Below are 72089 nucleotides of genomic sequence, written 5' to 3'. Positions count from 1 at the left end.
TCTGAGGAGTTGCAGGCCGACCTCGCAGAGTTTTTTAACTTTAATGACTACAAGGAGGTGACAGAGGAAACGCTATGGTCTGCACACAAGGCCTATATTAGGGGGTCATTCATCAAAATTGCCACTAGGGAGAAGAGGAGGCGTCAGGCAACTTTCAAAGCTCTACTGTCCCACATAGTACTTTTGGAAGCCCACAATAAATCTGCCCCAAACTTGTCGACATCTGACGAACTCAGGAAACTAAGAACACAGCTCCGCCAAGTGTTGATGGCAGACTATGAGAAAAACTTAATATCCCTCAAACAGCGGTACTATATGATGGGTGACAGGGCGGGTGCCTTACTAGCCAGGAGGGTTAAAAAACGAGAAATGCAAAATAAAATTGAATACCTCGTGACGGGTTCTAATGCCACAATACGCAACCCAACGGAAATAGCCAACGCATTCGCTGACTTTTACCAGTCTCTCTACAACCTTAAAAATGACCCCACTGCCCCAAAGCCTACCCAAATGGCAATTAATTCCTTCTTAAACAATATTAATCTTCCTCGGTTATCTGCAGTACAGCTGGAGCATCTAAATTCCCCTTTTTCTCTGGAGGAGGTTCGCCAGGCGGTGACCACAGCCAAAAGAAATTCAGCTCCAGGCCCAGACGGTCTCATTAACTCCTATTATAGGCAATTCACTGAAACCCTGTCTCCTTTCCTCCTGAGACTTTTCTCCTCTTGGCGAGCCACGGCAGATATTTCACCAAATAATCTAGAGGCCATTATAGCTACCCTGCCAAAACCTGGAGAACCCCCTATTTTGCCAGGAAACTTCAGGCCAATATCCCTCCTAAACTGCGACTTAAAATTGTACGCCAAAATAATCTCAGCTAGAATACATAAAGTTCTTCCATCACTGATTTCCCCGGATCAAGTGGGGTTTGTGGCGGGGAGGCAGGCGAAAGATGGGACGAGACGTATGCTGGATCTGATTGCGGTGGCTGAGGGGAGGAAAATCCCCAGTGTATTCCTGTCCCTGGACGCAGAGAAGGCGTTCGACAGGGTGCACTGGGGATATCTGAAATCTGTTCTGGCCAAGTTTGGTTTCAAAGGCCCCATACTTAATGCCATAATGGCGCTGTACTCTAACCCTAACGCCAAAGTTCTGGCATCCGGATTTATATCTCGGAGTTTTGAATTAACCAATGGGACACGCCAGGGGTGTCCGCTCTCCCCTATCATCTATGCCCTTGCTATAGAGCCTCTGGCGCAGACTATCCGTGAATGCCCTCGGATCTGGGGATTCGAATGGGGAGTATAAATCATGTGATCAGTCTATATGCAGATGATGTGATTTTATCTTGCACTAATGTAGAGGTGTCCCTACAACACGTAATGGAGATCCTGTCCTCCTTCGCTCAAGTCTCGTATTACAAGCTTAATATTACCAAGTCCTTAATTTTTCCGCTCTTCTTGCCAGCCTCTACCAGAGCCACTCTTTCTCATCTTTACCCTTTCAAATGGGAAGACGAGGGAATCCCCTACCTGGGTATTATACTGGCCCCGCTACACTCCGTGATCCGGAAAAATCTGCTGACCCTGCACACCTCATTGGATAAAGAACTTACTCGCCTTTCTCTTCTCCCGCTCTCTTGGGTGGCGAGAATGCAGACTTTTAAAATGATCTGTCTCCCAAAAATTATCTACTTACTTCGGTGCCTGCCCCTAACAATTCCGCAACGGTATCTCACCAAAATTCATTCGCTAATGAGTAAATTTATATGGGCTGGGAAAAGACCTAGAATAGCCCTGAGATGTATGCATGCCCCGTTCAGTGGTGGAGGAATGGGTATTCCTAATATTCTAACATATCACAGAGCTGCTATCCTGGAACCGGCTCGAGATTGGTGGAAGAATGATTCAGACTTGAGATGGTTACAGATTGAGTACACCTGGGCACAGGCCCACTCCCCTAAACAATTCATAGACTCCCTGCTCCTAACCCCTTCGCCCCCCGGCGATCTTCTACCCACCACAGCAGCTCTAAAGAAAGCTTGGTCCTTATGGAGCAAGCCAGTGTCACAGGCTCTAGGTCCCAGCCTTCCCCTTAGATCGCTGGAAGCCTTCATTCCGAATTTGAATCTTGCCGCCTGGACACGTGGAGGTCCAATTACCCTAGCAGATCTCTATAGAGAAGGCGTCCTACTCCCGTACTCAGAAATGTGTGTTAAATTTAACCTCCCCCGACACAGTTTATTCCAGTTTTTTCAAATACGTCACTTCCTTCAGTCCACTCCTCACCTACCGGTTCCCACAACAGCCGACCACGCCGCAATTAAAAAATTCTTTCAAAATAGCAAAATCAAAGGCCTTTCATACATCCATAACCTGCTAAACTCCCCGGAACCGGACAAACAATTGCCGTATATGCTCAAATGGGAAAAAGATCTAGCCTCTCAGCTTCCGTCGCAAGAATGGTTCGCGGCCTCAAAATGGATCCACAAATTCTCTTCATGTCTCAATCACATAGAGCAATTAAAAAAGGTTCATCTGCGGTGGTACAACTCCCCTACTAAACTGGCTTCTTTTTCCCCACATATGTCACCTTTGTGCTGGAGGGACTGCAACCACAGGGGCACCTTGTGTCATATGTGGTGGTTTTGCCCTAAGTTATCTAACTTCTGGCAGGAGGTGTTCAATCTAATCCATGAGGTTACTGGTCTCCGTCTTTCCCCAAACCCAACCTTAGCGGTGCTACACATTGGCCTAGATGGGATCCCGGATCTTTTAAAAAACATCATTTCTCACATTCTCATAGCCGGCAGGTACTGTGTGGCATACAAGTGGAGGTCGGTGTGCCCCCCTACAAAAACAGAACTAATTGAGAGGATCAACCTACACTGGCTATACGAAATCAACTTGACCCCCAATCTAGAGAAGAGAATGGTGAGACTTAAACAATGGCATCCGTGGGCCACTTCCCTTTATGCAACGGCCCTCCCCCAGATACAGACACCTACACCATAAATAAATTGATTGTGCCTAAGAATGCCATGCATGTAGAGCTGCTTCCCTCCCCCCTCTCCCCGCTCCTATGTTCAAGTTGTTGTTGGAAGGGGTATTTAATGTCCCAGATTGATATCCTAATAATGGCTCGAGGTTATTCCACCTCTTGCTACTCATTGCTCCTGTTCTTGATGTTTTTGTATGAGAAGTTTGTATTTTTTCTGAAAACTCAATAAAACCTTTATGATTAAAAAAAAAAAAAGGTCATTGTCGCAAGGCATCGCTGGGAACGGGACTTGCCGGGAGCATCGCTGAGGCCTGGGGAAGCTGCGTGGGTTGCCAGAAGGTGAGAATAACACGATTTTTTATTTTAATTCTACTTTTTACAGGGATATGGAGTCTCCTCTGCTCCAGGCCCTGGGTACCATCCGCACATTTTCTGCTTATTTTGCGCATGGTGGGCTTAGCCACATGCGGAAAGTAAGTGGAACAATGCATTCCTATGTGTGTGGAATTCCCGCGATTCCGCACAAAGAATGAGCATGCTGCATATTTTTCCGCGATGCGATTCCGCCGTGGAAAAATATGCAGCATTAGCACAGCATGTGCGCAATGCCATTGATTCAATGGGTTGCTTATTTTATGCGTTTTTGCAGCATTTTCGGGGTGAAAAATCGCGGCAAAAACGCATAAAATCCGCGGGAATTCGAGACGTGTGCACATAGCCGTATACTAACCCCTTATATTGTTCACACTCTTTATGCTGCCCCCACACTTTGCCATTTTTCTTTATACTGACCCCCATACTGTGCCCTCACTTTCTATACTGACCTTCCTAACTGTGCCCTTAGTCTTTATACTAACCCCCATATTATGCTCTCAATCTTTATTCTAACACCCATACTGTGCCCTCTCTCCATACTGCCCCCCATAATGTGCCCTCACTTTCTATACTAACCCCCATACTGTGCACTTATTGTCTATACTGCCCCCAATACTGTGCCCTCAGTCACTATATTTACCGCATGCTGTGTTCTTTCATAATACTGTTCTTCATACTGTGCCCTCAGTGCCTATACTGAACCCCCCACTGTCTATAGGAAATGCCACCACATGTTCGGCTGTATGAACGCTTACCTGCTTCTGGCATCTTCTCCTCCTTTGCGGCACTTAGCATCATCTGCAATGTAATAAGGTGACCTTATTGTGCTGCAGTGACGTCAGCAATATAAGTACGCCACTGCACATAGGGGCAGGGAGATGTGAGTTTGTCCAAACCCAGAAGTGCTAACTAATGATGAGTGAGTGTGCTCGTTACTCGAGTTTACCAAGCATGCTCGGGTGTTCTCCCAGTATCTTGGGCGTGCTCGTAGATTATGTTTGTGTCTCCGCAGCTGCATGATTTGCGATTGCAAGACAGCCTGAATACATGTGGGGATTCCCTAACAAACAGGCATTCCCTGCATGTGTTCAGATTGTCTAGCAGTCACATATCATGCAGCTGCGGAGAGACAAACATAATCTATGAGCACGCCCAAGATACTCGGAGAACACCCGAGCATGCTTGGTAAACTCGAGTAACGAGCACACTCGCTCATCATTAGTGCTAACGCTATTTCAGGTTCATTTATACTTATAGGGTCTGGCAGAAAGAAGACAAAGTGCTGCAATAAATAAGTTGCAAAAAATCCAACTAGATCAGCCTTTTTGCAACATAATTGTTGCAGTACCTTGAGGGTGCAAATACTGCAGTGCATCAGCATGAGTGATTTTTGGCAGTGTGACCTGTGTTGTAAACACTTTACAGGGTACCCCCAGCCTACAGCTGCAGCTTTCAAACTTTGCCATGCAAATGGTGAAATATGCAGCTTAGGCCTCATTCAAATGTCTGATTTTTTCCTTGCACCGAGTGGTCTGTGGAAAATATTGGAGTAATATCTGATTTTCATCTGAGTGTCGGATCAAAATCAGTAATGCAAGTCAATGGGTCCATTAACCCCTTTACCCCCAAGGGTGGTTTGCACGTTAATGACCGGGCCATTTTTTTACAATTCTGACCACTGTCCCTTTATGAGGTAATAACTCTGGAGCGCTTCAATGGATCTTGGCGATTTTGAGACTGTTTTCTCATGACATATTGTACTTCACTTTAGTGGTAAAATTTCTTCGCTATAACTTGTGATTATTTATGAAAAAATGGAAATATGGCGAAAATTTTGAAAATTTTGCATTTTTTAAACTTTGAATTTTTATGCGACATTGCCATTTCTGTGTGTGGTTCCACTATTACTCCCCAGCAACATGCCCACTGTCTTGAGGTCATACTTGACTCCGAGCTTTCCTTTGCCCCCCACATCCATTCACTGGCTCGCTCTTGTCATCTGCACCTCAAAAACATTTCTAGAATTCGACCTTTTCTTACTTTTGACTCTGCAAAAACTCTTACTGTTTCTCTTATTAATTCTCGTCTCGACTATTGTAACTCTCTCCTAATCGGTCTCCCTCTTACTAAACTCTCCCCTCTCCAATCTGTCTTTAATGCTGCAGCCAGGATCAAATTCCTCGCCAATGGTTACACCGATGCCTCTACCTTGTGCCAGTCATTACACTGGCTACCCATCCACTCCAGAATTCAGTATTAACTTATTACCCTCACCCACAAAGCCCTCCATGGCTCAGCACCACCCTACATCTCCTCCCTCATTTCTGTCTACCACCCTACCCACGCCCTCCGTTCTGCTGATGACCTGAGGTTAGCATCCTCAATAATCAGAACCTCCCACTCCCGTCTCCAAGACTATACACGTGCTGCGCCAATTCTTTGGAATGCACTTCCCAGGTCAATACGATTAGTCCCCAATCCCCACAATTTTAAGCGTGCCCTGAAAACGCATTTTTTCAGACTGGCCTATCACCTCAACACATTAACCTAATCTATCCCTGTGTGGCACAGCCAAAAGTTTTACCATAACCAGGTTCCCCGCATCATGTTCCCACATGCTTTATGCATCCATTAGCCCTCTGTGTCTGTACTGTTACACACTTAACATTATGGCTGGTCCATACAATCAGGGCCACTGTTACCACCCACCTTTCATGTCTACCTCTTTCCTCATAGATTGTAAGCTTGCGAGCAGGGCCCTCATTCCTCTTGGTATTTGTTATAATCTATGTGATTATTGTTATGCTGTAATGTCTATTGTCTGTACAAATCCCCTCTGAAATGTAAAGTGCTGCGGAATATGTCGGCGCTATAGAAATAAAATGTATTATTATTATTATGCCCTTAAAACAGAGAAATATGTGAAAAAATAGTTACTAAATAACATTTCCCACATGTCTACTTTACATCAGCACAATTTTGGAAACAAAAGGAAGTTATAATGGTTAAAAGTTGACCAGCGATTTCTAATTTTTACAACAAAATTTACAAAACCATTTTTTTTTTAAGGACCACCTCACATTCAAAGTCACTTTGAGGGGTCTATATGGCAGAAAATACCCAAAAGTGACACCATTCTAACTGCACCCCTCAAGCTACTCAAAACTACATTCAAGAAGATTATTAACCCTTCAGGTGTTTCACAGGAGCAGAAGCAACGTGGAAGGAAAAAATGAACATTTAACTTTTTAGTCACAAAAATGATTTTTAGCAACAATTTTTTATTTTCCCAAGGGTAACAGGAGAAATTGGACCCCAAAAGTTGTTCTCCAATTTGTCCTGAGTGCACTGATACCCCCATATGTGGGGGAGAGCCACTGTTTGGGCACATGGCAGGGCTCAGAATGGAAAGAGCGCCGTTTGACTTTTTCAACCTAAAATTGGCTGAAACTGAGATCAGACGCCATGTTCCGTTTGGAGAGCCCATGATGTGCCTAAACAGTGGAAACCCCCCCCAAGTGACCCCATTTTGGAAACTAGACCCCCTAAGGAATGTATCTAGATGTGTGATGAGCACTTTGAACCCCCCAAGTGTTTCACTAAAGTTTATAATGCCCGGGCGCGAAAAAAAACATATTTTTTTCCACAAAAATGAATTTCTAGTCCCCAATTTTTTATTTTCCCAAGGGTAACAGGAGAAATTGGACCCCAAAAGTTGTTGTCCAATTTGTCTTGAGTACGCTGGTACCCCATATGTGGGAAAAAACTACTGTTTGGGCACACGCCAGGGCTCGGAAGAGAAGTAGTGATGTTTTGGAATGCAGACTTTGGTGGAATGGTCTGCGGGCGTCATGTTCCGTTTGCAGAGCCTCTGATGTGCCTAAACAGTAGAAACCCCCCACAAGTGACCCCATTTTGGAAACAAGACCCCCTAAGGAACTTATCTAGATGTGTGGTGAGAATTTTGAACCCCCAAGTGTTTCACTAAAGTTTATAATGTCTGGGTGTGAAAATAAAAAGTCCCATTTTTTTGCCCACAAAATGATCTTTTAGTCCCCAATTTTTTATTTTCCCAAGGGTAACAGGAGAAATTGGACCCCAAAAGTTGTCCAATTTGTTCTGAGTACGCTTGTACCCCATATGTGGGAAAAAACTACTGTTTGGGTACACGTCGTGTCTCGGAAGGGAAGTAGGGCGTCATGTTCTGTTTGCAGAGCCCCTCATGTGCCTAAACAGTAGAAACCCCCACAAGTGGATGAAGAGAGATCGGACAGGGATCAGGGTTAGCACTTACGCTTGTAGTAAGGTGGCGCAAAGGGGGGGTGAAAAAAAAGGAAATCAGCAGGCACAATCTCTGATAAGTGAACTATGTCACTTATCAAAGTTTGGCTGCTGTGGGATGCGAATACGGAGTTGGCGCAAAGGGGGCTGATGAAATAAAAGCAAGCACGAGCGTTGATTGGTGAACTGCGTCACCAATCAACGCTCAGTGGCTGCTAAACGTGCGCACGGAGGCGGCACAAAGGGGGGTGGAGAGGGGTAAAAAGATGGAGTAGAGGGAAGGGGGGATGGGGGATTGGGGGGATGAAGATAGATTGAGGGTGAAGATAGATTTGGGGGGTGAAGCTAGATTGGGTAGGGATCTTGGATCGGGCAACACTTACAGTTGTAGGGTTTTTCTTTCTTCTTTCTTCAGCAGGGATTGTGGTGCTACAGGCTGCTGTAGCACTACAATACCCAGCACACCAGGAGATCCAGATGTATGACCGCTCTCTAGGGAATTCTCAGCTAGTGTGAGGACCCCTGCAGAGCTGTCATATAGGTCACAGGCAGGTCAGGGACAGGTCACAGAGCTGTCGCATTGCTGCTGTGACCTGTCATTGGTCGGATTGAAAGATTACATCGATCCACCAATCCCTGCTCTGCCTGGTGACCATGGCAACCGCCTAGGATCGGAGCTCATAGCTCTGATTCCAAGGCAGGTCATGGCCAGGTCACCAGCAGGGCACAGAGTGGTCACAGCGTGACCGCAGCTGTGTCCTCTGATTGGCACGATTGACGATGACATCGATCGCGCCAATCAGCTCATACAGGCCCTGCTGGGCCTGTACCAGGCTCCGGCTTAGGATCGGTGCTAATACAGCACCGATCCGGACAATTACTGGCAGGGCACAGCGGCGCTATACCGCTGCTGTGCACTGTGACTGGCACGATCGATGCAATCACGCCAATCCGGGGAGGGGGTTTGCGTTAGTACTTGATCCTAGCCTAGGACCTCATTGTTTCAGTCACTCCGATTGGCTGAAACAATGAGAAGAGCTGTGATTGGCTGTTTCGATTGAGGCCTAATCCGCAGCAGCTTTCTGCTACTTTACGTCTCCTATACAGGTGCCCTAATGACCGTCCTAGTATATCTTTTCAACTATTCTATTCATGTTTTACAACTGGATGGAAAACCCACTTTTTGCTTTTCCAAATTCCCTAAATGACAAGATCAGAGGCGTATCTAGGCTTTCTGGCACCCGGGGCAAGAATTTGGTTCGGCGCCCCCCCACCCAAGTACATATGCGACTTGCACAGTTAGTCATGTACCCACGAGCTGCTCTCCCTAATCCTCTCAATGTTCAGTAAAAAACTGAAAGCAGGAAGAGAAGCTCGTTGTCACAGGACCATAACTATGAAAATCGCATATGAGTGAAGTGTCCATGTGATGACACTGGAACCTGCAGAGCTGAATCCTGATATTGCAGCTTCTGAATTCTCACAACTAATGCACTGCACACTTTTAGGATTCTCCCTTGCCGATATACAGTCATGTCAGCACTAGTATGTGATTTGTATACTTCTGAACACATTCCAACTAGCCGAGCCCAGCCTCACTCTGTTCCTTTTCATTGAGTGAGGCCACACATGTCTACGTAGTCAGCATGTATGTAAATTACCGGCACGAGAGAATCCTGATAGCATTCAGTGAGCACTGTGAGAATTCAGAAGTCTGCAGTCACATAGAATGGTTGCAGACTCAGCACAAACCTGGACAACCCCTTTAGTGTTCCTAACAAATAAAAACATGAGTATTAGTCAGTATCACAAATAATATTTACATCCAGGTACCTTAACCCCTTAACACCCAAGGGTGGTTTGCACGTTCATGACCGGGCCAATTTTTACAATTCTGACCACTGTCCCTTAATGAGATAATAACTCTGAAACGCTTCCATGGTCTTCGTAATTCTGACAATGTTTTCTCGTGACATATTGTACTTCATGTTAGTGGTAAAATTTCATTCAAATAACTTGCGTTTATTTGTGAAAAAAACGGAAATTTGGCAAAAATTTTTAAAATTTCGTAATTTTCCTACTTTGAATTTTTATGCCATTAAATCACAGAGATACGGCACGCAAAAAACTTAATAAGTAACATTTCCCACATATTTACTTTACATCAGCACAACTTTGGAACCAAAATTTTTTTTTTTTTTAGGAAGTTATAAGGGTTAAAAGTTGACCAGCGATTTCTCATTTTTGCAACACAATGTTATTTTTACGGACCACATCACATACGAAGCAACTTTCAGGGGTCTATATGATAGAAAATACCCAAAAGTGACACCATTCTAGAAACTGCACCCCTTAAGGTGCTCAAAACCACATTCAAGAAGTTGATTAACCCTTTAGGTGCATCACAGGAATTTTTTGAATATTTAAAAAAAATGAACATTTAACTTTTTTTCACAAAAAAAATAATTCAGGTTCAATTTTTTTATTTTACCAAGGATAACAGGAGAAATTGGACCCCAAAAGTTGTTCTCCAATTTGTCCTGAGTGCACTGATACCCCCATATGTGGGGGAGAGCCACTGTTTGGGCACATGGCAGGGCTCAGAATGGAAAGAGCGCCGTTTGACTTTTTCAACCTAAAATTGGCTGAAACTGAGATCAGACGCCATGTTCCGTTTGGAGAGCCCATGATGTGCCTAAACAGTGGAAACCCCCCCCAAGTGACCCCATTTTGGAAACTAGACCCCCTAAGGAATGTATCTAGATGTGTGATGAGCACTTTGAACATCACATACGAAGCAACTTTCAGGGGTCTATATGATAGAAAATACCCAAAAGTGACACCATTCTAGAAACTGCACCCCTTAAGGTGCTCAAAACCACATTCAAGAAGTTGATTAACCCTTTAGGTGCATCACAGGAATTTTTTGAATATTTAAAAAAAATGAACATTTAACTTTTTTTCACAAAAAAAATAATTCAGGTTCAATTTTTTTATTTTACCAAGGATAACAGGAGAAATTAGACTGCAAAAGTTATTGTGCAGTTTGTCCTGAGTACACTGATACCTGATATGTGGGGGGAACCACTGTTTCGGCGCATGGCAGAGCTCAGAAGGGAAGGAGCGCCGTTTGACTTTTTCAATGCAAAATTGGCTGGAATTCAGATCGGACACCATGTCACGTTTGGAGAGCCCCTGATGTACCAAAACAGTGGAAAACCCCCACAAATGACACCATTTTGGAAACTAGACCCCCCAAGGAACTTATCTAGATGTGTGGTGAGAACTTTGAACCCCCAAGGGCTTCACAGAAGTTTATAACGTACATCGGTACAATTAAAAAATCATATTTTTTCCACAAAAATGATCTTTTCACCCTCAATTCTTATTTTTCCAAGGGTAACAAGACCCTAAAAGTTATTGTGCAATTTGTCCTGAGTACGCTGATACCCCACATGTGGGGGTAAACCACTATTTGGGTGCATGGCAGAGCTTAGAAGGGAAGCAGCGCCATTTGAAGTTTTTAGCTGGAATTGAGATCGGACACCATGTCGAGTTTGGAAACCCCCACAAATGACCCCATTTTGGAAACTAGAACCCCTAAGGAACTTATCTAGATGTGTGGTGAGCACTTTGAACCCCCAAGGGCTTCACAGAAGATTATAATGCCCGGGCATGAAAATAAAAAAATTGTATTTTTTCCACAAACATGATCCTTTAGTCCCCAATTTTTTTTTCCCAAGGGTAACAGGAGAAATTGGACCACAAAAGTTGTTGTCCTATTTGTCCTGAGTACGCTGATACCTCATATGTGGGAGAAAACTACTGTATGGGCACACGTCGGGGCTCGGAAGCGAAGTAGTGACGTTTTGGAATGCAGACTTTGATGGAATGGTCTGCGGGTGTCATGTGAGTTTGGAGAGCCCCTGATGTACCTAAACTATTGAAACTCCCCACAAGTAACCCATTTTGGAAACTAGACCCCTCCAAGGAACTTATCTAGACGTGTGGTGAGCACTTTGAACCCCCAAGTGCTTCACAGAAGTTTATAACGCCCGGGTGTGAAAATAAAAAAATCATTTTTTTCCACAAAAATGATATTTTTTCCCCCAATTTTTTATTTTCCTAAGGGTAACAGGAGAAATTGGACCCCAAAAGTTGTTTTGCAATTTGTCTTGAGTAGGCTGATACCCTATATGTGGGGGTAAAACACTGTTTGGGCGCATGGCAGAGCTTGGAAGGGAAGGCGCACCGTTTGACTTTTTCAACGCAGAATTGGCTGGAATTGAGATCAGACACCATGTTGCATTTGGAGAGCCCCTGATATGCCCAAACAGTGGAAACCCCCCAATTCTAACTCCATCCCTAACCCCAACACACCCCTAACCCTAATCTCAGGCCTAACCCTAGCCCTAACCCTAATGGGAAAATGGAAATAAATACATTTTCTTTTAATTTTACTATTTTTCCCTAACTAAGGGGGTGATAACGGGGGGTTTGATTTACTATTCATAGCGGGTTTTTATTTTTGGCAGCTGTCGCACGCTAAGGCTGTGTGCACACGTAGCGATTTTTAAGCGTTTTTGCCGCGAAAACGCTTAAAAATCGTGTACAGAACGCCCCCCATGCATTCCTATGGCATTCTGCACATGCTGTGCTAATGCTGCGCTTTTTTCCGCGGCGGAATCGCATCGCGGAAAAAATCGCAGCATGCTCATTCTTTGTGCGGAATCGCAAAGAATTGCCGTGATTCCGCACCCATAGGAATGCATGAGAATCGCTTACTTCCCGCATGTGGCTATGCCCACCATGCGGGAAGTTAAGCGTCTCATGTGCGGTTGGTACCCACGGTGTGGAGGAGAGGAGACTGTCCTCCAGGCCCTGGGTACCATACCCCTGTAAAAAAAGAATAAAAAATAAAAAATCGGGGTATATTTACGTTCCGGCGTCCCGCGCTGCATTCCCGGCCTAAGCGTTCCCAGTAATGCCTTGCGGCAAGGACCTGTGATGACGTGGTCTCGCGAGATCGCTATAGCAACGCGAGACTACCTCATCACAGGTCTCGCAAGGCATTACTGGGAACACTGAGGCCCGGGAATGCAGGGTGGGACGCCGGAAGGTAAATATACACCGATTTTTTTTTTTTTTTTTTTAGCATTTTAACATTCTATCTTTTACCATTGATGCCGCATAGGCGGCCTCAATAGTAAAAACCTGCTCACACTTGTCAAACACTATGTTTGACGAGTGTGACCAACCTGTCAATCACTTTCCAAGCGATGCTTCAAATCGCTTGGAAAGTGCTTGAATATCGCACGCGAAAATCACGGCAAAATCGCGATCATAATCGCGGTAAAATCGCGATGAAATCGCGCGGAAAAAACTGCGCGATTTCTGAGAAGGAGTCCGGTTTTTAGTAAGCGTTTTAAAACGCTACGTGTGCACATAGCCTAAAAGACGCTTTTTATTGTAAAAATAGTTTTTGCATCACCACATATTGAGAGCTATAATTTTTCCATATTTTGACCCACTGAGTCATGTGAGGTCTTATTTTTTGCGGGACGAGTTGACGCTTTTATTGGTATCATTTTCGGGCACGTGACATCTTTTGATCGCTTTTTATTCCGATTTTTGGGACGCAGAATGAAAAAAACCAGCGTTTCATGAATTTCTTTTGGGGGGTGCGTTTACACCGTTGCGCCTGCGGTAAAATTGATAAGGCGGTTTTATTCTTCGGGTCGGTACGGTTACAGCGATACCTCATTTAGGTCTTTTTTAAGTTTTGACGCTTTTATGCAATGAAAACAATTTTATATAAAAAATAATTATTTTTGCATCGCTTTATTCTGCGAGCTATAACTTTTTTATTCTTTTGCTGATGATGCTGTATGGTGGCTCGTTTTTTGCGGAACAAGATGACGTTTTCTGCGGTACCATGGAAATTTATATGCATTTTTTTGATCGCACGTTATTGCACTTTTTGTTCGGCAGTATGATAATAAATCATTATTTTTTGCTTCGTTTTTTATTTTTATTTTTAAAGGGGTTAACTAATGAGACAGTTTTATAGGGCGGGTCGTTACAGATGCGGCAATACAAAATATGTGTACTTTTATTATTTTGTGTTTCTTTATTTCCAAAAAATGAATTTATTAGGGAATTTTTTTTGTTTTTAATTTATTTAGCGATTTTTTAAAAATTATTTTTACACTTTTTTTTTTAACTTTATTACATTGACCCAGGGGGGACATAACTGTCCTGTGACAGATCGCTGATCTGTCATATCACAGATCACTGTGACAGATCAGCGGTCTGTCACAGGCACTGCACAAGGCTTCTTCGTGCCTGCGCTTTGCAGGCACTGAGGAAGCCAGCTCCCTGCAGACCCCTGAAGGTCCCCGTCGCCATCTTGGACCATCGGGGACCTGCAGGGATGGAGCCCCCAGCAGTAGCGCTGCTCATTGCTTTGCTGTGGGGGGCTCAGGGAAGCACGGAGGGAGCCCCCTCTCTGCCGATGCTTCCCTTTAACCCTCAGTACACCGCGATCGTGTTTGATCACGGTGTGCAAGGGGTTAACATGTCGGGGGCAGTCACATATTGTGCCGGGTGTCAGCTGTGATAATCAGCTGACACCGGGCCGTTATCAGCGGCGCTCACCACGTGGGCGCCGCTGATCGCTGTGACATACTATCCCGTCCCTGGGAATTAAGTCCCAGGGCACATGGACGGGATAGCACGTCACATGGCAGAAAGGAGTTATAGATGACGTCGTCTCTGCAGTTCATCTCCTTTTCTTCTTCTTGTCCAGACACCATGATGAGTTTTCTCATCCACAGCCGTCTCTGCAGACGTCCATCTTCTCCGGTCTTCTGCAGCAAATCTCCACACGACGCCCTTAAAGATAGAAGTGTCATTATAATACTCCTGAATAAAAATGTCTGCAATATACTGTCACCTCACACTATTCCCCTCTCTCCTCATACTGTCTCCTCTAACATCCCCCTGTTCACCATACTGTCTCCTCATATATTTACCCTCTCACTCTCTACACTGTCTGCTCACACATACCCCCGACTCCCCATACTGTGTCTGCACACATCCCATCACCCTCACTCCCCATACTGTGTCCACATACATTAACCCGTTCGCTCCCCATACTGTCTGCACCCATCCCCCATACTGTTTCCTCATACATACTCTTCATTTTGTGTCCTCAAATCTCCCCACACATTAAATCCCCCATCCCCACTCCAAATCCCCCATCCCACACACACATTAAATCCCCCATCCCCACTCCAAATCCCTCACACATTAATTAACCCCCCATCCCCACTCCAAATCCCCCCACATATTAAATAACCCCACATCCCTACTCCAAATCCCTCACACACATTAAATAACCCCGCATCCCCACTCCAAATCCCCCCACACATTAAATAACCCCGCATCCCCACTCCAAATCCCCCCACACATTAAATAACCCCGCATCCCCACTCCAAATCCCCCCACACATTAAATAACCCCCCATCCCTTCTCCAAATCCCCCCACACATTAAATAACCCCCATCCCCACTCCAAATGCCCCATACATTAAATAACCCCCATTCCCACTCAATAACCCCGTCCCTACTCCCAAATCCCCCCATACATTATGTACCCCCCACTCCAAATCCCCCCACACATTAACCCCCATCTCCACTCATTAACCCCCCTACACATTAACCCCCATCTCCACTCATTAACCCCCCCACACATTAACCCCCATCTCCACTCATTAACCCCCCACACACATTAACACCCCCCATCTTCGGTGTCTTCAGCTCCACAGTGGAGCACTCACCACCAGCGTTCGCTCTGGGCGCCGGGGAGTGACGTCAGCAGCGTGATCACATGACATGTCACGCTGCCGACGTCGCTCTGGCCCGGCGGTCAGAGCTTCAATTGTACTGGCGTCTGTATAGACGCCAGTACAATTGTTCCCTGGGAGCTGGCACGCGCACCTTCTCTGCGACAGCTGACACAGAGAACCGCTGACTCTCAGGCCGGGGGGTGGGCGGCAGAACGCAGCCGCCAGGTAGGACACTGTGGACCGCTGCATTAGGTGGCCCGACTGCGCCCCCTGCCTGCTGCACCCGGGGAACTGCCCCGGCTATGATACATGTGAGACCCGTAACTCGTTATGCTCAAAATTATTTCATGTACACCCCTTCTCATGTGTAAAGCGTCATGGAATAAATGGCGCTATAATAACAAATAATAATGTGATATGGTTATAGCTGCAGTCACCCTGACTGACCGCCAAGAGCGCTGTCTGGGAAGAGCCTTGCCCCACAGCACCGTCTCCACTCTGCGGCACATTTCTGTGTGCTATTAGTATACATAACACTGCATCATGAGACGAGGGGAAGGTCTGCAGCGTCCCAGCACACACTCTGCCGCCCTCTCACACACAAAGCACTCTGGGAGTTGTAGTAGAAGTCACTTCCTTTTGTAATCTCTTCCTGGCTGTGATGAGGGAAGAAGCTGCGGTGCCTGGTGTTTGTGCAGCTCCATAAGTTTCCTAGAGCAGAGATTCTCCAGGTAATGTCCCATGCTGGAATACTGGGCGATAGCTGGGAGTGTCCTTTGTGTGGTAACAAGGCTGCATCTCTTGTAGGCTTCCTGGAGCACGTGGGAGGGGGCAGCTGCTGGCCTCACTGACACAGGTGGGTCTCCTCACCCTATGCTGTTATGTACAGTGTTACCATAGGGTTAACTTTAACCCCTTTACCACCTTGGGTTTTTGCGTTTCCTTTTTTTGCTTCCCTTATTCCTTGAGCCATAACTTTTTTTCGTTAAAGTTTTCCGTCAATATGGCCGTGGGAGGGATTGTGTTTTTGTGGGACGAGCTATATTTTTGAACAACACCATTGATTTTACAATGTCTTCTACTGGAAAACAGGAAGAAATCTCCAAGTGCCGTGAAATAAGTGCAATTCCACTTTTTTTTTTTTTTTTTACTGTATTTCCTAAATGCTAAACTAACCTGGCATTATGATTCTCCAGGTCATTACGAGTGCACAGATACCAAACATGTCTAGGTTGTTTTTTATGTGGTTGAGAAAAAAAAAAACCATGGTGCCACTTTTGTGCTCTGTGGCTTATTTTTAACGTTCGCTCGGAGCTGATTTCTTTATTGATATCATTTCGGAGTAAATACGTGTTTGTTATTTTATTGCAATGTTGCCTGTGTAAAGGTACTGTCACACTTAGCGATGTACCTGCGATCCCGACCAGCGATATGACGCGGTCAGGATCGCTGGTGCATCACTAAGTGGTCGCTAGTGAGCTGCCACACAGGCAGATCTCACCAGCGACATCGCAGGGGTCGGGGATCGCTACTTACCTGTCACACTAGGCGATCCTGCGTCCTCCCGTCCGGCTCCACGCTCATCGTCACAGCAGGAAGCTGACGACGAGAAACAGTCCAGGCCGTTCTCGCGCGACCAGCGGGGGGAGCGGTCGGAGGTAAGTATCAGACACAGCGATATCGCTAGCAATATCGCTATAACGTCACAAGTTATAGCGATATTGCTAGCGATATTGCTTAGTGTGACAGGCCCTTTAGTCTGATCTACTAGTAGTGTAGAAACAGTAATTCTAGTGTTTTTTTTTCTCATAATGCTGCTTATGGGTCGCCCTCCCAGGGATTTGGGGTACTCGGTACCGGGCCGGTGTCAGGGGAATGTGTCACAGCAGCGGTGACCCGGTCCGTGACCCTTGGCGCCCAAGCAATGGGAGATGTAGTTAATGGTAGAATAGTTTGTGACGCCACCCGTGGTGTTTGGCAAGTATGGTGCTAGGCCAACGCTGCATACAGATCCGCTGGGACTGATGGTATGTGCAGCTTAGATGGTAAAGCTCCCCACAGGTGGAGCTGTAGTCCTAGGGCAGTGTAGATGTAACCAACATGGGATGTAGCAGTGCTGGAAGCGTAGGGAACAGACAAGACACAGCGGTTGCAGTTTCTGTACCTTTACTTAGTATATGCAGTCCTGATTACAGATGGTGTTGGAGCAGGTTAGCCTGGAAGCAGATCAGGATTCTCTCTCACAGACGGGCTGTGCAGTCTCCTTCCTAGGGCCTTGTGGTGTGAAGCACCCCAGTACTTAGTTACTCTGGAATGCCTCTTCAGATGTTCCTAGAACTATACTTGCATGACAAACAGCTGTAGCCTCTCTCGGGGACTCCTCTCTCCTGAGTCCTGGCTCTCTATTCAATTGCTGTTGTGTCCCAAGTCTTTGATGAGAGCAGGGCATTTACAACCTCCTACTGCTCTAGTATCTGTGGCAGGACCGTTAGTATCCGTACCACCGTGGAGACCAGGCTCCAGTTCTTATGCTCTTTCAGTGAGGGCGCTCTCCACCCGGAGCTCTACCTCCACTTTCCTCCACACGTCTGCACACGTGGACCTCCTTCAACTAACTGACCACTCCTTCCTCTCGGCCCTAAGGGAGCACCCCCTCCCCTTCATCCTGGTTCAGAGTTCCCCCTGCTGGCCTGGAGTGGAACTGTGTTGCATGCATTAGGTTAACTGCTGGAGAGACCGATCACTGCTTCCAAGCCTGGCATTACCCTCCCCTGGAGAAAGTCAAAGCCACTGTGGCGACCATACCCCTGGGGACGCCACATTCCCCCCTAGTGCAAGTCTGCACTCCTGGGCTGAGCAAGAAACATGAAAAACAACATATATAACGTATAAACAACAATAATTGTACAAGATTTGAAAAAGGTAAAAATGTACAAAAACCAGGAGCTCAAAAATGGTCCTATGATGATAAATTCAGCATCAATGTCCATGGTCCATTCCTGGCAAATGGTAAACTATTTATAAAGAAAGTTTTTGACCACACACAAGTTCTGCGGTTCAGTGTCCATAAATATAACTGGTACCTTCAAAAGGGAACTCTTACAGGTTACCTGTAGGCACAAAACTTGAAAAACAGTTACATATTTACATTTCAACAATTTCAACATTTACATTTATTTTGCTATATGCGATATCTAAGGGGTGGTATACCTTGTGTGGTGCGGGTAGACCTGCGTAACTCTAGTGTGGGCAAACTGGGTAGCATTCTCCTATGGACTCTTAGGCTGTGTTCACACACAGTGGGTTTTTTTAGCGGTTTTCACTATAAAACCGCTAAAAATAAGCTTCCCAGTCATTTCTATGCATTTTGCACTTTTTGTGCACATTGATGCGTTTTTTACCGCAAAAAAAACGCATCGCGGTAAAAAACGCAGCATGCTAATTAATTTTGCAGATTTTTCCACGGTTTTGGCTTCTTCCATGCGGTTTGAAACCGCTGCAGAAAAAACGCATCAAAACCACGCAAAAACCGCCGCGGAAAAATAGGTGTGGTTTCTGGGAAGGGATTCAGGTTTTTGAGCAGAAATTTTCTGCAACGTGTGCACTTAGCCTTAGACTCACCATGGGTACAACAGGTTCACCACTTCAGGTCGAGGGTTCTCTGGCTCCACTGCTGGTGTGGCATCTGCTACCCGATTCTCCTGATTCTCTTGAGTCACATCTTCCTGTGCTACCACTTGGGGAAACAGCAACACTGGCATCACTATAGCATCATTCACTTTAGTCCAATTTGCAGGGAACTCCCCAAGCACTGTGCGGACCTTCTCTTCTTCCACTATGGGCTGGATGTTATCTGGTTCTTCTTTCTTTCAACTGGTCAGGACACAACTTGAAATGATCTCTGGATACAACTGCTGAGGTCTCTCCTCCATCTTTATTCACAAGGCACACCTTAGTATTATCGAAATTTGAGGGCAGAATGGTATAAGGTTCAGCTTCCCATTGATCATCCAATTTGTGCAATCTTCTCTTTCTTTTCAAGACTTGTTCTCCCGGCGAAAAGGGAACATCAGGTGCATTTTGATTATAAAGCTTCTCCTGCTTCTGTCTTGCCTGAGTCAGACTCTTCTCCACAAACTCCTGTACTGCTGCTGCCTCTCCTTGTCCCAGTCAGCTTCTGGCAATGTTACTTCAGGCGTCAGGACTCCCATGTCCAAATCCACAGGCAGCCTACCCGGTCTTGCTCTCATCAGGTATGCTGGAGTACAGTTGATAGACCTCTACAACCATATTCCAGTGAACTCTATCAGATCTGGCAACTTTTCGGGCCACAGATTTCTCTCCTCCAAGGGGAATGTCTTCAGTAGGTCAATCACTACCTGGTTCATCTTCTCGCACATGCCATTGGTCTGTGGGTGATACGGTGTTGTCCGGATCTTCTTACAACCATACAGGTTACAGAATTCTTGAAACACTTCTGCCTCGAAAGCTGGACCTTGATCAGTAAGCACTCTCTCAGGGTACCCATGTGGTCTACAGAAGTGCAGTTGGAATGCTCTGGCCGCCGTTCTGGCAGTTTGATCTTTGACAGGCACAACCACCAGGAATCTTGAATAATGGTCCACAATGATAAGGGCATAGAGGTAGCCTGACCGGCTTGGAACCAGTTTCACATGGTCTAGGGCCACCAGCTCAAGTGGCTGTTTGGTGATGATGGGTTGCAGAGGAGATCTCTGGCTGTCTCTATCCTTTCTGCGCAGGTTACACTGTCCACACTCCCAGCACCACCTCTCAATGGCTTTCCTCATGCCAGTCCAGTAGAACCTCTCTCGGAGCAATGTTACCAACTTCTTCCATCCGAAGTGTCCAGCTCCATTGTGGTATGCTTCCAGGACCATTGATGCATCTCTCTTTGGGACTACCACCTGCCAGACTAGCTCATGAGGGCGGGCATTGATACTCCTCCGACATAGCTTCCCTTCATATATGAACAGCCGACCTTTCTCCTTCCACAACTGCTGGGTTTCTTCAGGAGCACTCGAACCTGGGCGTGAGTCAGCTTGTAGCAGTAGCTCCTTTACCAGGCGGACTGCAGGGTCATTATCTTGCACTTCGGCCCAGTCATGATGGGGCAATGGATTCAGGGTGACCTCCTTTAAGCCAGACCGCCTATCTCTCACCCCCTGAGCACGCTGGGCCACCAGTAGTCGGTGGAAGGGAGGCAACTCTTATCTCTTCCAGAGCCTTCTCCTGCATCTGGCAGATTAGGCATCCTGGATAGCGCATCCACATTGGCATTCTTGTGCCCTGCTTGGTACTTGATAGTAAATTCGTAGTTAGACAGCCGATCCATCCACCGCTGCTCCAGGGCACCCAGTTTTGCAGTGTCCAAGTGGGTCAACGGACTGTTGTCCGTGAAGATTGTAAACTTGGCCGAAGCTAGGTAATGCTTGAACCTTTCGGTGACAGCCCAGACTATGTCAAGGAACTCCAGCTTGAAAGAACTGTAATTATCCGGGTTCCTCTCAGTGGGACGCAGCTTCCTGCTGACAGAAGGAGATCACTCTCTCTTTTCCATTCTGTACCTGCGACAGTACTGCTCCTAATCCCACGTTGCTGGCATTCGTGTACAGCACAAAGGGTTTGTCATAATCTGGGTAGGCCAGAACTTCGTCACCTGTGAGGGCCATCTTCAATCTGGTGAAGGACTTCTCCAATTCTTCAGTCCATTCAAACGTGGAATTCTTCTGCTTGCCTTTCTTGGACTGCCCCACCAGGAGATTCTGCATAGGAGTGGCAATTTCAGTGAAGCCTTTGATGGATCTTCGGTAGTAGCCTACCAGTCCAAGGAATTGGCGTACCTCATGGAGGTTGCTGGGCTTCGTCCAGTCCCGGATGACTGACCTTGTCAGGGTCTGGTGCCACACCTTCTGCGCTGACTACGTGACCAAGGTACTGTACCTTAGGCTTCAGGAGGTGGCATTTGGAAGGCTTTCACCTTCAGGCCAAAATTGGACAAAGCTTCGAATACTTCAGCCAGGTGTTCCAGATGCTCTTCATAGGTCTTGGAGAAAACAATGACATCATCCAGGTGCAACAGGACCGTCTCAAAGTTCATGTGTCCCAGGCAGCACTCCATCAGCCGTTGAAATGTCTCTGGGGCAATGCAGAGCCCGAATGTCATATAATTGAACTCACAGAGACCCATTGGAGTAGTAAATGCGGTTTTCTTCTTGTCTGCCTCTGCCACGGGAACCTGCCAATACCCACTGGTGAGATCCAAGGTTGAAAAGTAGTTAGCAGTTTTAAGTGCAGCTAATGACTCTTCAATTCTAGGTAATGGGTAGGCATCTTTATGAGTAATACTGTTAATTTTTCTGTAATCAACACACACTCTCATGGTACCATCCTTTTTCTTTACAAAAACTATGGGAGCTGCCCATGGGCTACAACTGTCCCTGATAACCCCAGCTTCCTTCATCTCTTTCAGCATACTCTTAGCACATTGGTACTGTGTTGGGGGTATAGGTCTGTACCTCTCCTTTATGGGTGGATGGTCTCCAGTGGGGATATGATGTTGAACCCCTTTTGCCTGCCCAAAATCTAGTGGGTGTTTGAATACCCGCTCATACTCTTGTGTCACTCTGTAGACCCCATTTCTCTGGTATGAAGGTGTAGAGTCAGTTCCCACTTGCAGTTTCTGGCACCACTCTTCTAGCTGCTTTCCAGAGCCGTTGTCCTCCACCTGGTCGGATGAGACGAAGGGCTCTGCTGCCTGCAATGAGTTGTTATTAACAGTGAGCAGCTTGGCAACTGTGGCGTACCGAGGTATTGTGGCTTCCTCCTCCCCACAATTCAAAAGGCATACAGGTACTCTCCCCTTTTGTACATCAACCACCCCTCTGGCTGTCAGGACAGTGGGCCTGCTTTCGGAGTATACCGGTTCCACCAATGCCTGGTAATCCCTCCCTCTAAGGCCTATAGCTGCCCGACACCATATCAACATTTCACTCCTTGGGGGGAAATTACAATGGGAAAAGCATCACTTACTCTGACGCGGCCAATCTCTCCGCCAGAGAGTTCTACCTGTTGCCTTTGCATCAGGGCTCGGATCTCCTTCTGCAGGACTCGTTGTTCTCCGGAACCAGCAGTCTCAGCCACCAGTTGCAACAAGGCAATAACCTCGGACAGACAGTTTTCAATTACATTTGTACCAAGAGTCATCATGGGATTACATTCACGTCGGTCAATATCAACCACTATTAAACCTTGAGACTTTAGCTCTACCCGCCCCACTTTGACAGTAATTTCTTTACATCCTATGTGCGGTAAAGACTGACCATTACTAGCAACTACTGTCAGTTCATCAGTTGGGCCACGGGTAAGTTCTGAATCAGCCCAATACCTCTTGTACAGAATGTACGGCATAGTGGTCACCTGGGAGCCAGTGTCCAACAAAGCGTTAATGGTGATGCCATCAATCACCACAGGAATGATTGGACTCCCTACCACATACTTGGCTCTCCAGTTCCTTGGGCCTGGTGATCCGACTCTGGGGGTTGGCCCTTTGCCCCAGGGGTTGCTCGTTTAAAGGACAGTACCTGGCCAGATGACCTGCCTTGTAGCAGCGACGACAGATGGGACGTCCGTCCTGGTCATAGCGATCGTTGTTCCTTCCTCGAAGTGGCGGGGTTCTCCTCCGGAGCCACGGGACATCCTCTGGACTGGAACCAAGCTTGACCTTGTCTTTAGAGGACACTTGCAGGGACTGCACGGTTTTGGTAAGTGCAGTCATTCCTTTGGTCAGCTCCTGGACCTGAAAACGCAGCTCCTCCGTTGGATCTTTATCCAGGGTCTGGGCATCAGCCTCCACAGGGGTGGAAGGAAAAGGTGTTGCTTCCTGATGGTAGGTGATCACTAGGCGCCTCTGGGGCCCTGGACGGCTGTCCGTGGGTTCCTGCAGTACCCGTATAGCTTTATCCTTAAAATCAGCAAAGTTCAGATCATGGGTTTGTATGGTTAGGATGCGTAGCTGCCCCCTGTGGGTACTAGACAGGAGTCCTTCAATGAACTCCTTCAACAGTTTATCTTCTTCCTTTACACTGTCAGGATCAACTTGCTTAACTGCTCGCAGCGCCTCCTGCAGGTTGAGTGCATAGTCCCTAATACTGTCTTGCGCCCTCTGTTTACAGCCAAAGAACCGCATCTTGATTTCAGCTGCAGTACGGGTGTCAAAGGTGCTCCTCAGCTTGGCCAGGATCTTTGCAACAGTCTCTTTATCAGTGTCCAGCCAGACTTTCACCTCTCTCTGTGCGGCACCCGTTAGCTGTCCAATCAGGATATTCACTTTCTGGTCTTCAGACAGAGGGTAAACGTTAAACAAGCTGCACAGTCTCCCTTTAAATTCACTCAGGGTATGTGACTCACCCGAGTACTGCGGTAGCCAGGCCGCTCCCGGTATGTAGGGCATAGACAGCGGCATTATGGGGACCGCTGCGGCGGGTGCTCCTCCTGGCGGTACCGCGGGATTGGCAACGGCCAGTGGACGTTGGCCAGGGCCGGGGGGTTGTGTGAGCTCACCGGCGGCTGCTTCGCAGGCCCGGTGCTCCGGGCTGTAGGCCTCAGCTCCTCCTCCTCTCGCGCACTGTCCTATTTTCCTGTGCGGCACTTCTCTTCTTTGCGCTCTGCAGCAGGCTCCGCCCACGAAGGCCCGCCTCTTTCTTCCCGCGCACACCAAGCAGCGCGACAATGGCGGCTTCTGGCGCCAATTTCACACACAGTCTTTAAACACAGTCTATGGCACACAGGACCCGGGGTTACCGGGCTCCGTAATCCTGTTCGTGACGTTAAATTGGGTCGCCTGTGGGGTACTCGGTACCAGGCCGGTGTCAGGGGAATGTGTCATGGCAGCGGTGACCCGGTCCGTGGCCCTGGGCGCCCGAGCAATGGGAGATGTAGTTAATGGTAGAATAGTTCGTGACGCCACCTGTGGTGTTTGGCAAGTATGGTGTTAGGCCAACGCTGCATACAGATCCGCTGGGACTGATGGTAGGGTGCATCAAAGATGTAAAAGCTCCCCCACAGGTGGAGCTGTAGTCCCAAGGCAGTGTAGATGTAACCAGCACGGGGATGTAGCAGTGCTGGAAGCGTAGGGAACAGACAAGACACTGCGGTTGCAGTTTCTGTACCTTTACTTAGTATATGCAGTCCAGGGTCCTGATTACAGATGGTGTTGGAGCAGGTTAGCCTGGAAGCAGATCAGGATTCTCTCTCAGCAGAAGGGCTGTGCAGTCTCCTTCCTAGGGCCTTGTGGTGTGTAGCACACCAGTACTTAGTTACTCTGGAATGCCTTTCTTCAGATGTTCCTAGAACTATACTTGTATGACAGACAGCTGTAGCCTCTCTCGGGGACTCCTCTCTCCTGAGTCCTGGCTCTCTATTCAATTGCTGTTGTGTCCCAAGTCTTTGATGGGAGCAGGGCATTTACAGCCTCCTACTCATCTGGTATCTGTGGCAGGACCGTTAGTATCCGTACCACCGTGGAGACCAGGCTCCAGTTCTTATGCTCTTTCAGTGAGGGCGCTCTCCACCAGGAGCTCAACCTCCACACGTCTGCACACATGGACCTCCTTCAACTAACTGACCACTCCTTCCTCTCTGCCCTCAGGGAGCACCCCCTCCCCTTCATCCTGGTTCAGAGTTCCCCCTGCTGGCCTGGAGTGGAACTGTGTTGCATGCATTATGTTAACTGCTGGAGAGGCCCATCACTGCTTCCAAGCCTGGCATTACCCTCCCCTGGAGGAAGGCAAAGCCACTGTGGCGACCATACCCCTGGGGGCGCCACTTACCAATCATATTTTCCATTTTGATCAGTGTATCGGGGTCTACCCAGGCTGGGGTACCTCTTTCAGTACCACCCTGTGTTTTCTGAGGTCCGCTCTGCGTTGGCTGGAGTCTGAATGAATGACGCTGGCTGGAATTCCTTGGTTACATGGGCGCATATAAAAGATCACTGCTTCTCCACGTATTTCCAGTCTGACAACACTTTACTCACAGGACACAGAATATATCACACAGATACAGAGGGCAGGCCAATAGAAAAGCGGCAGGCCAGACATGCATTACAAAAGCAGCAGGTGGCCGGAGCCTGCCTATGTTTACTGTGGGAATTAAAAAGGTGGGGGGAGGGTGGACAAAAGGAGAATATCGTGTCCCCTCTGCCCAGGGGCGCAGCCTGTGGGCTGATGCATTAGGGACATGCATCTCACATAGAACCTATTATACATACATACATACATATAACTGCACAACATATTTTGGGTGCTAAGTGGTTCTGTAACACGTAACACCCATCACTGCTTCCAAGCCTGGCTTTACCCTCTCCTGGAGGAAGACAAAGCCACTGTGGCGACCATATCCCTGGGGGCGCCACATTTACCAATCATATTAATTCTTTTTCCATTTTGATCAGGCGGTTCTGAACGTGGCGATTCCAAATACGTGTATTTGTGATTTTTTTTTTTTTTTTTTTGCAATTTGAAAGTTTATATTTTTTATAAAAATATTGTAATACTTTTTTTTAACCTCTTACGTGCTTCAATAGTTTCCTTAGGAGACTAGAAGCTGTTATCTGATCGCATGGGCTGCAGTAGCTATGTGTAGCAAAAATCATCTGCTATGATCGGTAATGATAACTACAGGGGTATCCTGCCTGCATACCCCAGCTTGTCATGCCACCCCGTCGGTGCCCCACAATCATGTGACGAGCTTCAAACAGGATGCTCATCCTGTTTGCATGAGTTAAATGCCACTGTCAGAGATTGGCAGCAGCATTTAACATGTTCACAACCACGGGTGGATCACGAATCCACCCACGATTGTTAGGGGCACATGACAGCTGATCAGATCAGCTGTCATTTGCCGGAAAAGGTGCAGCATCGGAGCCTGCATGAAAGGGAGATGACCTATGACATGCTTATATGTAAAGGAGTTGGCGTAGATGTAGAAATGTTTTTTTTTTTTTTTTTTTTACATAAACCTCCAAATTACTCTTCGTTGTCCTTCCTGTTTAGTGTCCTCAGGACAGAAATGCCCCCACGTCAGATAGTAGCTGCTGCATGACTGTCTTAAAGGGGTTGTTCATAAGTAGAGTTGAGCGAATTTGTTCGGGTCCCTGCTTATTCAGCAAGCTATAGTGCTTACCGAGTAAGCTACAGGGGGAACCCGGATACATGGTGCGCGTCGGCTGATCGGCGCCGCAGCTGCATGTGTCGTGGCTGTGTCACAGCACATGCATGGAGAAGCCTGTGTGTTGTGACACAGCGCTATAGCTTGCCGAATAAGCAGGGACCCGAACAAATTTGCTCAACTCTATTCATAAGTCTGTGTCACTAATGACAGAGAGAGAGGTGCACGCTTTGTCACGATTCCCCTGGTGTAAGTTGTATACTTGCAGTAATGTGTTGCCTAGACGTGTTCAGCTCATCTTAATAGGAGTGAATTTAGAGAAGTCAGATGAGCCTACATGGGGTCACATACACACGTGGACATGGCCACCCTTTAATGATGAAGCTGATTAAAGCCAACCTGCCATCAGGATTGTGCACAGTAACCTAAAGACAGTGTTAGGTTGGCTACTCTGATTAAAATAATATCTTGGTTGATAATCTGTCTTGTGGTTGTTGTTTAATTTTCAGTTTTGAGTTAATGATAGGCTCGTGCTTTGGGGCCGCCTGTGGTGCTCTGCTTAGGTATTCATCAGTATGGCTTCAGACAGGTCACTGGTGCTTCACTGACCTGCATCCTATTTCACACAATACATATACTATTATGGGCTTAGAAAAAGATATTACGTCCAGCAAAATGGGGTGGCGCCTGCACAGTAGCTTCTGCACTATTATATGCATTATGTAAACCAGTGGGTAGGTTGGTGAGGGATCAGTGACCCGTCATAAACCCATACAGCTGAATACATAATCGGAGCACCACATAAAGACCCCCTCACAGGCCACCCGAAGCACGAGAATTTCATTAACTGAAAACTTCAAATACAGATTAAACAACAACCACAAGATGGATTTCATCACCCAGTTATCATTTTAATCAGTATAACTATGCCAATTTGACGCTGTCTGCAGGTTACTGTGCACAATCCTGTTGACAGGTTCACTTTAAGCAACGCGATAGATGCTAATGCGCAGCCGACGGCGGCATTTTGATGATGAATTTTGTATAACATTGGGCTGAGTCAATGGAAAATTACCATTTTACTCTTCGCCACGACAGCACCCACTTGGAGAGAGGGATCCGCCCATAGGAACAGGAAACTTACAGAGATAAAAGAGGGCGGTCCGCCTCTCCTCCTCAGTTGGTTTCCTGTTCCTATCGGAAACACAGGATCTCTACAGAAGACATACCTGGGCCAAGGAACCGCCTGTGCAGTGTCCGTGCGAACGGCAGGGGTTCCGGTCCAGAAGCAGCGTCGGGGGAGTGCTGGAATCCGGCTCCCCCCTCGTCTGAGACGGTGGCAGCGCAAAAGAAACACCGGTACCGGGTGGAGCCGACCGGGGGTTTTCTTATATGGATACACGTCACCGGGATCTTGGAGGCAACCATCCCGGTCCGTGTGGGAGTGCGGAGCTGAGATAGAGAGGCTATCTCTGGCGTTCTGAAACACAGGTACAGCGAGGACGCAGGTACAGCGCTGGGAAGAGGTAAGGAGGAACTTCCGGGTTACCGGAGGTTCCTCAGCGTACAGCGCATGCGCGGTCTTTCACAGCCGCGCGATACCAGCAGAGGAGCACTCCCCGCCCCCTCCGAAAAAAAAAAAAAAAAGGGACGTGATTTAATATAGCGGCGCCGGACGGTGTTTCCAGGCCGGGCGCAGGCTAAATGAATGCACCGGAAGCAGGCGCACCTGGGAGGGGGAGGTACCAGGTACTGAAGGGTGGCATAAAAAAACGAGGGGGATAGTGATAGAGCGTGCAGACATGTCTTCCCCAAGACAGGACACGCATCCCCAGGCAGGTGATACAGCGGCAGCGGAACAGCGAGGCTCCTCGGATAGGAGCCACAGAAGTCATGCCAAAAGAACCCCTTCTAAGCCTCCTGAACCGGTACCTACAGCTTCTCTGGGTGAGTGGACGACTCTCTGCCTATCAAGCTGTTAAAGAACCTCTCTCGCTCTCGCTCTCCCTCTCTCTCTCTCCTCTGCTATGTCCACCATAGGCTAAAAGGAAGGAAAAATCAAAAAACAAGGAATGTGCCCTCTGTACACGTCCTTTACCGGACTCTTATAGAAAGAGGCTGTGCAAAAAATGCATTTCTGAAAATACAAAACAGACTTCAACATCAGCCACAGATATTAGGGCTATAATAAGGGAGGAACTACAGGCCCTAACCCAGTCTAGCGGCATATCTAAGAAATCTAAGGCTAACAAACCAACGGCAGTTAGCTTAGATACAGATGAAGACGAAGCAGTAGTCTCTGACAGCTCCAATACGTCTACATCATCCTCTTCCTCTGATATGGAGGGTCGTTCATGTTTTCCGTTAGAGAACATGGACAACTTGGTGAAATCTGTAAGACACACCATGGGTTGCACAGACACTAAGGAGCCGCAAACGACCGAAGAGATTATGTTTGCGGGATTGACAGATAGGAGGAAGAGGGTTTTTCCCGTTATACCGGCAATAAAGGCCTTAGTCAAAAAGGAATGGGAGAAACAGGATCAGAGAGGTTATCTTCCCTCAGCTTCAAAAAGAAGGTATCCCTTTAGCGACGAGGAATTGTTAACGTGGTCTAAGGTCCCGAAGGTCGACGCGGCAGTTGCCTCAGCCTCAAAGCAGTCGGCCTTACCAGTAGAAGACGCAGGGATTCTAAAAGACCCACTGGACCGGAAAGCGGAGGCCTCACTAAAGAGAGCATGGGAGGCAGCCACGGGCACGTTTAAGCCGGCAATAGCCAGTACGTGCACAGCTCGCTCTATGCTGGTCTGGATTGATCAGCTAGACCAACAAGTGGAACAAAAAGTCTCCAGAGACAAGCTACGAGCAGCCATACCACTGATTCGTGGCGCAGCGGCATACATAGCAGACGCATCAGCCGATTCACTACGCATGGCAGCCAGAACAGCAGGCTTGCTTAACCCCTTACCTACAATTGACGTAATATTCCGTCCATGTGACCATGGACCTAATTCCCATGGACGGAATATTACGTCATCGCGATCAGCGGCGCCCACGTGGTGAGCGCCGCTGATCGCGGCCGAGTGTCAGCTAATTATAGCTGACACCCGGCACAATGTGTCAGGGGCGGTCACGGACCGCCCCCAACACGTTAACCCCTTGCACACCGCGATCAAACGCGGTGTACCGGGGGTTAAAGGGAAGCATCGGCAGGGAGGGGGCTCCCTCCGTGCTTCCCTGAGCCCCCCACGGCAGCGCAATGTGCAGCGCTGCTGCGGGGGGCTCTTTCCCTACAGGCCCCCGGATCCAAGATGGCGACGGGGGCCTGCAGGGAGCTGACTTCCTCACTGCCTGCAAAGCGCAGGCATGAGGAAGTCTGCAGCAGTGCCTGTGACAGATCGCTGATCTGTCACAGTGATCTGTGATGTGACAGATCAGCGATCTGTCACAGGACAGTAATGTCCCACCTGGGACAAGGTAATAAAGTAAAAAAAAAAAAAAAAAAAGTGTTAAAAATAATGTAAAAAAAATCGCTAAATAAATTAGTAAAAAAAAAAAAAAAATTCCCCAATAAATCCATTTTTTCAAAATAAAAAAAACAAAAACAATAAAAGTACACATATTTGGTATCACCGCGTCCGTAATGACCTGCCCTATAAAACTGTCCCATTAGTTAACCCCTTTAGCGAACCTCTTAAAAAATAAAAATAAAAAACGAAGCAAAAAATAATGATTTATTATCATACCACCGAACAAAAAGTGCAATAACGCACGATCAAAAAGACGCATATAAATATGCATGGTACCGCTGAAAACGTCATCTTGTCCCGCAAAAAACGAGCCGCCATACAGCATCATCCGCAAAAAAATAAAAAAGTTATAGCTCCCAGAATAAAGCGATACAAAAATAATTATTTTTTATATAAAATTGTTTTCATTGCAAAAAACCGACAAAACATAAAAAAATGACCTAAATGAGGTATTGCTGTAACCGTACTGACCCGAAGAATAAAAACGCGTTATCAATTTTACCGCACGCGGAACGATGTAAACGCACCCCCCAAAAGAAATTCATGAAACGCTGGTTTTTGTTCATTCTGCGTCCCAAAAATCGGAATAAAAAGCTATCAAAAAATGTCACGTGCCCGAAAATGGTACCAATAAAAACGTCAACTCGTCCCGCAAAAAATAAGACCTCACATGACTCGGTGGGTCAAAATACGGAAAAATTATAGCTCACAATATGTGCTGATGCAAAAACTATTTTTACAATAAAAAGCGTCTTTTAGCGTGCGACAGCCGCCAAACATAAAAACCGCCATAAATCGTAAATCAAACCCCCCGTTATCACCCCCTTAGTTAGGGAAAAATAATAAAACTAAAAGAAAATGTATTTATTTCCATTTTCGGGTTAGGGTTAGGGTTAGGGCTAGGGTTAGGGTTAGGGCTAGGGCTCAGATTAGGGTTAGGGGTGTGTTGAGGTTAGGGTTGGAGTTATAATTGGGGGTTTCCACTGTTTGGGCACATCAGGTGCTCTCCAAAGGCAACATGGCGTCTGATCTCAATTCCAGCCAATTCTGCGTTGAAAAAGTCAAATGGTGCTCCTTCCCTTCCAAGCTCTGCCATGTGCCCAAACAGTGTTTTACCCCCACATGTATGGTATCAGCCTACTCAGGACAAATTACAAAACAACTTTTGGGGTCCAATTTCTCCTGTTACCCTTAGGAAAATAAGAAAAATTGGGGGCAAAAATATAATTTTGCGGAAATTTTTATTTTTTTTTTCACGCCCAGGCGTTATAAACTTCTGTGAAGCACTTGGGGGTTCAAAGTGCTCTCCACACATCTAGATAAGCTCCGTGGGGGGTCTAGTTTCCAAAATGGGGTCACTTGTGGGGAGTTTCAATAGTTTAGGTACATCAGGGGCTCTCCAAACGCACATGAACCCGCATACCAATCCATCAATGTCTGCATTCCAAAACGTCACTACTTCCCTTCCGAGCCCCGACTTGTGCCCATACAGTAGTTTTCTCCCACATATGAGGTATCAGCGTACTCAGGACAAATTGGACAACAACTTTTGGGGTCCAATTTCTCCTGTTACCCTTGGGAAAATAAAAAAAAATGGGGACTAAAAGATGATGTTTGTTGAAAAAATATGATATTTTTATTTTCACGCCCGGTCGTTATAACCTTCTGTGAAGCACTGGGGGGTTCAAAGTGCTCACCACACATCTAGATAAGTTCATTAGGGGTCTAGATTCCAAAATGGGGTCACTTGTGGGGGGTTTCCACTGTTTAGGTACATCAGGGGCTCTCCAAACGCAACATGACACCCGCAGACCATTCCATCAAAGTCTGCATTCCAAAACGTCACTACTTCCCTTCCGAGCCCCGACGTGTGCCCATACAGTAGTTTTCTCCCACATATGAGGTATCAGCGTACTCAGGACAAATTGGACAACAACTTTTGGGGTCCAATTTCTCCTGTTACCCTTGGGAAAATAAAAAAATGGGGACTAAAAGATCATGTTTGTGGAAAAAATACGATTTTTTTATTTTCACGCCCGGACGTTATAAACTGCAGTTCAAAGTGCTCACCACACATCTAGATAAGTTCCTTGGGGGGTCTAGTTTCCAAAATGGTGTCATTTGTGGGGGGTTTCTACTGTTTTGGTACATCAGGGGCTTTCCTAACGCGACATGGTGTCCGATCTCAATTCCAGCCAAAAATGTCAAATGGCGCTGCTTCCCTTCCGAGCTCTGCCATACGCCCAAATAGTGGTTTACACCCACATGTGGGGTATCAGCGTACTCAGGATAAATTGCACAATATCTTTTAGGGTCCTGTTACTTTTGGAAAAATAAGAATTGAGGGTGAAAAGATCATTTTTGTGGAAAAAATATGATTTTTTTAATTGTACTGCTGTACGTTATAAACTTCTGTGAAGCCCTTGGGGGTTCAAAGTTCTCACCACACATCTAGATAAGTTCCTTGGGGGGTCTAGATTCCAAAATGGTGTCATTTGTGGGGGGTTTCCACTGTTTTGGTACATCAAGGGTTTTCCAATCGCGACATGGTGTCCGATCTCAATTCTAGCCAAAAACGTCAAATGGCGCTGCTTCCCTTCCGAGCTCTGCTATGCGCCCAAATAGTCATTTACACCCACATATGGGGTATCAGCGTACTCAGGACAAATTGCACAATAACTTTTAGGGTCCTGTTACCCTTGGAAAAATAAAAATTGGGGGTGAAAAGATCATTTTTGTGGAAAAAATATGATTTTTTAATTGTACCGCTGTACGTTATAAACTTCTGTGAAGCCCTTGTGGGTTCAAAGTTCTCACCACATATCTAGATAAGTTCCTTGGGGGGTCTAGTTTCCAAAATGGGGTCACTTGGGGGGGTTTCCACTGTTTAGGTACATCAGGGGCTCGCCAAACGTGACATGGCGTCCGATCTGAATTCCAGCCAATTTTGCATTGAAAAAGTCAAACGGCGCTCCTTCCATTCTGAGCTCTGCCATGCGCCGAAACAGTGGTACCCCCCCACATATCAGGTATCAGCGTACTCAGGACAAATTGCACAATAACTTTTGCGTCCAATTTCTCCTGTTACCCTTGGTAAAATAAAGAAAATTGAACCTGAAGTATTTTTTTTGTGAAAAAAGTTAAATGTTCATTTTTTTTTTAATATTCAAAAAATTCCTGTGACGCACCTAAAGGGTTAATAAACTTCTTGAATGTGGTTTTAAGCACCTTAAGGGGTGCAGTTTTTAGAATGGTGTCACTTTTGGGTATTTTCTATCATATAGACCCCTCAAAGTGGCTTCAAATGTGAAGTGGTCCCTAAAAATAAAATGGTGTTGCAAAAATGAGAAATAGCTGGTCAATTTTTAACCCTTATAACTTCCTAACAAAAAAAAATTTTGGTTCCAGAATTGTGCTGATGTAAAGTAAACATGTGGGAAATGTTATGTATTAAGTTTTTTGTGTGCCGTATCGCTGTGATTTAAGGGCATAAAAATTCAAAGTTGGAAAATTGCGAAATTTTCAAAATTTTCGCCAAATTTCCGTTTTTTTCACAAATAAACGCAAGTTATTTGAATGCAATTTTACCACTAACATGAAGTACAATATGTCACGAGAAAACAATGTCAGAATCACCGGGATCCATGAAAGCGTTCCAGAGTTATGACCTCATAAAGGTACAGTGGTCAGAATTGTAAAAATTGGCCCGGTAGTTAACGTGCAAACCACCCTTGGTAGTGAAGGGGTTAATAACGCCAGACGAAGCCTATGGCTTAAAAGCTGGAGAAGTGACACCCAATCCAAGGCAAAGCTCTGTGCCGTACCTTGTGAGGGTGAGTTTTTGTTTGGAAAAGCGTTGGACGAAATCCTTGCTAAAGCAAAAGAAAGGAAAAAAGGGTTCCCTAACCCCTCTCTCCCATTTTATAGGAGAGCGTTCAGAAGACGACCATTTGGTAGGGGAAGAACAGCAGAAAATCAGAACCGCTGGGCCACGAAAGAAGGAAAAGGAAAAGGTGCTATGTTTAGGGGATCCTCCTTCCGCAGAGATCGGACCTAAAGAACCAGTCCCTCCAGTAGGAGGGAGACTAAAAATTTTCCTTCAGGAATGGGAGAAAATCACGACCAGCCCTTGGTTCCTGGGCATTATTAGAGAAGGACTAAAATTAAAGTTCCATCATGTGCCCCGTAACTCAGTCATTGTAACATCCCTTAACTCCCCAGTCCAACAGCGGGCCTTAGGCTAGTTTCACACTTGCTTTTTTTTGCAGCGCGTTTTTCCCGCAAAAAAACGCATTGAAAAAACGCATACAAAAGCATTCAACTGCTGCGTTTTTTTCAAGCATTTTTATGAGCATGCATGAAAAAAACGCAGCGTTTTTATGCGTTTGTATGCGTTTTTAGTGCGTTTTTACCGCGTTTGCGGTTTTTTCCAACATAAGGGTGGCCCCTCACACTAACCCAAACCATGACTTTACTAACCCTAACCCTGACCCTAACCCTAACCCTGACCCTAACCCTGACCCTAACCCTTAACCAAATCATACTTAACCCTAACCCAAACCCTAAACCCTAACTAACCCTAACCCTGACCCTAACCCTGACCCTAACCCTGACCCTAACCCTTAACAAAACCATACTTAACCCTGACCCTAACCCTTAACAAAACCATACTTAACCCTGACCATAACCCTAACCCTGACCCTAACCCTTAACCAAACCATACTTAACCCTTATCCTGACCCTAACCCTGACCCTAACCCTTAACAAAACCATACTTAACCCTGACCCTAACCCTGACCCTAACCCTTAAACAAACCATACTTAACCCTAATCCTGACCCTAACCCTGACCCTAACCCTTAACCAAACCATACTTAACCCTAACCCTGACCCTAACCCTTAACCAAACCATACTTAACCGTAACCCTGACCCAAACCCCAACCCTAACCCTGACCCTAACCCTAAACCCCCTTAACTAACCCTAACTCTAACCCAAACCCCTAAATTCCATGGTTAAAAAAAAAAACGCATATGCAAAAAAACGCATACATGAGCATGCCAGTGCGCACATATGCGCATCCATAGGCTATAATGGCCATTTTTAGCGCAAAACGTGCACATATGTGCGCATGCGCTTTTTTGCAGGGCCAAAAAATGCAACATGCTGCGTCTGGAAAATACAAACGCACACCCCAAAAAAACGCAGCGCATGAAAATCGCATACATGCGCTTACAAGCGCGCAGGTATGCGCACCCATGTTAAATATAGGGGAAAAAACGCATGCGCACATATGCGTTTTTTTCCAGCGCTAAAAAACGCAAATGTGAAACCAGCCTTAGAGACTGAAATTTTCAGTCTTCTGGACAAAAAAGTCTTGGTCCAGGTGCCAAAAGGACAGGAAGGGAGAGGATCTTACTCCCCTCTCTTTCTGATACCTAAACCCGATGGCTCCTTCAGGACGATAATTAACCTGAAGAAACTGAATACTTTTATAACAAATCATAAATTTAAGATGGAGTCTATTAGATCCACAATTAAGCTCCTTTTTCCCAATTGTATGATGGCAGGCCTGGATCTGAAAGATGCCTATTATCATCTTCCCATCCATTACAGATTTCAGAAATACCTCAGAGTGGCGGTCTTCCTCGAGGGCACCATAAAACACCTTCAGTTCACAGCCATGCCATTCGGCCTTTCCATCGCTCCAAGAGTCTTTACAAAGGTGATGCTGGAAGTGATGGCTTTCTTACGCCAAAAGGACACGCTGATAGTACCCTATTTGGATGATTTTTTGATAATAGGTAACTCAACTAAACAATGTAATGAACGAGTGGCTGATGCAATCTTATCCCTACAGGCTCTTGGTTGGGTAATAAATTTCAAGAAATCCAGAATCGAACCACAATCAGTTCAGTCCTTCCTGGGTCTTCAGCTAGACTCCATAAGCCAAAAATGTCTGCTACCACAGGTAAAGATTACAACAATTAAAACGAAGGTCAGATTAGCGATAAACGAACCACACATGTCGTTAAGGGATGCAATGTCCCTCCTGGGGTCCCTTACTTCCTGCATCCCGGCGGTTCGGTGGGCCCAATTCCATACAAGAGATTTACAGCATCAAATCCTCTTGGAGGAGATTCAGGACCAGGGGAATTTAAGTAAAAAAATCACTTTATCTCAGATAGTCCTAACCTCCCTATCATGGTGGCTAGACGATAATAACTTATCGGGAGGAGTACCATGGGTAGTAACACCCTCCCGTATAATTACTACTGACGCCAGCCCCACAGGATGGGGAGCCCACATGGGAAGCACCTTCACCCAAGGCTTATGGGATATAAGGAAAGAGCACGATTCATCAAACTTGAAAGCGTTAAAAGCAGTGGGTCATGCATTATATCATTTTCTCCCACAGTTACAAGGAGAGAACGTAAGAATCCTGTCAGACAACACCACAGTGGTCGCATATCTGAACAGGCAAGGCGGGACTCGATCAGTCGCATTAATGTCTTCCGCAAGGAAGATCTTGTCCTTAGCCGAAAAACATTTTTCATCTCTCTCAGCCCTCCACATAAGAGGAGAAGACAATGCGGAAGCGGATTTTCTAAGCCGCCACACACTGCGGCAAGGAGAGTGGTGCCTGAGCCGGCAAATATTCACAAACATCGTGTCACTATGGGGCCTTCCCCAGATAGATCTCTTCGCCACCAGGAAAAACAAACAAGTGTGAAGATTCGCCTCTCTGAATGTAACAGACAGCCCAGAAATCCTGGATGCCCTCCAGGCCCCATGGCGGTTCAAACTGGCATATGCCTTCCCCCCAATCATACTACTACTGCAGGTGATCAGGAAGATCAGGGCAGAGAAGGCACGAATAATCTTAATAGCACCATTCTGGCCGAGGAGACCGTGGTTTTCATGCCTGCGGGCAATGTCAGTGACCGACCCTTGGGTGCTTCCTTCAACCCCCAGGCTACTCTCGCAGGGGCCATTCTTCCATCCTCATGTGGACAATCTCCACTTGACGGCTTGGAACTTGAAAGGGAAATGTTGAGGGCAAGAGGTTTTTCGGAAGGGCTAGTCAACACTCTCCTACAAAGTCGGAAATTGTCTACAACAAAAATTTACACCAGGGTGTGGAGAAAATTCCTAGAGTTTCACACAGCCCCTGATTCCAGAGAAATTCCAATAACAGCAATCCTAGAATTTCTACAAAAGGGAAAAAATTTAGGACTATCTGTTAACACTCTAAAAGTCCAGGTGTCGGCTCTAGGGGCCCTCTATAGTTATAATGTGGCAGGGAATAGATGGATTACCAGATTTATCTCGGCCTGTGAGCGGAGCGAACCGGTACACATACCTAGGGTCCCTCCTTGGGACTTGAATTTGGTGCTGGAGGCCCTTACACGTGCTCCGTTTGAACCATTAGACTCAATATCCCTTAAACACCTATCTCTCAAAACAGTACTGCTAGTTGCACTAACCTCAGCCAGAAGGGTTAGCGACATACAAGCACTATCGATAGAACCCCCTTTCCTATTAACATTCCAGGATCAGCTAATATTAAAACCAGACCCCCCTCATACTTACCAAAGGTAGCAGGGAAGTTCCATAGATCACAAGAAATCCACCTCCCCTCATTTTTTAGTAACCCTTCTACTCCAGAGGAAGAGAAATTTCATACGCTAGATGTTAGAAGAGCAGTATTACAATACATCGAGAGATCTAGCAGCTGGAGGAAGAGTAGGGCTCTATTTCCTTCCAGGGCCAAAAGAAGGGATATGAGGTCACAAGGGGTACCCTGTCACGATGGATCAGAGATGCGATCAGCCTGGCATACTCCGCAAGCAATGAAGATCCCCCGGAAGGTATCAAGGCACACTCCACCAGAGCAATGGCTTCTTCTTGGGCAGAGAGGGGAGATGTCGCAATCGAGGCTATATGTAAAGGCTGCTACTTGGTCAACACCCTCTATCTTTTATAACCACTATAGACTGGAGTTATCATGCTCATCCGTCCTAACCTTTGGTAGAGCGGTCCTCGGCACGGTGGTCCCTCCCAGGTGAAGGTCTCTGAAAGTCTCTCCAAGTGGGTGCTGTCGTGGCGAAGAGTAAAAAGCCGGATTACTTACCGGTAATGCTCTTTTAATGAGTCCACGACAGCACCCGTTCACTAACCCTCCCTAGAAGTTAACAATATATATATATATATATATATATATATATACACACACCATCTTAGTTAAAGAAATACAATGAGCATATAGAATAATATAATGGCCTAATAATTGGCGGTCCTCCGGGTACTCTGAAATCCAACTGAGGAGGAGAGGCGGACCGCCCTCTTTTATCTCTGTAGGTTTCCTGTTCCTATGGGCGGATCCCTCTCTCCAAGTGGGTGCTGTCGTGGACTCATTAAAAGAGCATTACCGGTAAGTAATCCGGCTTTTTTCTTCCACTGAGATGTTGCTTTAGCACCAAGTTTTTAATCTTCAGAAGGGATAATAGGAGAAAATAAACAGTACAGTTTGTTATGCAATTTCTCCTGAGTACGTGAATGCCTTTTATTTTGTTCAAAACTACTTTTGAGGCACAGTGCAAAGTTCAGAAGGGAAGGTGTGCCATATTACAGTGCAGATTTTGCTTGCATAGTTTAAGAGTGCCATGTCATATTAGCAGAGCCCTTGAGGTGCCAGAACAGCAGAAACCCCATAAGTGACCTCATTTTACAAGCTATATTTTACAAGCTACATTTATCAATTAATTCAGCTAACATTTTGGATCACATTTTATCCTGTGCTCTACACTGAGCACTTACTTTGGGGTACCCATATAAATCTCCTAATGAAATGATTTATATGAAACCACTGAGGGTTCTATTCACTAACATGAGGCAGCAGAGTTACTCTGTAGTCCACCTGGCCTCTGGTCAGTGGTGTCCTTTACAGAGGTTCACAAAACTGGTCGACCGTGCTTCTATGCATGCTTAAAAAGATGGACACCACTGGATCACAGGCCAGAGAGCATCCACAGTGTCTCTCTGCCTCATCATAGGGAATCTTCTGCCGGGGGTTCTGTTTGAAACAAGAATTTCACAAATTTGCACGGAAACCTTGATGTACGTGCCCAGCTTAGAGCGCAGGATAAATGTGAATTGAGCCTTATTGCAATTTTTTGTGAGGTAAAATGAACAAATCAACAGCAGGTCTAGAATTGGTTTTACACTTTTTTTTTTTTTTTTTTTACAAAGTTTCTTGTGCGGTATAACTGATTAGATGACTTTATTGTTCGGGTTGGTGCGATTACAGTGACACCAGATTTACATCGTTATTTTTTAATGTTTGGCTGCTGTCACACACTTAGACAGTTTTTTTTGCAAAACAAATTTTTTATATCGTCATATTTTGAGAGCTATAATTTTTCCCTCCTGTGAGTGCTTGTTTTTTGGGTGACGAGTTGCTGTCTTTATTGGTTTCATTTTCAGTCGCATAACGTTTTTGATCCCTTTCTATTCCGATTTTTGAGAAGGAGAATTAACAAAAACCAGCAATTCAGGAATTTTTTTTTTTTTTTTATGCCGTTCAGTGTAGTAAAATTGGCAAGACAGCTTTCTTCTTCGGATGAGTATAATTACAGCGATGCCACATTTAAATCAGGTTTTTATGTTTTAGCGTTTTTACACAATAAAAGCTATTTTATAGAAAAAAGAATTCTGAGAAGAGCTATTGCTTTTTTATTTTCCATTGATGTAGCTCTACGGCGCTTGTTTTTTGCGGGACAAGATGTGTTCAGCAATATAGTTATTGCTTACATTCGACTTTTACATTGCTTTTTGTTCATAGAATCATAGCATGTTAGAGTTGGAAAGGACCTCCTGGGCCATCTGGTCCAACCCCCTGCTCAAAGCAGGATTCGCCAAATCATCCCAGACAGATGTCTGTCCAGCATCTGTTTGAAGACTTCTATTGAAGGAGAACTCGCCACCTCTCGTGGCAGCCTGTTCCACTCATTGATCACCCTGTCAGCGGTATGATGAAAAGCATACATTTCTTTTTCCTTAGTGTCCACTGAAGGGGTTAACAAGTGGAACAGTTTTATTGGTCAGATAATAACAGACACAGCGTTTCCAAATATGTGAACTTAATATGGTTTTGTTTATAAATATACCTATTTATTGCATTAATAATTTACTTTGTACCAGTTTGGAACATCAACTTTCCATTCCTCGAACGCTGATCTAATGCTTTTGCATTGCAGGGTATTAGCTCAGTGCATCGCAGACAGGGAGGAGGCATGTCAGCTCCTGCTCTGAGCAGAAGATTACTGTCCACCGTACCTGGGTGACCCCATGGCGATCTCTTGTGATTTGCGTGGTGCCAGTCAGGGCAGAGAAGGAGCTCTCTCTGCTATGTTGACCGATGTCGCTGTCACTATTGACAATGGCATCAGAGGAGTTAAACGCCCACGATCGGTGTTATCGGCTAATTTAGCACTGACACCCGCTTTAGATGGCACTCGGAGTGAGCCCGCGTGATTGTCACGCCGCATACTGTACGTACGGCGGTTTGCATTAGCGCACCTCCCATAGCACTGTGCATTGTTTGGCGGTTGTCATGAAGAGGTTAACACCTTCACCCCCGAGCCTGTTTTCACCTTCATAACCAGGCCAAATTTAACAATTCTGACCAGTATCACTTTGAGGTAATAGCTCTTTAAGGCTTCAATGGATCCTAGTAATTCTGAGATTGTTTTCTTGTGACATATTGTAGTTTGTGACAGTCGTAAAATTTGTTTAATTTGTCTTGCGTTTATTGGGGTAAAATATTGGAAATTTGGCAAAAAATTTGCAATTTTTATGGCCATAAACCAGAGTTATGTCTCACAAAATTATTAATAAATGACATTTCCCATATGTCAACTTTACATCAGCATAAATTTGGAAATATGTATTTTTTTGGTAGAAAGTTAGAGAGGTTAATGATTGATCAGCAATTTCTCATATAGCCAACAAAATTTACTAAGCAACTTTATTTATGTGCCACCTCACATCTGAAGTGACTTTAAGGGGTCTATATGACAAAATTTACCCAAAAGTGACACCATTCTAAAAACTGCACCCCTCAAGATGTTCAAAACCACATTCAAGAAGTTTAATAACCCTTCAGGTGTTTCACAGGAATTATTGTAATGTGGAAGGAAAAAATGAACATTTTACTTTTTTTTTCACAACAATTTTACTTTAGCTCCCATTTTTTTTTTTTATTTTCACAAGACTACGAGAAGAAAATAAACTCCAAAATTTGTTGTGCAATTTCTCCTGAGTACGCTGACTTTTTGAATGCAAATTTGGCTGGAATTGAGCGCAAACGCCCTGTCACGTTTGGAGAGCCCCTGATGTGCTTAAACAGTGGAAACCCCCCACAAGTGGCCCTATATTGAAATTAATCTGTTTTCCTGGTATGTGAATTTCATAATTTGGTGGCATATGTGAGTAGTGTAGAATGCTTCCTAGATGCTGATACTGTTGAAAGCAATGATGGAGTAGGGAACGTTGGCTGAATATTGCTCTCCAATCATTCCCCCTCTGCCTCTTGCATCTCAGCTCAACGGTTGTGATTACATCATTAAAATGTGCCCGCTGAACCTATGTGTGCAGAGGATCAGAATACACCATGAAGGGAACGGGCAGAGTTGAGTATTATTTATTTTAATGTGAAGCGTATTATTATACTGTATGGAGCACTATGTGGTGCCCATTGTACTGTATGGAAGGCAAAGCAGGCCCCACTATACTGCATGGAGCACTTTTTGTAGCCAATATACTGTATTGAGTGCTGTGTAAGGCTCATTATACTGCGTGGAGGGTTGTGTGGAGATTACAGTTAGAGAATCATACTGTCATGGGGTCACCATTCTTTGACTACAGTAGGGTCCTCATAGCGTGCATGTAGAAGGTACTCTAGAGGAATTCACTGTGGAGGTATCATACAGGGTTTGGAGGCACTTTTGTTGTTGTCATACTTTATTTGTATTACTCAAGATTATTAATCCCTTATTTACATATTTAAATCAAACCTTTGAGCCATATGCTTTTTATTGCTCTTGCATCACATTTATTATTCCAATATGTTATTCTAAGATCTAATAATTAAAATGTACTTTTGTTTGTGGGACAACCCCTTTAAGTTTGTTTCCATAATAAAAGTTCAGCATTATTTTTGATAAGGCAAAAGTTTCTCTGTTTTAGATTTTTATTTATTTTTTTTTATATCAAGGTTGGCCCTTAACTTTGTCCAAATCATTAAATTTTGGCCCGCTGTGTATTTGAGTTTGATATCCCTGATTTATTGTGTTTTGGGCCTCCTGACTTTTCCCCGAAAGATGTCAGATGAGATGGGGATCCAGCATGTCCATTTTCAAACTGCTGATCCTTTTGTTCTTCGAGAGCCAAGCCGCCAAAGGCATCTGGAAGCAACTTGCTTGTAGAGAAGACAGGAGCGCTCAGAGAGTGGGCACAAGTATGTATGGAGAAGTCAGGCGAGCTAACTGTTGTCCTTCTGACAGCTATTCTGTATGGAGCCCCTTTGAGAAGCACTGGGATACATAAAGGCATTCCAAAATGGTTGTTTTGCGTAAAGTGACACATGTCAAATTTGAAATTTCGGCATAAAACCAGATTTTTCGTCTTTCCAGATCTGATGATTTTCATAAAGATGTATAAATGTGACATAGACCTAAGGCTATGTGCACACGCTGCGGATTCCGCTGTGGTTTTTTCCGCGCGGAAACGCAGGTAAAACCGCAGGTAAAGTGACCTGCGGTTTTGCTGCGTTTTGCCCTGCGGTTTCACACCTCTACTATGTTAAAGGTGTGAAACCGCAGCAGAATCCGCAGAAATAATTGACATGCTGCGGAAAAAAACCGCAGCAAAACCGCGCGGAAAAAAACGCAGAGTGAGCACTGCGGTTTTGAAAACCCATAGGGTTACATGGTAAAGTACAATGTCTGCGGAACTGCTGCGGTTCCGCAGGGCCAAAACCGCAGCGGAACCGCAGCAAAAACCGCAGCGTGTGCACATACCCTAAGTGATATACATGGACTCTGTACATAAAAAAAACTTCATTTTTCGGACATCTGGGTTCAACTTCATTCCTTAACATTGAAATTGCAACACCAATTAGGAAAGATTGTGAAATAATGGAAATCGCAGAAGCAATAGACTTGTTAATACATTGAGGCGTTTTGAAAATGTTATTTGTATTCAAGACAGCGCCACATGCAGACATACTTGCACACCATGGCATGCTACTAGTGAGATAATTAGAGATGTCCTGAGACTTTAACATTGATTGCCCATCTTTAGGCCAAGTTATCAATGTTTGATCAGTGGGGGGTGCAACACCTTGCACCCTCTGCTGATCAGCTATTCCCAGTGTCCGTAGTGGCCAGACCTAACTCGGCTACAGAGCTGCACAGCTTCATCTACTGTATAGTGACCGCCGACGGGTATTGCACATCCTCCAACTATTAGTTTAAATAGGTGGGTGATGTATAGTACTCGGCTGTGCCACTATACAGTAGACAGAACTGTGCAGTTTCGGACATTGCTGACACAGAGAACGGCTGATTGTCGGTTCCTTCATTATTAAAGTTGCAGACTACTCTTTGAGGAATATTGTGACATGCTGATTGCACTTGGGCATGCAAACCATCAAGAACTTCTGCTTTCAGCGCTCCTTGTAATTGCTGACCAATGACATCCCAAATGTGCATGATGCGGTACAAATCTGGAGATACTGCCGGTCATGGTAGCATATTTAGGCCACACAGCCTGCATGAGCAACAATGTGACCTAGCATTGTGTTGAAAAATCGCTCCTGGAATGCTTTCATGAATGCCCTGCCCACATGGTGCCCAGGCTAATCTCTAGGAGAAAGAGAAATCCAGAGGAACCTCTGACAGAAGGGGAACGCATAGTGTTCACTCCATGTGCCGTCTCTAAGATAAGTGACAATCCGATTCCAAGTGATTGTACATTTATATTATGTTTTGTGCCTTTTTTGCCTTGGGTGAAAAAGGATTGTATCCATTGGTCCTTTTTGCATGACACATTTTTGTAGTAACCTAATCGCTACCTAGGTTTGCCTATTAGATTTGGGATAGCACTCCATATTGTCTTTCCCTTATGGTTGGATAGGTCTTAAAACAACAATGGAGATCAAACTGGTGTAATGCCATCTTCTGGTATCTATTTTTGACCATTGTAACTCTATTCTCTGATGTCCACGTTATCTTGGCAAGGAAATGCAAGAATTTGTTGATATAGGGAAATTAAGGGTCAGTGAGCGGGGGCCCCACTTTGTATTTTAGTGTGCCATCCTCCGTAGCTGGGTAGAGCAGAAATTTTAGGGTTTCAATAGGAATATGTCTCCCCTTTTTTATTTGATGGGTAACTATTTTTTTTAAATCCACTTATTTTTTCATGTGTGCAGTGGAAATGGTTTTAATGAAATTAATAAAGTTAATAAGTTTTAAGGGGAAAATTTTTCTCAGTGTTGTCCAGCACGTTCTGACTGCATGTGAATGTAATGACATACAAATATGGTTGATATTTTCCAATACGATTACAAGACAAAGCACTGATATTTTTTAAATAAATACTTAAAGGGCTCGTCTAGGAAAGGCCTGTCTCCTTTCTTCAGTAAACAGCACCACACCTGCCCATGTGTTGTGGTTGATAGTAAAGCTCGGGGCTCACCTGCAATACCACACCAAACCTGTGAATAGGTGCGGTGATGTTTATTACAGGAAGCAGCTATGTTTTTCTACTGCTAGAAACCCTTTAAATATTACATACTTTGCTTATTTATTTTTTAATCTTACCTAGGTGATGCAATGCATCTGTTAGCACTGTTTACAATAAATAACCTTATTTTCCAATTCCCTTTCTACAGAAACCACCTTCTTACTCAGGACTAAATGGCTTTCTCTGGACCAGACTGGAGCCTTTCATCTGTGCTTATATCACTGATTTTCCTGCTTCCCAGTGTGGAAGCAATGGATGAAGGAGATGCAATAGCAATGCTGCTTGGAGTGGTTATTGTGGCCATCGGATTATGTGCTTGTTTGGGGTACTATGCTAGAAATCGAGAACGGCACTACTAAGAATTTGTTTTGTATTTTGAGTTTATACAATTATTGTTTGGAAGCTTCTCTTTATTGTTTTTTTTTTGTAAATGAGTTGCCAACGCAAATAAAGTCATATCGCTTTCTGATATGAATATTAAATGCGTTACACCGTAAAGTACTCTATTTTGTATCGGTCTTTTCTCTACATTATTAAATTAATCTCTGAAAGGTATTAGCATGTGCAGAATTTACCATAACATGCTTCGTTATAAAGCTCTTGTTAAACATGAAGTTTAACCACTTGTGGTGTTTATCCCCTTAGTGACAGAGCCAATTTGGTACTTCATGACCAGGCCAATTTTTACAATTCTGACCACTGTCACTTTGAGGTTCTATCTCTGGAATGCTTAACTGATTCTGAGATTTTTTTTTTTTTTCATAATATATTGTACTTCATGTTAGTGGTAAAATATTTCTTTGATATGACTTTTGTTTATTTAAGAAAGAAACGGAAATTTTGCAAAAATTTTTGCAATGTTCAAACTTTTAATTTTTGTACCCCGGAAGATGCTCAGGACAAAAAGCACGTTGGGGTGAGGGGGAACTCCTGAACTACCCCACCTCCACCTTCATCTCACTGTGGTTCCAGAGTTAAGATTTTTGGCCTCAAGCAAGTGTTTTGAAACACCCAATTCAAAGTGGAAAAGCCTTAATTCAGAGAGTCATATCGCATAAAATAGTTGCTACATAACATTTCCCACATGTTTACTTTACATCAGCACAAATTTGGAAACATAATTTTTTTTCTTTTTTTAGGATGTTATAAGGGTTAAAAGTTGACCAGCTTTTTCACAATTTTACTTTTTTCATAAAAAGCTTACTTTGAAACAAGGGTATCAGGAGAAAATGGACCACAAAATTTGTTGTGCAATTTCTCCTGAGTACACTGATACCCCATATGTGGGGAAAAGCCACTGTTTAGGTGCATGACCGGGCTCAGAAGGTAGGGAGCACCATTTGACTTTTTGAACGCAAAATTGGCTGGATCAATGGTGGCGCCGTGTTGCGTTTGGAGACCCTCTGATGTACCTAAACAGTGGAAACCCCCAATTCTAACTCCAACACACCCCTAGCCTGAGTGAGTATATCCTGGACGGTCCCCGTCGCTCCCTCTTCTGGCAGGTTGAATACAGGGATGGCGCAGGCCTTCCACTCATAATGTGCTTCATGTTCATCTGCACCAAGGCCTGCATCTTGTCACGGAAGTGCATGACATATTAGATGACCAACACTTCAGGGATGGCTAAGTCTCTTTCCTTGACCTCTTTCACCAGAGCCCCCTCTCCCTGCACACGTTACACATACAGAAGCTCATGGGGGGGACCCTATTGAGGCCAGGCCTGTGGTACCTACCGGTAGGCAAATAGCTGGTGGGGGAGATACAGTTCCCATTCTTGCCTGTGGGAGTTGACCAACATCTTAAGTATCTGCTTCAGGGTGCTATTGAACCATTGGCACAGGCTGTTAGTAAGTGGGTGGTATGGGCTGGTCACCAGATGTTGTTCCTGTATCTGCTTACAAAGGGACTCCATCAGCTGCGACATGAACGGAGTCCCACGTTTGGTGAGAATTTCCTGGGGAAAGCCCACTCGAGAGAGAATCAGTATGGCGGTGGCCCCCTTGTTGACCTGAATGGATGATAAGGCTACAGCTTTACGGTACCGGGTGGCATAATCTACTACCATCAGTACAAAGTGTTTCCCGGAGTATCTGGGAGTGGCCATCTGTCTAACTAGATTCACAACCTCCCTCCTGAAAGGCTCTTCAATAAAGAGGAGAGATTCCAGTGGGGCTTTGGAGTGCTGCCCCATCTTCCCCATGCTCTTGCAGGTGTGGACGAATGGCACAAGGCAGCCACCTCGGTGGTGGGCTAACCTGGCCTTTGTCTTAGTGATTCCTAGATGTCTGAACATCAGAATCTCGTATGCATTCCGCAATTCCGTGCTGAATGGCTAGAGTACCACTAACTGTAAGTCCCTAGGCTACACCTCCGGCAAACCCTGCTGGATCGTTAAGGAGGAATTATTTTCTTGGTCACAGACCATCCGCTCGAGATCTGAGTTCGAGGCAGGCTGTGCCATCTGCCTCTTGAGAATTTTCAGGCTGTCATTCATTTCAAATGCCGCCTTAAACCCCTGACTGGACATGTAGAGAATAGACAAGACCGCCACGTCTTCTGTCAGTTCCTCGGGACCTGTCTCCTGGCTTCTATCTGACCCGGCAGCCACTTGGTTGGAAGGGTGATGAGGTCGGGGCCCTGGCAATTCCACTGCAAGTGACAGCATCCATGGCTGCTGTAATTGCGAGTAGTGCCCGCTCCCCTTCCACTTACGACCAAGTTGCCGGTCTAGACTGACTAACCTGGCCTTCTGATATCCCGGGTGTAGAGCAACTCTGCAATGAGGCCTTACCTAGGAGCCCTACCTCTCCTGGGACAATCTCACCCTCAGTTACATGCTCCCACACCACAGCTGTCAGCCCCCTCTGTGACATCCTCACAGGACTATTGGTTCTAGATTACCTGCTGGTCACACTCTCTCAGGCATTAGTACAGCTTGCCTAATTGATTTTCTCCCCCCCCGAGGGAAGAGGGACACAGTGCACAACCCACATCCTCATCAGTAGGCATGCTAATCATATTGACATTAACAGGGGTGGACATTACGTTGTTGTCTGGAGGATCAGGCTTTGGGGTTCAGTGGCCATATACCGGAACACTGGCTGCCCCAAGTAAAACACTTGCAGTAATTTTCAAGGTTACTCCCACCTCCCGCACTCCCTTCTTGGCGCCCCAGTCCAAAATCACCTTCCTGGGTACCAAATCCTGCACTAAAGTCATCTCAGTGCCGATGTCCCGCAGTCTCATAGCCACAGCCTGTTCTATGGTGATGGACTGAAGGTTGTCAAGGGACCTCCCAACACCCTCAACCACACACAAAATAGTGGATGATTTCTGGGATAGAGATGGGCCCTTCTGGTGCTGGGGACACATGAATTTGAAGTGTCACGGCTGTTTGCAGAGATGACATGGTTAAAGTTCCCCCACTAACGTGGAAAGGAAAGCCTGGGCACGTGTCCCCTTGGTCTTGGGGCCAGGGTTAGCGGGCACTGTGTTCATCTTAGGCTTCTTTTACACTTACCGTGTTTTTGCGGGCCTTTTTTGTGGCTCCAATAGATTTCTATGGGGCCGCAAAATCAGGCCACAAAAATTCCACGTTCGCCATGTGCTGCACATGTGATAAACCCGCACCTTTCCACCCCACCTGATTATGTCAGTCACTATTACGTCAGAGAAATCATGTGGTATGGTCTCCTCATTTGCCGCAATGTGACGTTCTGCAAACCCCGGAGACACATAAGGTCACCTTGCACAGTTTAACACAAACCACCTGTCCACATTGGCCCAAGGAGGCAGGCAGAGTGAGAGGATGTGGTCTATGCAGTTGTTGACATGGCACCACACTTGCTCACAATCCTGACAAGAGGCCCCTTTCACTAGCACCAGTGAAACAGTGCTTCCAGCCAGGTAGGACTGCCACCAGTTCCTCGTTAGATACAAGCCCGGTCTGTTAACAGGATTATATCAGGCCAGAAACAAGCCCCAGTAGCATGTGAAGTTAAAGCCGAGAATATGGATGTGTGGATTCTTGGATCGAGATAAACTACCCAAGGTTAAAATATATATTTAATCACCTTAACCCCTTAATGTCCAATGACTGACTTCTCCCCTGCTTTGATGAGGGCTCCGGCGCTGAGCCCGTATCAAAGCCAGGACATGTCAGCTGTTTTGAACAGCTGACGTGTGCCCGCAACAGGCGCAGGTGGAATTGCGATCCACCTGCACCTATTAACCCGTTAAACGCCGCTGTCAAACGCTGACAACGGCGTTTAACCGGCGCTTCCGGCCGTGGGGCCGGAAATGAGGTCATCGCTGACCCCCGTCACGTGATCAGGGGTCAGTGATGCGTTGGCATAACAACCAGAGGTCTCTTGGAGACCTCTATCATTGTTGATTCCGCTTTGCTATGAGCGCCACCCGGTGGTCAGCGCTCATAGCTTTGCAGTAATTCTGCTACATATGGGCGATCTGCTCATCGCCTATATGTAGCAGAGACGATCAAGTATGGCATGCTTCTAGCCTCCCATGGAGGCTATTGAAGCATGACAAAATAAAAGAAAAAAGTATTTTAAAAAATATGGAAAAAAAAAAAAAAAAGTTCAAATCACCCCCCTTTCGCCATATTCAAAATAAAACAATAAAAAAAATTACACATACACATATTTTGTATCGCCGCGTTTAGAATCGCCCGATCTATCAATAAAAAAAAAAAGCATTAACCCGATTGCTAAATGGCGTAGCGAGAAAAAAATCAAAACCCCAGAATTACATTTTTTTATCTCTGTGACAATGCATTAAAATGCAATAACGGGCGATCAAAAGAACTTGTCTGCATAAAAGTGGTATCATTAAAAATGTCAGCTCGGCACACAAAAAATAAGCCCTCACCCGACCCCAGATCACGAAAAATGGAGACGCTACGGGTTTCGGAAAATGGTGTTGTGTTTTTTGGTTTTTTTTTAGCAAACTTTGGATTTTTTTTTTCACCACTTAGATAAAAAAGAACCTAGACATGTTTTTTTGCAAATTCACTGCACTTGGAATTTTTTTCCCGTTTTGTAGTACACAACATGGTAAAATCAATGGTGTTGTTCAAAAGTACAACTCGTCCCACAAAAAATAAGCCCTCACATATTGACGGAAAAATAAAAAAGTTATGGCTCTGGGAAGAAAGGGAGCGAAAAACCAAATGCAAAAACGAAAATAACCCCGGTCCTTAAGGGGTTAAGAGCACACTAGACAATACATTATATACAAAATGGTTATACATATACAATGATAAGATATGCAAATACAGGTGATAGTATAACAGTTATAAGCAGATGAATCATGTCAATTATCGGCTTGATTTTCAGCCGTTGGATGCTGTCAATCAAATGGGAGGTGTGGGTAGTCGGACCAGCTATTTTCTGTTTCTTCCAACAGGGTGCATGGCGTGACCTCCCTTTAAAGAGAACAAAGAAGGCACCCATCGTCGCACGTGCACTTAACCCTTTTGTCAGTCATTCCCTTTTCGCACTCGACAGGGTGGGTCTTTGAAGCTAACATTCCCAAAACTTATGAAGGATCATAACTTCCCAATGGAAGGTCATAGAGCCATCCAATCCATCCTGGCCCCCATTACACTTGGAGACCAAACACAGCTTCACTATTTGGATTGCACTAGCCATTCTTCGTATCTCCCCACCCTGGGGTGCTAAAACGCATCGAGACCCTGGAAGGCGTTCGGCCCGTTCCAGAGATCTTGAAAATGTGATGGATGTGTGGCTTGGATGCACAATAACTCCATATTCTTAAATCTCCATTTGAATTTCCCACTGGACAAAGCAGTAGTATGGACTCCGCAGGATGTCAACTTGTATGACTTGGATACTAGCTTGTGTGGCTGGACCACCAGCTGAGCCAGGTGTCCTGTTACAACTACACATTATGAAGGCAGATTGGAAATTGCCAATAAATCCCCCATATTCTTCACAATGATTGTCTTTTATTCTATAAAATGATGGTTTTCTCACATTCAAAGCTGTAGTGGATGGTGAGATGGATCCTGAAAGCCAAAAGTTCAAAACGTTACCCTTTTGCTATAGTGTCAGTGTAGAGGGACTGAGGAACAATGTACTGCAGGAATGGGCTGCATAAAATGTAGCAGAGGCGTGATATATACTGCAAGGTAGAATTGTATATAAAGGGGGCTGAGAGGAATAACTCTGCAGTCACAATGCAGGATGCCTTTTCATGCTTCTTACCGGAATGCTGCACTCAGGAGATGCTATTGTCCATGGCTGACTGGGACACCTCATGATATTGATCACTCAAATGGTAGTACTCAGGTTTTTGAGCACTTTCATTGGTCTGCCATTGCATCTGGTAATGTCACGTTGGCGACAGCACTCAAATGGTTATGTATTTAATGCAGCAAAGTGCCACATCTGTGCTCTGATTATTTTGGGATTGATTTTGGTTAAAGGTATATATTTTTACAGTAGGAGCGCAGTGTGCAGGATGTTTTTATAATCTTGGGTGGGGAGACTGGAATTAAAGGGTCCTTCCCAAAAAAAGGAAGTTATCCTTTGTTCAACAAATAGGAAATAACTTCCTAATTGCTGGGGTCTGAACATTGGGATCCCCAGCGATCCTGAAAGCAGCGTTCTGTCGCCCAGCCATGAATAGATCGAAGGTGCATGATAAGTCTCCGTACCGTTCATGGTCTATGGGACTGCTGGAAATTGCAGAGTTTGGGGATTTCGTTTCTCTGTAACAAGCTACAGCTTCTCTTCCTAATTGCTCTGTACATTGGTAAAGTATATAGGTGCCATATTGGTAAATTGATTTTGTTAACATAACAAAAGACACTGACTGGCAGATTTAGTTGATATAGCTGCTGCAATTTTAGGAATAGACAGTAATAAGCATGAACTACAATTAAACCTTTTCATACCTGTGACATAATAGTACATGGGGAGTTGTCAAATTATTACGTTATAGTGATGGCACATGCTCAGGAGTAGTACCTGTGCCATCACTTGCAAGTGCCAGCTGTATTTCACAGGTTATAGTGTTATTTCTGAGATGACAACTGAACAGGCAATTCTGCAAAAGCCTCTGCACACAACTTTCATTTTTAACAATGTAGACTATCTAAACTATTTAAATTGTATAGAAAAGTCCATTTTCTATGGAGCAAGTCAGATAACGGAAAGTCTGGAAAGTTCTTGAACTTAGATAAACAGTACTAATTTCCAACCACTCAATATTGCTCAAAGTGGTAAGCCATTTCTGGTACATTTACACTGCACATAATCAGAATAATCTTGAACTCTAAATTGCTGCCATTCGCCCACACCCAGCAAACAAGAAAAACGCCCATTTGTCAAATTAAATTATTTTTTCAGTCTACACAAAAGATTTTCGTACTAGACAGCACATTGTCCTATCCTAAGTAAACAGGATTTATGCTGCCTTGACTTATGCCACTACATGTGCACTGAATAATCTATAACGGGTCGTTCAATACACATATGAAGCGAGTTCAGCCTAGGTAAACAGACGATTAAATAACCACCTATCGGCAAACAAGTAGTTAATTGGCAAAGATTTAGTGATGGCTGTTGACCAGTTTAACCACTAGATCAGGCCTGGGCAAACTGCAGCCTGCAGGACACATCCGGCCCCCTGAGTGTTTCTGTGTGCCCACTAAGGCTATGTGCACACGTTACGGAATTCCTGAATTCCATTCCGCGGGAAATTTGCGAGCAAATCGCAATTTAATCGCCTATTTCCCGTGGAAAAACTAGCGATTTGCAAGCGTAATTAGCTGGCAGAATGCTAGCGTTTTCCAAGCAATCTTGAGCATCGCTTGGCAAACTGACAGGCTGGTCACACTCGTCAAACATACTGTTTGATTAGTGTGACCAACTTTTTACTATTGAGGCTGTCTATGCAGCATCAGTAGTAAAAAAAATCTAATGTTAAAAATAATTAAAAAAAATAAAAAATCTTGTTTTTCTCACCTTCCGACGTTCCGCGCAGCGTTCCCGATCCTCGCAATGCTGCTGGCAGGTCCCGTTCCCAGTGATGCATTGCGGCAATGACCTTTGATGACATCGCAGTCTCACGAGACCGCTACGTCATCAAAGTTCATTATCGCAATGCATCACTGGGAACGGGACCTGCCGGGAGCGTTGGTGAGGCCTGGGGACGCTGCGCGGGACATCGGAAGGTGAGAATATGACTTTTTTATTTTAATTCTATTTTTTTACAGGGATATGGTACCCACAGCCTGGAGGAGAATCTCCTCTCCTCCAGCCCGTGGGTACCATCCGCAAATGTTCTGCTTACTTTTCGCATGGTGGGCACAGCTACATGCGGAAAGTAAGCAGAACAATGCATTCCTATGTGGGCGGAATCACCACGATTCCGCAAAATTAATGAGCATGCTGCGTATTTTTCCGCGATGCGGAAAAATCCGCAGCATTTGCACAGCATTGCAGAATCCCATGAGATTGCATGGGATGCTGTTTTTTGCGTTTTCGCGGAAAAAATTGCACGTTTAAAAAGCCGCGAAAACGCAAAACAAAGCTACGTGTGAACACAGCCTAAAGGGGGTTTTACACATAGCGATATCGCTAGCAATATCGCTAAAGCAACACCGATTTTGTGACGCAGCAGCGATATTGCTAGCGATATCACGATGTGTGATACTTACCTCCGACCGGCTCCCCCGCTGTCTGTCGCTGATCGCGACGAGATCGTGCAGCTCCATTTCTCGTCGGGCGCTTCCTGCTGACGCCGACGAGCGACGCGTGGACGCGGGCGGGAGGACGTCAGGATCGCCGCGTCTGAAAGATAAATAACGACCGCTGCTGCATCGCTGTGATATCTGCCTGTGTGGTAGCTCACTAGCGACCATTTAGCGATGCACCAGCGATCCTGACCGGGTCCTGTCGGGATCGCTGGTGCATGGCTAAATGTAAAGGGGCCTTAACACTGACTGCTCTTCGCCTCACCTCTGTATGTGAGAGTTAACCCTTACCTCCCTCTTTGCTCCCAGCTTGTACTGTTGTATGTCCTGTGCAGGACAAGTAAGGGTTAAGTCCCCCATAGTGCTCCCCCTGTGATCTGTGGCATATCACATCCACTCCAAAGACTGCAGTAAGGATTCCCACCCCCTGCCTGTCACCTCCTGCCCATATGTGATATAGATCTATGCATGTGGAGTAGAGGTGGAAGAAAAATGATTTTCCAACCCAATTTATTGCTTGATCAACTGCTATTACTTGTTACGATAAGCTTCATTGCAACAAGTATTGTCAGGCTGTGTTCACACGACTGTAATATTTCTTCAAGTGCTGTCTATGAAAAAAAATAAACCTGACCTTGGACAGAGCACTTAGAGTAATGTTATGGAGTTGAAATATTTAGATTACAGATTACATCAGTTTCTTCTGTATTTCAGATCAAACTTGCCTGTTGAAGTCTATGGGTGTGCAAAAATAAAAAAAAATGGATCCCATATGAATTATCCGTATAGCATCTGACTTTTACAAATACATTTCCATTACTAACACAGGACACTGTATTTCTTCTTTAAAATTTTATTCACTTCTAATGTATAAAAATGGATGCCAAATGGATGGCAATACAGATGGAAAATCGTCTTTTTCTGGATGAAAATAACGATTTTTTTTTAAACGCTAATGTAAACTTCACATAAGCAACTGCTTTTTATAAAGTAACAAAATTTAATATTATGCAGAATTAAAGGGTGGTCCGAAACCAAAGGTGACTTGCATACCAAATTTAATTAAATAATCTAGTCACTTCTCTAATATATTTCAGTTAAAAAATTTCCACCATTCCCTCTCTATTATAACGTCCTGTCAGCTTTTTTTTTTTTTTTTTAAACTTCCAATGACATTTGTTTGAGAATCCCAGTGCATTTTCGGGTACTCACATGGGACATCATAAGGGTATGTGCACACGTTGAGGATTGGGCTCAGGAATTTCCTGAGCGGATTCTGCATCTATTGGCAGAATCCTCAGGTCAAAATCTGCGCGGTTTTTGTACGGATTTGTTGTGGATTTGTCATGCGGTTTTTACCCCTGCGGATTTCTATAATTAAATGGATGTAGAAATGCTGCGGTATTTTCCGCAGCATGTGCACAGCATTTTTTTTCTCATTGATTTAACATTGTTTGGTTTCACACTTGCGGATCTGCATCGATTCTGCACTGAAAATCCACTGCGGATCCACAACGTGTGCACACAGCCTAAGGGGTAGAGGATGCTTTCCCCACCATGAAAAGAAGCGTCATCTGTTTCAGAGACTGGACTGGTCCCTGCCAGGTCATCTCTTTTCCTTAGAGCCAGCAAGGGAGCACATTGTCACTGTGTATTCAAAGGAATATAGCATAAGAAGCTCATACTGAGTATACATCACAATTACAACCAACGCATTATCAGGTGAGCAGGACTAGCCGAGCTTCCAAAACAGACATCACTGATGGGGCCTCATTTTAGAGAGGGCGCAGAGGCTGCAGCAGTGTCCGCAGCATCTTCCCCCTGATGACAGCTCATTCGAGTATCCCAGCATGCACCGGTGAGTCACAAACAAAATGTCATGGGACGTAAAAAAAAAACAAAGACAAGAAGTCAGAATGTAGAGGGTACGTAAGGGAATTTTTCATTGACGCATATTAGAAACAAGATTAGATTATTAAACTGAATAGATATACATTTAATATGAAATTCATCTTTGGTTTTGGATCGCCCCTTTAGGCTGTGTGCACACGGTGCGGATTCTGCTGCGTTTCCGCAGCGGTTTTGCCCCTGCGGAAACGCAGCAGTTCCGCTGACCAAGTACAGTACAACGAAACCCTATGGGGTTTCAAAAATGCTGTGCTGACGGTGCGGTTTTTTCCGCGCGGTTTTGCTGCGGTTTACAAACCGCAGCATGTCAATTGTTTGTGCGGTTTCCGCAGCGGTTTCATACCTCTACCATAGTAGAGGTGTGAAACCACAGGGCAAAACCGCAGAAAAACCGCAGGTCACTTTACCTGCGTTACCGCGCGGAAAAAAACGAAGCGGAATCCGCAACGTGTGCACATAGCCTTAAGTTCAGCCGATTGGTTCGGCCCTCCACAGCAGTGCCAGTTCCCCACGTGGGCCCTTGCAAAAATTAATTGCCCACCCCTGCACTAGATCATATGTACTCAAGTATTTTTTTCTGAAGTAAATGTTAACTCTAAAATGCGTCCTTACATCTGTATTATACGACTGGTTTCCTGCTCTAACAGCTAGAGTCTTGGCATTTAATCCCTTCGATGCTATGGTTAGACAGAGGTTGGGGGCGCCCAGTTACCCAAAGCCCTAACGATGTGATTGTAGAGTGCCAAAGGCACAAATCCATTACAAAAGTAAAAATATCATGGGTCTTTGCATAAAAATAAAAAAAATATTGATCTTTTATGTGGATCTTTCACCAGAACATATTGATATTAGAATTATACCAATAGAAAAAGAAGAAAAATAGCCAGCTCACCAGAAACGCCACATGGTGCTCGGAACAGCCATGTAGACACCGGAAGAATCCAAGGAAAGAGAAGGGTTCCAGCTCCGTAAAATCAAATACTTTATTGCATCTTCATTAAAATGGATACATAGTGGCAATTGTTCATGTGGTCAAGTATCATGACCCAGCAAACGGCAACGTGTTTCGTTCAGAAGATCTTGATAAAGATCTGATCGAAACACGTTGCCGTTTGCTGGGTCATGATACTTGACCACATGAAGAATTGCCACTATGTATCCATTTTAATGAAGATGCAATAAAGTATTTGATTTTACGGAGCTGGACCCTTCTCTTTCCTTATATTAGGATTATACAATGTAATAAGGCTACTCACTTGGGAGCAAGATGAGGTATCACAGGAATCATTTCTGTTTAAAAGTCTGGTTTGTTTATTTTAGTCCTCATAAACCACATTACAGGAAAACTCAAATACAGACCTTGTCCTGGAACATAAAGTAAAAAGTCCACACAATAGTATGGGTTCGCCCACTTAGAGTTAGGGTCCTATTTCACTTAGCGACGCACCAGCAATCCCGACAACGATACGTCCTGGTAAGGATCGCTGGTGCGTCACTAAATGGTCGCTAGTAAGCTGCCAAACAGGCAGATCTCTTCAGCGACGCAGCAGAGATCCAGCGATCTGTATAATGACCTTGGCGGTTGTTGGTACCTTGTCACACAGCAGCTTTTCTGACGATTTCCGCTTGCATCTCTGAGTTTTGCGTCGCCAGCGAGGTCACTCGTCGGGGTCAAACAGCTATGCGCGTTGGCCAGCGGGACACTGACAATGAAAAAATGGCCCAGGACATTCGAGCACGATCAGCGATATCCAGCAGGGGGCCAGTTGCCACTGCATGTCAAGTAGCGAGATCACTGGCAAGGTCACTGTTGCGTCACAAAATCGGTGACGCTTCAGCGATCTCGCTATGTGAGACGGGGGCTTTAGTCAAACTTCTTAGTCCTTTAACAAAGGCACACCTCCACACACAGATGTGTGAGACAAACAGGCCTCATTTTACAGTGTAAACAACACCCAACTCTTCAGTTGCTCACAATCAACCTGTCATGGCTGATTAACCCCTCTTAGTACAATGTGTACTACAGCATTACTCCAGGTTTATATCACATAGAACAACCATCTCTTTGATATATATCTCCCATCCGCTATGTGTCCGATAGCCACCTTACAACAGCCATTCTGACATAGATTTTCAAAATAAGTATCAGGTTTAGCACATCTAGTTAATAAGGTAAAGGTATGTAGCTGTATTGTCAAATCTTGTGACAGATTCACTTTAAAAATCAAGAGCATTTAATGGGAATACTAGGAGATAGGAGTGCTTGAGGGGGCATCCACCCTCAGGCTAGGTTCACACGAGTATAAAAAATTGGTCCCATTCTCATGCAGAAAAGTAGGACGATTTGTTTTTCACTTGTCATCTGTGTGCAATTTTTTTTTTTTTTTTTAACTCAACAGCTATTAATCAATTACAGGACCCTTTACAGTTTCCTATGTTAGGGAATTGCAATATATCCCATTTTTCCCTTCCTTGTGACAGCACAATGGAGAGAGAGGATTCACTCCCAAGGACAGGAAACCTACAGCTTTAAAAGTCAGAGCCTCACTGTACACTTCAGTGGTTTCCTATCCTTGAGGTAGACCTACAGTGCAACAGCATCTTCCAGAGGGGGTGGTTGGTCTCAGCATAGGATTCAGAGTGACTCGGAGCAGCAAGGCATCACTTCTCTCAAGGGTAACAGCCTGGTATGGTGTGGCATATCCCTGGTGAGCAAAGCTGGTAGGGCATTTCTGAACAGGGGAACATGACCTGGTATGGGGAGGTATATTCCCAGGGGAGCAAACTTGGTACAGCATCTCTGGAGTGGAAACAGCCAGGAATGATGCAGTGTCTACTTTGAGGAGAAATATCCATGATGGCACCACATGGCAAGGTGCTCCTCGAAGCATTCTATGACACAGTAAGGCTATGTGCGCACATTGAGTATTTGCTTACAGAAATTTCTGAAAGGTTTCTGCATCTCTTGGCAGGAAAAACGCTGTGTTAACAACATGTGTTTTTGCCGCATTTTTGCATGCATTTTTGTACAGCAATGAATGCTTTTTTTAGCTAAATAAAGACATTTTAAAAAAAGTTTTGTGATGTAAGTTATTGGTTCAACACCACCTTTTTAATGTTGATGGGATTTAGGGCTTGGTGTCAGCAGCTGCCATTGACACCTAGCCCCAGGTTTATTAATAAAAAGGTGTCTGCCCTACACCCTCATTACTAAGCCAATAAGTAAACACAGACATTGTCACCAGCCTATGTAAGAGCGTTAACAGAAGAAATGTACATATGCTGTAACCAGACAGCAACTGTTAGTTTTAAAGGGACTCTGTCACCCCTGTTGTGAGTTCATTTTCCCCTTCATTACTGAGGCCCGAGGAACTCCCTCTTCTGGTAAAGAAAAGGTAGTGAGCCTGATTATCAAACACCTGAGGCTGATGATGATGACTGGCTGAGTGGAGTTACTGACTGGATATAAGGCTGCCGACGCCCTTCTGCCCTGTGGGTGATTTCTCTGTGGGATCCTTGGAGACCAGTCTGAATTCCTGCTCCTCTAAAGCTAAGTTTGCTGCTCGGCCTTTTTCATTGGTGCTTTGACTTTGTTTTGCTTTGTTTTTCTGGATTTCTGCCATTCCCTGCTTGGGTTTGCTGAATTCCTTTAGCTCTGTCTTCTGAAAATACCTGAGTGCTGATTTAGTTTTTGAAGCCTAGCTGCTTCAGGGCCTTTTTCATATCAGCTTGTTGGCTTATGTCTTTGATAGGGTTTTGGCAGATTGCAGACAGCAGCCTTCCTGTCCTTTCCTATCTAGGTAGTTTTGGGCCCCTCTTTGCTCAGTCTATCTTTCTGTCTGTGTTAGTGTTTTCATCTTGCTTCACCGTCATTATATGTTGGGGGCTGCCTATTGCTTTGGGGTCTGCTCTGGAGCAGTTTAGATTTCCCCTTTCTTTCTTTAGGCCTATTTAATTCTCCGGCTGTGATCGAGGGGTCTAGGGCATCGTAGGAACCCCCACGGCTACTGCTAGTTGTGTTGATAGGTTCAGGGGTCTGCAATCTGATAGTTGCCAACTTCTCTGGTTTTCTGGACTTAGCTTGTATTTCTGCTTTTGCCTCCTACGGTGACTCATAACACACCCCTTTTTTGAGATATCATATAATGATATTCAATTGTGTGTCACATAAGGATTCTCTTAGTACTTTTGCTTCCCCCTGACCCCGCACCTTTCATGCATAAATACCTTTTTTATATCGGTTCAGATGTATGTAAACTGCCGCTGGGCGGGGCTTATTCAACTGCTCCCCCCTCCCTGTCTTGCTCTACACATTTGTTATTGTGTAGAGAAAGACAGGGAGGGGGGAGCAGTTGAATAAGCCCTGCCCATCGGACCGGACCGTGGCAGTTTACATACATCTGAACCGATATAAAAAAGGTATTTATGCATGAAAGGTGCGGGGTCAGGGGGAAGCAAAAGTACTAAGAGAATCCTTATGTGACACACAATTGAATGATATCGTTATATGATATCTCAAAAAAGGGTGACAGATTCCCTTTAAAGAAAAAAAAATGTGGTCTCCCACGTAATTTTAATAACCAGCAGAGGGAAAGCCAATGGCTGGGGACAGATGTTTATAGTTTGGGAAGGGGTAATACCCATGGAGCTTCCCAGTCTATTAATATCAGCTCACAGCTGTATACTTAGGGGTTAATTGCCATTAAATGCTTTCTGCCAGCTGACATACTATACCGTCCATGTAACCCGGCACAATTTGACCATGGATGGTATGGTAAGTCATAGTGATCGGTCGCGCACACGGGTGGTGTGTGTCCGATTGCGGCCGGGTGTCAGCTGATTCTCACAGCTAACAACCGGCACTAAGTGCCAGGAGCGGTCACAGACCCCTTCTGGCACTTTAACTCCCAGAATACTGAGATTGAACATGACAGCCCCTCTGCCTTTGGATCGGAGACACCACGGCGTGACATGGGGTCCCGATCGCCATAGTAACCCGATGTCATCATGATGACATCTGGTTTACCAGAGCTGAGATACTTCCTGTCATGCGCAGTGCATGATCAGGAAGTCTCAGGTCAGTGTGCAGTAAGTGCAGAGCTGACAGCTTCTATAACATGCAGATGCTACTTCATCTGCATGCTATAGAAGCGATTAGCCTGCAAAAAATGATTGTCCCATAGTGGGACAAAGTGTAAAAGTTAGAATGAAGTAAAAAAAAATGTTTAAATACAGTAACTGTAAAAATATTTTTTTTAAAATAATTAAAAAAAAACAATATTCTATCACTAAATAAATATGTGAATGAAAAAATCTAAACAAAAAAAGTACACAAATTTCACCACGTCCGTAATGACCCAACGTATAAAACTGTCCCACTAGTTAATCCCTTTAGTGAACACCATAAAAAAGGCAAAAAACTGCTTTATCATCATACAGCCAAACAAAAAGTGGAATAATACGCAATCAAAAAGATAAATAAACATGGTACAGCAGAAAACGTCACCTCCCGCAAAAAAAAAGAACCACCATACAGCATCATCAGCAAAAAAAGTGTTAGCTGTCAGAATAAAGTGATGCAAAATAATTATTTTTTCTATAATAGTTTTTATTATATAAAAGCGCCAAAACATAAATGATTATAAGTGACGTATCGCTATAATCATACTGACCCGAAGAATAAACTTGCCTTATCAATTTTACCACATGTGGAACGATGTAAACGCCCCCCCCCCCCCAAAGAAATTCATGAATTGCTGGTTTTTGCTCATAGAATCATAGAATCGTAGAGTTGGAAGGGACCTCCTGGGCCATCTGGTCCAACCCCCTGCTCAAAGCAGGATTCGCTAAATCATCCCAGTCAGATGTCTGTCCAGCCTCTGTTTGAAGACTTCCATTGAAGGAGAACTCACCACTTCTCGTGGCAGCCTGTTCCACTCATTGATCACTCTAACTGTCAAAAAGTTTTTTCTAATATCTAATCTGTGTCTCTTCCCATTCAGTTTCATCCCATTGCTTCTAGTCTTTCCTTGTGCAAATGAGAATAAAGTTGATCCTTCTACAATGTGACAGCCCTTTAGATATTTGTAGACAGCTATTAAGTCTCCTCTCAGTCTTCTCTTTTGCAAACTAAACATTCCCAAATCCTGCAACCTTTCCTCATAAGACAGGGTTTGCAGACCGGTCACCATTCTGGTTGCTCATTCTGTCTCCCAAAAATCAGAATAGAAAGTGATCATAAAATGTCATGTGCCCGAAAATTATACCAATAAAAACGTCAGCTCGTCCCACAAAAAACAAGACCTGACATGACTCTGCGCCAAAATATGGAAAAATTATAGGTCTCAAAATGTGATGGAAAAACAATTTTTTGCAATAAAAAGCGTCTTTTAGCATGTGACAGCTGCCAAACATAAAAACCTGCTATAAGGCCTCTTTCACACGTCCTGATTAGTGATGATCGAACTTGCTCACCACTACTCATTACTCACCCGAGTATCACTGTAATCTGTACTCGGCGAGCACCGAGCATTTCCTGGATTAATCAGCGGGAACTCGGATCTCCACCCAGCAATTTGGCAGACTTTAGAGACCCAATCATGGTACAGGGATTGTCTGCCAGGCTATGAAACGCCGCAGCCATCTTTGTTGTGGTCGTGCATTGATTGGCTGGCTGCACCGCATCATCAGGGGTATAAGGCCTCTTTCACACATCAGGTTTTCGCCGTCAGGCGCGATCCGGCGCTTTTGACAGAAACCGGATCCGGCGAAATGCAATGCCGGATCCGGTTTCCCCCCCATTGACTTGCATTTGCGCCGGATGGCCATGCATTTCATCCGGTTTTCGCCGGATCCGGCAATGTGTCGCAATGTGTCGCGATCCGGCGTCTGGAAAAAACGTCTACTGTAACGTTTTTTGTCTCCGGCGAAAAAGCCGGACACGCCGCATCCGGCGCGTCCGGCTTTTTCACACAATGAAAGCCTATGAGCGCCGCAATACGCCGGATCCGGTGGCCGGATCCGGTTTTTTTTGGTCTGAGCATGCTCAGTAGCTCTGCCCACAGGAGATATATAAAAGCAAGACAATGGGACCCTCAGCCACACCCAACATGCCACCCAAGCCAAGAACCAGGAGCAGGAGAAGGCAGCAGACATCTGCAGCAGCAGCACCATCAGCACCACCCCAAATGGAGCAGCATGCTGAACGGGAGGGAAGTCCAGAAGCAGATGAGAGACGGTAATTATCAAATCCCCCATTCCTCCAAACTAGGGCCATGGAATATCAAGATATTCATTGGCCCTTTGTTTCTCTTTATTCAACAGCCGCCAAAGAGATGCAGCAGCAGCAGCAGAAATGGCATCACTGGCAGCAGCAATACCCACAGCCATGGAGTCTGGCCATCAACAGGACAGCACATCTTCTTCTGGGAGCCCTCCCTCGCATCGTCAGCGTTTGACGGTAAGTTTTTATTTCCAAAATCCATCATCTCTGTAATATATGTCTATTCATTGCCTTTTATTTCAAAACAGGAATCACAAGATGAAGAGGAGCTCCCAGAAGAAGAAGGAAGGGGTGGACAGACACCTGGAGTGGGCTCACAATTGGTAAGTTTTTTGCATCAAACGCAGAAACACAACATCACACTACACACAACACATAGAAAACAATGTTCTGCAGACCACACACAGCAAACAAATGCCTACATCCAAAGACATAACATTTTTTGTTTTCTTCTCTAGTCTTCCCAATCTGGTGCTCGGCCAAGAGGTCCTCGCAGTGCCTCCCAGGGTCGTCGGCGACAGCAACGCGGCGGTCACCAGCGTGTAAGTATAAATATTTTTGCTTTGTTTTTTTGCACTTTTTATTTCATTTCTTTTGTGGAGGCTAATTATGTTATTTTTGTCTTTTTCTTTAACAGCCTTCACAGCTTGCTCCCGACTGTGACGGTGAGGATGGAGGGATTGATGTGGACCGCCTCCTCGATCTCGTCAGAGAAAGGGAGCCGCTCTGGAATATGGCTGACCGCCGCCACGCTGACCTGATCATTACCCGACGACTCTGGGAGGAAATCTGTTCTCTCCTTGTGGGCCGCTGGGAGGACCTCGAAGCTCGGGCCCAGATTAAAGAGCGTAAGTATATACAGTAATGGTTGCTTGATGTAAACCAGTGTTTCCCGAACTCCAGTCCTCGTGGTCCCCACGGATCATGTGTTCAGGATTTCTATTTACTATGGAAATCCTGAAAACATGACCCCTGGGGACCATGAGGACTGGAGTTTGTGAAACACTGATGTTGTATACTAACCACTCCTTTCTCGTTTCAGGGAACAGAATTGTGAATCGGTGGCGGTCTGTGAGGGATCGTTTCAAGAAGGAGTTCAATAAAGAGATGCGGGCCCCGAGTGGATCTGGAGGACGCAGGAGCAAGTACAAGTACGCACAAGCCCTGTCGTTCCTCCGGGAAACAATGCTCACCAGAAGGTAAATATTACACACCACATGTGAAAAAAATGTTAGATGTAACTTTTTTTTTTCAGCCAGGGCCATACCATGTCAGTATTTTAATTGTTTTTTTTTCTCTTTATTACACAGCACGGTGAGCAGCACTTGGGAGCCTGCACGATTGGACCCTTCTGAGGCGATCCCTGAGGAGACCGGCACCGAGGGACACTTCGACCGCCCCGGTACATCTGCACCTTCCCAGCCTTCCCACACATTCGACCCATCTGTCCCATCCACCAGCACAGGAGCATCGTGGCCGCCTACATTACATGAAGCTGCTGGTGAGGAGATCGCTTTCCCTTTACCCCACCCTTCTGCCCCTGCCGCCTCTAGTACACCTGCGGGTACTGGGCGGCAGAGGGGTCAGGAAAAGAGTTATGCGCAAGAGTTATTGCATCTGAATGCATCTTTCCAGAACTGTCTCAAAGTCTTGTCAGAGCAAATCTCCGCAGGCTTTCAGCAGATCAACTCCAGCATTCTGGAGGTGAAGACACTTCTGCAAACCATGCATTCAGAAGCAAGATCTTCGCCAAACCACACCTTTTTCAGGTCTGTTGTGGAGCGCATGGCAACACTATCTCCTACCCAGCAGATGCATGTAATGCATTCGTGCCACGGTGCTCTACAGCAGGTTACCTCCCAACCTCCACCTCCCGCCACTGTAGTTCCTCCACCTGCACCCCCTCCAGCCACTTTCCATCCTCCCAATCCTATTACATCTGCACCCCCTCCAGCCACTTTCCATCCTCCCCCTCCTATTACATACCAGCAACCTCACCAGTACCAGACCTCTCCCCACTTCCAGCAACCTGCCCCGTACCAAACTCCTTCCCCGTACCAAACTCCTTCCCCGTACCAAACTCCTTCCCCGTACCAAACTCCTTCCCCGTACCAAACTCCTTCCCCGTACCAAACTCCTTCCCCGTACCAAACTCCTTCCCCATACAACTTTCCATCAACATCATCTGCTCCTACAGTCCCTGCCCAACCCTCCACTCCACCGCCCACCACCTCTTCTGCCTCCCACATGTCCACCCATTCTGTAGCTTTTTCCACACCTTCACCTCTAACTGTTCCTTCCCCACCACGATCCCAGTCCTCTCTCCACACACCCAGTGTCGAAGTGTCCCGCAGCCCCTCCAGCAGTATTTCCACCCCACAGTACACAGATTTGTAATGTTTTTTTGTTGTAATAAAAATGCCCATTGGGTTTAAAACCTTTATTAAAAAATTTTTTTGCACTTTAAAAACATAAAAAAAAAAAAAATTTAAATAAAAGTTAAATTATCGTTTCACAATGGTTGTCTGTCATTTCTTTCTGCGGCGAACTATGTTTTAAAAAAAGGTTAAATACAGGGTATTTCAAAGGTAAAAAGGTATTCAAAACCAGGTATATAACTGTGGGTAAATTTTAGCTTTTTGACACAGTTGTGTTCCTGGTTGTGTTTGAAGCAAAGTATTTCACCTAAAAAGTTGTGTTTATTGTTGGTGATTTCCTACCAATGTACACAACTTTTGTTAAAAGGTGAAATACTTTGCATGAAACACAACCAGGTACACACCTGTGGCCTAAAGCTAAAAATAGTAAGACCATGACAAGATAGCCAACTTTGGTTGGCAAAGGTATATACTGTTGGTCCAGAAGGTACACAAGTTTAGGGCACAAATCTTTCACACTCTGTCATCCCAGTGTACTCTGCCTTGAGGTGACATAAAGTATAGTGGAAAATTGTCCCTGAAACCGTCACAGAACTTCTAGTGGTAATATTTCCAATGACAACATCCATCTTCGCCAGTAACTTGCTCTTCTCTCCAACCTGCACTTTCTTCTCTACAACCTGTCAAAGAAGGGCTGTAGGAACATGCTATATCTAGTTTTCCAGTAGCCAATCCCGTTCGGAAGGCCACAAGGGTCAATTTTAAAAACCGGATCCGGCGTAATCCGTCGAAAAACGGATAGAAAAACGGATGAACCGGATGAGACGGATCCGGTTTTTTCTGTCAAGAACAAGACGGATCCGGCAGAAAACCGGATCAGGCACTTCAGGTTTTACAAAACATTTGCCGGATCCGGCATTCCGGCACGACGCCGGATCGCGCCTGACGCCGAAAACCTGATGTGTGAGAGTAGCCTTAGAGACCAGATTCTGCTCTGCTCACCGCATTCAGCTCCGGATTGAGAGTGTAGGGAGAGCGGCTGCCTTGATAGGGTCAGATTTGGGGATTTATTAGTTATTATGGGGTCTATCATCCTAAATACTGACATCCAGCTAAACCAACAGTCCTTCTAAATGCAAATTCTGAAGTATATAGGTTCCAGTGTTAGGCAGTCAGGGGATTGTACGTCGCTGTATACACATCAGTGCAAGGCCTGTAGGCACTGTATGTGTGTATATAGATCATTACATACATCCCTTCCTGTGTTCTGCTGCTGCTACCTGTGGGATATATTAGCCATATATAGCTAGCCCCAGGTGTGATTGGAATACAGGCCACACATTTTTTTGGTGTGGTATGTCCGTGATAGCTCAAATCTGTGCGTGCTGAAATTTTGGCCACTTTACAGCTTTTTTTCTCGGCTGTTAGTTTTGCTGAAATAAAGCCAAAAACAAAAAAAGCCACCCATTTTTGCTGCGGTATCTTCGTGCCAGCTGTTATCTGTGCCTGGTGAAATTTTGGCTAGTTTACGGCTTTTTTCTCTTTGTTGCCTGGCTGTTAGTTTTGCTTAAATAAAGCAGTTTTTAGGCCAAAAAAAGGCCACCCATTTTTTATGTGGTATCTTCATGCCAGCTGTTATCTGTGCGTAGTGAAATTGTGGCCAGTTTATGGCTTTTTTCTCTTGTTTGCTTGGCTGTTAGTTTTGCTGAAATAAAGCAGTATTTAGACCAAAAACAAAAAAAAGTCCACCCACTTTTTGGTGTGGTATCTTCGTGCCAGCTGTTACCTGTGCATGGTGAAATACTGGCCAGTTTACGTCCTTTTTCTCTTTGTTGCCTGGCTGTTAGTTCTGCTTAAATAAAGCAGTATTTAGGTCAAAAAAAGCCACCCATTTTTTTGGTGCGGTATCTTCATGCCAGCTATTATCTGTGCATGGTGAAATTTTGGCCATTTAACATTGATTGACTTTTTTGGGCCTGGCTATCACAGTCATTATATCCAGCAGTCTTTTGTATCCAAAAAATAATAAAAAATTAATACAGTCTGTTATCTCAGGCTGAGACCTGGTGTATCTGTGGTGGAAAATTGTTTGCTTTGCAGGCATAATTATCACATATAATTTTTCTCACAAGAAATCCATTTGTATTGAGGTTTTGAAATCTTTCAGTAGTCATTTTAAAATGAGCAAGGCAAGGGACTGGGAAGTGGATGTGATGCTGATGGTGCATGCCTAGAACGAGGCCATAGTCAAGCAGAAAGTGGGCCAAAGCAAAGACCCACATCTGCGCGCTCGACCTTCCTGTCACAGTTTCTAGGGAACTGTACCACACCACTATTGATTCCAGAGCAGTGTGAAACGGTTGTTGGTTGGATAGCGGATAATGCTTCCAGCCAGTTAGCCGCCACCACCACCACATCTTCCACATGGTCAAGTCTGAGTAGCCGTGACTGTGGACCGGATATTACTCACCCTCATCCTCCTTAATCTCACCATGCCCAGTGCCCTGAGACAACTGATACCACACTTGGACACTCCGAAGAGCTGTTCAGTTATTCATTTGGAGAGTCATGCCTCTCGCCTGCTCCACTTGAAGTGGGGCAAGATGACATTCCATGTAGCGATGCACAAATCTTTGAGCAACCACGGTCACCTGAGGTGGATGACGATGAGACACTTTCTGCACCACCTCCTCCTCCTGCTCCTCTTCAGCCTCCATCTCTGATATGAACACATCAGTCAGAAGCTGGAAGCACTGCAGCACTGCCTTAGCCAAGTGGCAACAGGCTGTGCTGAAGCTGATCTGTATAGGTGACAAACCGCACAATGCAGAAAAGTTGTGGACAGCGCTGGAAGCAGTCAGATATTTGGCTGACAACGCATAACTTACAGCCAGGCATGATCGTGTGTGACAATGGCAGGAACCTGGTGGCTGCTCTGAGGCAAGGTGAGCTCACACGTACCTTGCCTGGCTCGTGCTTAACCTCATGGTTCAACGTTTTCTCAAAAGCTACCCGGAGCTGCCAGATCTGCTAGTGAAAATACATCTATCTGCTCATTTTAGAAAGTCAGCTACGTCTTCAGCCGCACTTGCTAGACTTCAGCAGTTTTGCATCTTCCGGCTCACCGACTGGTGTGTGATGTCCCCACACATTTGATCTCTACACTGCATATGTTGGAAAGGAATTGTGAGCAGAAGAGGGCAGTTGTTGACTACCAGCATCAGCAAGGCCGTCAATATTCAGTTCAGACCCTACACATAAGAACTCAGGAGTGGACATTAGACATATGTACCATCCTCCAAAACTTTGAGGACTGCACGAAGATGGGGAGCGGTGTTGGCGCCATCATTAGCATCACCATCCCACTTGTCAGCATTCTGAAAACCTCTGCTCACAATTAAAGATGATGCATTGCAGGCAGAGCACGAGGACATGGAGCAAGGAACCATACAGGATGATTACACTCAGCCCAGCCTCATGTCATCGCAGCGTGGATTGGTAGACAATGAGGAGGAGGAGGAGGAACAGGAGCTACTTTCATGCGCTATAGACTGTACTACAAGCACAGCTGTCATACCGTCTGTTCAGCGGGGATGGCCTGAGGACAGGGAGGAGGAGGACAACACAGTCAGTTGTCCTGCTGGTGAGGACACAGAAGTCTTGCCTGTTAGTAGTCTTGCACGCATGGCTGACTTTAGGTTGTGCTGTGTTTCACTTGAGACTCGCATTCTAGCAATTTTTGGGGACGCTCATTACTGGTTGGTGACACTTCTAGACCCACGCTACAAGGAAAATGTTCATTCTCTTCTTCTAGAGGCAGAGAGGTGTACAAAAATGATGATGTAACAGAGGGCCCTTGAAGCAGAATTGCTGAAAGAAATCCCATGTGAGAACACTGCCAGCAGATGTCAGAGTTTCTTGTACAGCCAAGGAGTCCAAGTGACAGAGACAGAAGTACAATCCAGCTCAGGCAGATGAACAATGGCAAATTTCTAGGACAGTTTTCTCAGACCCTCACATCGTGCCGCCACAGAGGCAAGGGGTGGTGTCACAAGAAGTGCAATGCTTTGGGAAGATGGAGAGGGAGTACCTTGCAGATCGTACAAATGTCCTCTGGGTTTCCTCTGTGGCTTTTAATGATTGGTTATCCAAGCAGGACAAGTGGAATGAACTGGCTCTCTACGCCTTGGAGGTCCTGGCCTGCCCTGCAGCTAGCGTTCTGTCAGAGTGGGTTTTTAGTGCCGCTGGTGGAATTATAACAGATAACGGAGGAGGATGTGGATGACACCACGGTTAGTCATCCTGTTGGTGAGGCCAGGGAAGTCTTGCCTGTTAGTAGTCTAGCACGCATGGCTGACTTTATGTTGTGCTGCATTTCCCGTGACCCTCGCATTACAATAATTTTCGGGGACTCTCATTACTGGTTGGTGACACTTCTAGACCCATGCTACAAGGAAAACTTTCAATCTCTTCTTCCAGAGGCAGAGAGGTGTGCAAAAATGTTGCTGTACTAGATGTCCCTTGTAGCGAAATTACTGAAAAAATTCCCATGTGAGAACGCTGGCAGCAGGAATCAAAGTTGGTTGTACAGCCAAGGAGTCCAAGTGACAGAGACAGAAGTACAATCCAGCTCAGGCAGATGAACAATGGCAAAGTTCTAGGACAGTTTTCTCAGACCCTCCCATCGTGCCGCCACAGAGGCAACGGGTGGTGTCACAAGAAGTGCAATGTTTGGGAAGATGGTGAAGGGAGTACCTTGCAGATCGTACAAATGTCCTCCTGGATTCTTCTGTACCTTTTAATTATTGGGTATCCAAGCTGGTCACGTGGCATGAACTGGCTCTCTACGCCTTGGAGGTCCTGGCCTGCCCTGCTGCTAGTGTTCTGTCAGAGCAGGTTTTTAGTGCTGCTGGAGGAATTATAACAGATAAGTGCATCCACCTGTTAGCTGACAGGCTGACTCTTCTCTAAATGAAAAAGGGCAGGATTGGCCCAGACTTCTGTACACCAACGAATGAAAACATCGAAACCTAACCTCAAATTAATTTTTTGCTTGGTTGGGGAGGTGAATTCTCATGCACCTCTTCCTGATTGGGTCTGTTTGGTGTTATCCTCATCATCCACAACCAGTTGAACACAAGGGACAACGTATTCCATGATGCAAAAGTCACTGTATTTTTTTTTATATCCCGGTCTCTGAGCTGTTGCTAGGGACAAACATATCTCATTGGATACATTCTGGCTTCATATCTATTAACCTGTGTTCGCCCCTCCCTTTTATTTTCTTTCATTGGAGGATTCATATTTTGAAGTTATTTGTTTGATTTCAGTATGATTTCTCATTGTTTCCTCATACTCCACCACTAGATCACCAGGGTTAACGTGTTCTGGGCTGCTACAGGCAGTTGAATTTTTTGAAAGGGTGTCTATGATGCCCATAGTATACTTTTAAAATGTGTAACCCCCCCATGGGGAAATGTTTGTCAGCCCATGCACTGCATGCATGGTGTTCCAAGTCTAGGAAATGTGCTCCTTTACGTTGGCCAGAAGTTTTGATGAGGCCTTCATCAATGTCTCCTCTTTCTCTGCCAGTAGATCACCAGGGTTAACGTCTTGTGTGCTTCTACAGGCTGTCCAATTTTTGGCAAGGGTGTCTCTGATGGCCATCCTGTATTTTTACAAAATGTGTACCCCTCATGGGGAAATGTTTGTCAGCCCATGCACTCTGTGTATGGGCATTACAAGTCTAGGAGAACCGCTCCTTTACATTGGGCCTAGTTTTTAATGAGGCCTTCATCAATGTCTCCTCCGCCACTAGATGAACAGGCTTAACATGTTCTGTGCTGCTACAGGCAGTCCAATTTTTGGCAAGGGTGTCTGATGCCCATAGTATACTTTTTAAAAATGTGTATCCCCATGGGGAAATGTTTGTCAGTCCATGCACTGCGTGTATTGGTGTTACAAGTCTAGGAGAACCGCTACTTTACATTGGGCATAGTGTTCAATGAGGCCTTCATCAATGTCTCCTCCTCCACCACTAGATGACCAGGGTTAATGTGTTCTGTGCTGCTACAGGCAGACCAATTTTTGGCAAGGGTGTCTAGGATACCCATAGTATACTTTAAAAAAAATGTACCCCACATGGGGAAATGTTTGTCAGCCCATGCACTGCGTGTATGGGTATTACAAGTCTACGAGACCCCCTCCTTAACATTGGGCCTAGTTTTTAATGAGGCCTTCATCAATGTCTCCTCCTCTGCCACTAGATGACCAAGGTTGGCATGTTCTGTGCTGCAACAGGCTGTCCAATTTTTGGCAATGGTGTTTTTATGATGCTTGTTAATAATTTTAAACCAAAATAAATGTTACTCCCCCCGGGGGAAATCTTATACAAATGAGATGTACATATATTCTTCAAATTTATTCATATATTTCCATTTTTCCTTTCTGCATAACATCCTCTTCTGACCGAGTGTATACCTCTGAGCTGTTGCTAGGGACAAACATTTGTTTGAACACATACTAGCTTCATATCTATGAACCTTGGTTCGCCCCTCGCTTTTGTTATTTTCTTTCATAGGTGGATTCACATTTGCTATTTATTGGTTTCATTTTAGCATGATTTCTCATTAGGTCTCCTCCGCCACTAGATGACCAGGGTTAACGTGTTCTGTGCTGCAACAGGCAGTCCAATTTTTGGCAAAGGTGTCTATGATGCCCATTTTATACTTGTGAAAAATGTACCCCCCC

General features: G+C 45.2%; 1 protein-coding gene across 2 annotated transcripts; it reads left to right on the top strand.

Annotated features, from left to right (window-relative positions):
- Positions 1–16050: 16050 nt before the first annotated feature.
- On the top strand, positions 16051–45529 carry SMIM30 (small integral membrane protein 30). 2 transcript variants are annotated; one of them, XM_073573309.1, is made up of 3 exons: positions 16053–16236; positions 16313–16361; positions 45177–45529. In XM_073573309.1, exon 3 carries the CDS (start codon positions 45202–45204, stop codon positions 45385–45387), a length of 186 nt encoding a protein of 61 aa, XP_073429410.1. In that variant the 5' UTR covers positions 16053–16236; positions 16313–16361; positions 45177–45201; the 3' UTR covers positions 45388–45529. The 2 variants fall into 2 exon arrangements, with proteins under 2 accessions (XP_073429411.1, XP_073429410.1); XM_073573310.1 differs by lacking the exon at positions 16313–16361 and having other exon boundaries at positions 16051–16236.
- The last annotated feature ends 26560 nt before the right edge of the window (positions 45530–72089 follow it).

Source organism: Dendrobates tinctorius, unplaced genomic scaffold (assembly GCF_039654945.1).
Source record: "Dendrobates tinctorius isolate UK_male_01 unplaced genomic scaffold, ASM3965494v1 ptg000035l, whole genome shotgun sequence".
Lineage (NCBI taxonomy): Eukaryota > Metazoa > Chordata > Amphibia > Anura > Dendrobatidae > Dendrobates > Dendrobates tinctorius.
The sequence above is the reverse complement of the archived record's forward strand: the minus strand, read 5'-3'. Positions and strand labels throughout refer to the sequence as shown.

What these genes read in the sequence shown, in the direction of transcription:
- SMIM30 (XM_073573310.1), top strand. Translation starts at nt 45,202, where the DNA reads ATGGCTTTCTCTGGACCAGACTGGAGCCTTTCATCTGTGCTTATATCA.